Consider the following 72,089-nt stretch of genomic DNA (forward strand, 5'->3'; position numbering starts at 1 on the left):
AGTTTCCAGCAAACAAAAATCCTGTTGAGAGTAGCACCAGAGAACTAAAATACATATTTCTTTTGGAATTTTTTCATTTCTTTTCTTTTTTATTTTGGGCCACACCCAGCAGTGCTCTGAAGTTACTCCTGGTTCAGCACTCAGGGATCAAACCTGGCAGGCTCATAGACCATATGGGATATCAGGGATGGAACCTAGGTAGGCCACACGCAAGGCTATGCCCTACCCACTGTGTTATGGCTCTGGTCCCACTTGATTTTTTAAAATTTGATTTTTTTAAAAATTACGTTTTTAAAACCCCGTGGTTTACATAATACAGTTGTTTATTTTCCACAGTTGCTAAGTTGCTCTTAATTGAGGTTAAGTCGTATAATGTATATCTGCACATATAGTATAAATATGCACCAGTGCATACTTCTCCCCACCAACGTCCCCAGTTTTTTTTCCTCCCACCCTCCCCACTAATGTCACCCCTGACTGGTCCTGTGAGAACCTTTTCTTTCTCTCTTCCTTTTTATCCTTTAAAACTATGGTTTGGTGCTGGCCAGGTGGCGCTAGAGGTAAGGTGTCTGCCTTGCAAGAGCTAGCCAAGGACCACAGTTAGATCCCCCGGCATCCCATATGGTCCCCCCAAGCCAGGGGCAATTTCTGAGCGCTTAGCCGGGAGGAACCCCTGAGCATCAAATGGGCAAAAACAAAAACAAACAAACAAACAAAAAAAACCCAACTATGGTTTGTAATCTCTTACTAAAGGGCTATCATACATATTATTTTTAACATCCAGTTCTTGCCCAGGTGGTCATATCTAACTATTATTGTCATAGTTATCAATTCTCTGCTCTAACCACTCCACCACTATCTGTGGCAAGCCATCGACTTGTCTTCCTGGCCCTTGTTTTTATTTTCTTAGTAGATTAATACTCATACTATCTATTTTATATCCAAGCCGACCAGTTCACATTCATGAACAGTAAATGAGTCTACACCAGTACTAGTTGTTCTTGTTCTTTGTGATGTGGGCAAGTTTCTAAGTGTGAGATATGTCATTTTTTATGTTTTACCTTTATTATTAATGATGCAAAAGTTTTTTTTTTTTCTTTCTGCCTTTGACCATTTGTTCTCCTCCTCCTCCCCCTCCTCCTTCTTCTTCCTTTTGGTTTTTGGGTCACACCTGACAGTGCTCAGGAGTTACTCCTAGCTCTGTGCTCAGATCACCTGGCAGGCTCAGAGGATCATATGGGATGCTGGGATTCAAACCGGGGTCTGTCCTGTGTCGGCTGTTCTGTGTTGGTCGAGTGTAAGGCAAATGCCTTAGGGCTGTGCTATCACTCCACCCTACCTCTTTCCTCTTCATCCTCTTCTTCCTCCTCCACCTCTTCTCTTCCTCCTCCTCTCCTTCTCCTTTTTGGGGGGTACACCTCAACAGTACTCAGGGTTTACTCCCGACTTTGTGTTCAGAAGCCATTCCTGGCAGGCTCATGGGACCATATGGGATGCCAGAGATCAAACCATGTTGGTTGCATGCAAGAGCCCTGCCTGATGTGCTATCATTTCAGCCCCATTTGTAAGGAAATGTTTGTTCATTTATTTTCCCAAATTTTGAATGGGATTAGATTTTTTCCCCCTCTTTCTTGCTCAGCTCTACCAGTGACATATATCTTTGTAACTCCTTTTGAGTAGTTGAGTATTTTGTTCCATTCCATGGGTAGTCTGTATCTTACTAATTATTTTCTTTGTGGTGTGGAAGTTTCTTACTTTAATGTAGTTCCATATTTTTTTAATCTTTGCTTCCACAACTTGGTCAATGGTATTCATCCTTGAATTTCAATGCCATTTAGCTTCACTGTCAGGAGTTTTCTGTTTGTATTTTCCTATACATACCTTATAGTTTTGGGTCTGATATCTTTAATACATTTTTACTTTTACATTTGTGTGTAACATTAAAGAGAAGTCTGCGTTCACCATTTTTGCATGTAGTTTACCAGTTTTTTCAGCACCACTTGTTAAAGACATGTTCCTTACTCTGTTCCATATATCTTGCCCCTTTATCAAAGATTAATAGATTATACACCTGAGGGTCAGTCTCAAGAAATTCAAGTCTGTTTCATTGATAATCTGTATTTATTCAAATATCATGCTGTTTTAATTATTAAATACTAATGTTTTATTCTACAGGGTGAAGTTGGGGGAAGTGATGCCTCTCATCAATTTTACCAACTTTTTTTTTTTTTAGCTATTTGTGTAGGTTTATTGTTCTGTATAAATTTTAGGAGAGTTTGATCAACTTCTTTGAAAAATAACATGGACATCTTTATAGTGATTGCATTAAATCTGTACAGTGCTTTGAAAATTACTGTCATTTTAATGATGTTAACCCTCTCCGTCTATGAACAGGTTATGTGTTTCCATTTCCTGTGGCCTCCTTTATTCCTTGAAGTTTTGTAGTTTACTTTGTGTAAGTCTTTCAGCTCATTAGTTGATTATTCATAAAAATTTTCTTCCTGGTTCTCTGGTAACTCAAAGATTTTTATGTTCTTTCTGTTAACTTTACCCAAAGTTCTATTTTCATTTATTCATTTCTTTTAAAGATTTTTTCTATCTTCTCTTTATTTATTTTATGAGACTTTACCATCTTCTCTTTTTTAGTAGAGGTGCTATCCAACTCAGAAGATGAATATTTTTAAAAATTCTATTACTTTGGCTTTGAAATCTATTATCAAAATTAAAATTTTTATTTCTTACAGTATTTTAGAGTTTTAACATTTGGGGTTAAAATGCCTTTCATTAAGAGGTTTTAAAATGTACAATCAATTGTTAAATCAAGTATCTTTCATACATGTAATCTTAGTTGGATTCCGAGCACCATACATTTTCTGAGTATCTATAGGTATAGCACTGGAGGCCCACAAAAGCACACAGATGACCTAGAGAACCATAGGTAATAAATGACCTGAGCAACATTTCAACCTCAAGATCTTCTACTAAAATAGAAAGGCTGAGGATTGTTGGTGGGGTTGCCATAGCTTTTAAGTCTTCTCTCCCCAATTGTGCTTCACTAGGCTTTGTTTTTTAATTTGCTGCTAATTTTTCCAGTACAGTAGAAATAGCTCAAAATGTTGCTTGTTTACATTCTCACATATGAAATTTAAAATAATCATAATGCTCATTCACACAATAAGTATTTGTTTTATAAATAAGAAGTTTTTATCAAATTTTCTTACTGTTCTGGACAAACAACCAAATCTTCGCTTTAATGCCAGTTCCATAGATGGTATGGGAAGAGAATGACTTGATAAAACATGATCAAATTTATATTATTATCACAGTGTTGTATGCCAAATAAAATTTAGGTATAAGTTGATAATAGCACATATTAGTGTTCAAAGACACCTATCTCTAAATCCATAAAAATTATATTGTTCGGGGCCCGGAGAGATAGCACAGTGGTGTTTGCCTTGCAAGCAGCCGATCCAGGACCAAAGGTGGCTGGTTCGAATCCTGGTGTCCCATGTGGTCCCCTGTGCCTGCCAGGAGTTATTTCTGAGCAGACAGCCAGGAGTAACCCCTGAGCAGTGCCAGGTGTGGCCCAAAAACCAAAAAAAAATTATATTGTTCTTCTATATATATCTTTAGTATCTGAATAATTTCAGCATCAAATGATTCAACCTCTATTCAAATCTTACTAAGAGAAATAAAGATAAGCTAGCATTTTACAAAGCATAGATGATAATATTTCAATGACAAATTTTGTGATTACATAGTTATTTTTTAAAAAACTTGTAACATATCATCCTTATCCTTAAAAAATACTGCAGTGGATAATCTGACAGTGAGTTTGAGACACTATTTTTAATTTAAAGCACTATAATCAACAAAGTTACATATAGTTGAGTCTTAGACAAAAAATGTTTCATTCTCAATCTGATCCTCAGTGCTAATCTCCCTCCTCCAATTTTTCCAGAGTCCTCCCATACCACCACCCCCTGTTCAGTCTGACATAACAGGTACCATTTTAAATTTGTTTGCTAAAATCCAGGTCTCATGATTTTATTGTTGTTAACTATGAGGCTTAGATATTTAGTTGTCCTTTCTCCCCCTACCATATCACTTAAGTACACTTAGTTCTTGTCCCTTGTCTTCCTCTTTCCCCACTGTTTCTTTACTTCTCCCCACTAGACTCTAAAGCCAAAAGTGTTCTTGACAACCCCTATTTCAACCATTGCATTTCTGCATGCAATTATTCGAAATACCACATATAAATGTTATCATCCTCTATTCATCTTTCTTCTGCTTTACTTCATTTAACACAATATCTTCCAGTACCATCCATGCTGCAATGAATTGCATCATTCTCCACAATTTGTATATATTGTATATACTATATACAATATATATTGGATATATATTGTATATATACAACACATCTTCATAATACATTCATCTGTTTTGGGAAATCTATTTTTGTTTGTTTGTTTGTTTGTTTTTGCCATAACCGGTAGCACTCAGGGTTTCTCCTGGCTCTGAGCTCAGAAAACACTCCTGGCTTGGAAGACCATATGGCAAGGGTGGCAAACAAGTTCAACACAAAGAGCCAAAATTTTAAACTGTGAGAGTCAGAGAGCCACACCACGCAGTGACCTGTCAAAACAAACACTCACACAAAAGCATATAAGTTTAACAATAATATTAAACACATATTGCATTTTGCCATTTTGAGTGAGGGTAAAAGTCCTGTTCACCACCCCTGCCATATGGGATACCGAGGATCAAACACGTGTCTGTCCTTGGTCAGCTGCATGCAAGGCAAACAACCTACCACTGTGCTACCATACCACTCTGCCCACATTTTGGAAAACCTAGATAGAATCCAACTCTTAGTGACTGTACTGGGTTCTGTGATGAACAAGTGGTATGCATATGTCTTTTTGGATGATCAGCCTATTTGAGGAAATTTTAAGCTTTTCAAATTTAAATATTTTGGTCGTAGATCAGCATTGAGGTTCCAAAGTGGGCCAACAAGAGAATGTTGATACCATTCTTCTCACCACTCCAACTCACCCACCCATAGGAGGAGAGAGGTACACGGCACCAATTCTAGGCTATACCTAAGCATCAAACTTATTTAATAAATATATAATTTAAATAATCAAACCAATGAAAATTTTCTTTATAAACTATCAGGAATTATTTAATTTTCTCTGAAAATGATTGAGTGATCTTCTACATTATTAAGATAAACAGTTATAACTTTATAAAACTCAAATTTTTCATTTATCAGAGTTTTGGTTGTAGAATGTCACACAAATCAATTCCATCATAAATCAAATCATTACTATTTGAAATGTTCCAGGGAATTCACAACTATAGCCTTGATTGGTTATAGTAACCTGTCAAGTGCAAAATTACTTGCAGACTTGTCAATGTAGTTCATATGTTTAATGTTAGAAAACTCAAGTAAAATACTTAACCCAAGTAAAGTAGTTAACATCAAGAACCACTGAATAAAAGTTGTTAATATATTTCTATGCGGGCCCAGAGAGATAGCACAGCGGTGTTTGCCTTGCAAGCAGCCGATTCAGGACCAAAGGTGGTTGGTTCAAATCCCGGTGTCCCATATGGTCCCCCGTGCCTGCCAGGAGCTATTTCTGAGCAGACAGCCAGGAGTAACCCCTGAGCATCGCCGGGTGTGGCCCAAAAACCAATATATATATATATATATATTTCTATGCAAAATCTCACATGAAAAGACGCAGGAAATTCATATATATTTACAGCATCCTAAAGAGTTTAAATATGTATCAAACATAACATGTTTAAAAATATTTTACTAAAATTAGTCAGCTCTATAGAATACAATTTATTTATAATGATTATATACAACCAAAATTTGTGAAACTTACTGTGTTTTCCAGGGGAGTCATTAAGTCATTGAAGGTTTACTAAGCTAATAACTGCTAATTATCTTATTGGTTTTGTTTAGTAATCTTGGTGACTACTCTGCTATTTTGACATCTAATCTGGTGTGTTCATACTGGGGAGTCCATATTGAGAAATTTGGAGGTGTACACAGTAACAGTACTGTAATTCCAAATGTAGGTGCTGACATGGCAGCAGCTGTGGGCATGAGATCTCAGCCCAAAATTGGCAAACCTGAAATTTGGGTTGATCTGGCATCTCTGCAGAGATCAATATTAATGATATGAATCTTGGCCATTGGCATGGCGGCAATTGTGTGTTTTGGGTGCAACTACCAATACTTTAGCAGGTAAGGACCTTGGCTTGTCCCTTCTCTTGAGAGTGCCCGAGTTTTGTGCACCTATAGTTTCTTTCAACTTGTATTACATCTCTTTAAAGAATAAAATGAATGTAAGGAGATGGTCAATGAGAACAGATGGCAGTTGGCTGTGGAGCATGGATATACTATTATTGATTTTAAAGTTTGGGCTAACCCAGGTTCTATGACTGGCACCACATATGTCATATGAGCTTTTTCAGGTGTGACCCACAAGACCAGCTCCCAAAGAAAGACCTGAGCTCATCAGCGTGTCAGCACCAACTGAAAACAAAATATATCAATATGCACTCATTATTGAAAACACAAAGTATGTTCAAAGCAATTCAATTTTCTGATTACTCGTTATTACTAGTTATTATATACCTTATCTTCATCTATAAAGGCATATTGTACTGTGTGTTTACACACATATCCATGTCTCATTGATTGCCTTAATATCTAGTTGTGCTCAAATAACCTTAACTTTAAAGTCTCCACTAATTAAATTTTTAATAATAATTAAGACAATGCTATTTAATAATATTTTGAGGAAATAATTCATTCTCCAAAATAATCTAAATTAGGCTGTGTTCTATATTACTGTAACCCAAGTCAATTATATGTTTTAATTTCCTTTGAACATATTTTGGGCATACTTTAAGGAAAATGTTTAATTTTTATTTATTAGAATGTTTTTAAAAAAGCAGTGTTTTTTCTCCCCATTGTGCTAATTTTCAAAATTTTTTATTGAGACCATTTTTAATTACAAGTCTTTCACAGTTGTATTTCATGGATTTAGTGACAATGAACTAGGACCATTCCCACCACCAGTGTTGACCCCCCTCCTCCCTATTTCCCTGCAGGCATCCCATTTCTCCACCCCTAGCTCCTAAGATTATCAGTGTAACCTGCCCATTTTGCATTTAGCTTGTTGAATTTTGAGTCATGATTCTATTGTCATTGACTGTGGGATGGATATTTACATCTGACTTTTTTCCCCCCAATCAATGCTCTGAGACTGCTTGACCTCCAGGCCTAATCCACTTTTTTTTTTTTTTTACTTTTTCAATTTTTTTGGAAGACATAGAAATATGAGACATATCTAAATGACTCAAGTTCTATGGATCTATGAGAAATGTTGAAGCATCTATCTAGAATGTAAATAATATTAAAAAAAAAGAATAATGGGGGATAGGGGCAGATGTGGCTTTTTTTTTATATTTTTATTTTTTTGCATAAGCACAGCTAATGTTGGGTAAATTAGAAAGGAACTTTCATTGGTCAAAGATATACAGAATGTCTCCACCCATGAAGCAAACGGTCAAAAGACTGACTACAGGCTCCAGGCGTTTTGGTTGCCTAACCTCAATGTCTCTCTTTATGGACCCAGAGAAATTTCTGCTCAGTTGTGATTGTCAACGTCAGTCTTCTGTAGTTAGCATTCTTGGTTTTTGCACAGGTACTAGGAAGAAGCCCAAGATGAATTCTTTCTTTGTGGTTCCAGGACATATTCTGCTAAGTCACAGTTGTTGTAGTCAGTCTTTTGTACTGAGAGATCTTGGTTCTTGCACAGATCCTAAAATGGAGAGTCTTCGGATTTCATCTCACCATTGGGTGAAGAGGTAGAGCAACCTGCCATAGATCAAGTTGTTGTCTGTTTCCTTGTCATTGCCAGAGTGTCTTATTGACTTACCCTGGAGTAGTTGGTGCCAGTGTGGCCATTGTGCCATTTTATAAATACAAACTGATAGTTATTCTCTGACCATGAATAAAAAAAAGACTATTTCTGAGTACTTGCTTTGTATTTATTTTACATAAATTGAACTTTGTACACTATGTGTTTCTCTTTGCTTTATGAGGATTTTCAGAACCAAATGTCAATTTCTAGCAAATATATACTTTGTTATCTATTAATTTATTTATTCTTAACCTGATAGATTATTTGATTTTTCTCTTTCCTGATTTTCTGCTTTTGCACAAGTCTCCTTTCATTAAAGATTAGTTTCAATCTAAAAAAATTGTTTTAAAATATATAAAGATTTTTCTTTTACAAAAACCCTCTTAGGATTTTAAATATGAAATTCTAGATTTCTTTGAATTTTACAAATTTTATCCATGTTGTTGTCCCTTTTTCATGTTGAATAAAAGTATGACAATAAATATTTTTCTTTGCTTTTACCTCCCAATTTATTAAAGCTTTCCCCTCTAAATACAACCTCATTTTTTCAATGCTTAGTCAAATAAATTTCTGATCTATAGACTTAATTGGATTTTAAATTTATATATTTCAGAATGCATAATCCTTGATTACTTTCTTTCTGGCATTACTTCTTTATTTTTTACTATCTTTATTTAAACACTGTGATTCCAAACATAATTATAGTTGGGTTTCAGTATTAAAAAGAACACCCCTACTTCACCAGTGCAATGGTCTCCACTTTTTCCCTCCCTCATTCCCCTGCCTGTATTCGAGACAAGCTTTCTAAGTCTCTCACTCATTTTGTTATGATAGTTCACAGTGTAGTTATTTCTCTAACTGCACTCACCTCTCTTTGCAGTGAGTTTCATAAATTGAGCCCATCCTTCCAGCCCTCATCTCTGGGAATTTTTTCAATGTCGTTTATTTTTCTTAAAATCCATAGATGAGTGAGACTAGTCTGCATCTCTATCTCTCCCTCTGACTTATTTCACTCAGCATAATAGATTCCATGTACATCCATGTATAGGAAAATTTCATAAGTTCATCTCTCCTGATGGCTGCATAATACTCCATTGTGTATATGTATCACTGCTTCTTTAGCCATTCATCTGCTGAAAGGCATCTTGTGGTTTCCAGAGTCTGGCTACTGTAAATAGCACTGCAATTAATATAGGTGTGAGGAAGGGATTTTTTTAATCGTGTTTTTGAGTTTCTAGGGTATATCCCTAGGAGTGGTATAGCTGGATTAAATGAGAGCTCAGTTTCCAGTTTTTTGAGGAATCACCATATTGTTTTCCATAAGGGCTGGATTAGATGGCATTCCCACCAGCAGTGAATGAGAGTTCCTTTCTTCCCACATCCCCACCAGCACTGATTATTCTTGTTCTTTGTAATGTGTGCCAGACTCTGTGGTGTGAGATGGTACCTCATTGTTGTTTTGATTTGCATCTCTCTGATGATTAGTGATGTGGAGCATTTTTTATGTGCCTTTTAGCCATTTGTATTTCTTCTTTGAAAATTTGTTCATTTCTCCTTCCCAGTTTTTGATGGGGGTAGATTTTTTTCTTGCTGAGTTCTGTCAGTACCTTGTATATCTTTGATATTAGCCACTTATCTGATGGGTGTTGGGTGAATAGCCTCTCCCATTCGTAGCTGGCTTTTGTATCCTAGTCATTATATCCTTTGTGGGGCAGAATGTTCTCAGCTTAAAATAGTCCCATTTATGTATCTCTGCTTCAACTTATTTGGAGAGTGCTGTTTCTTCTTGAAGATGGCTTTCGTTTCAATATCATGCAGTGTTTTACCTATGTGTTTTTCTATATACCTTATGATTTCAGGTCTGATATCAAGGTCTTTAATCCATTTGCATTTGACCTTTGTGCAGGATGTTAGATGGAGATCTGAGTTCATTTTTTTGTAAATGACCAGTTGTCCCAACACCACTCTTTGAACAGACTTTCCTTGCTCCAGTTTGCATTTATAATCCCCTTATCAAAGATTAATTGATTTTATATGTGGGGAGCATTCTGTAAATACTCTATTCTATTCCACTGGCATTATTTATTTTCCTTATTAGGTCTTTTAAATTACATTTGTCTTAAAATTTTTTTTCAACTCTCTGTACATACTCCTTTTATTTTTTGGTTTTGGGGTCACAGCTGGCATGCATGGCAAATGCCCTACCTCCAGGCTATCTCTCGGGTCCCTAAACTCCTTCTATTAACACATGATATGTAGTCCCATAAATTCCCTAAGTAATGTTACTGTTCTCATAAAATTCTTGATTTTAATTGTGGGCATATAGATAACTTGATATAGATAACGAGGGCATATAGATAACTTGTAAGCATTTGGTTTTATTAATTTTTATCTTCTCACTTCTTCCTAAAATATTACTTCTTTATTTTGTCTTAAATTTCAGAAAGGAACATATATGTCTTTAGGAAGACACATTTTGGGGGGAGGCATCCCTGGTGATGCTCAGGGGTTACTCCTGGCTATGCACTCAGAAATCACTCCTGGCTTGGGGGACCATATGGAACACTGGGGGATCAAATTGTAGTCCGTCCTAGGTTAGCTCATTCAAGGCAAATGCCCTACTGCTTTTGCCACTCTTCCAGCCCTAGAAGACACTTTTCTTCTCTCTCATTATCTGTCCCATATTTTCCCCTTATACACAATGTGGTTAGCACTATTGTTAATGAAGGGTATTGTGCATATCACTTCTCCTTTCAGCAATTATTTCTTGTTCAAGGGTTATTAGTTCCAACTATCAATGATATAGTGGATCCTTCTCTTCCCTAAATGCATTGCTTAACTCTTTGTTGCAATCTTCCTACCATGGTCTGGTCCTCCTGACCCTCAGTTCTAGTGACTACCATACTATCTTTTATTTTTCTTTTATCCCACAAATGAGTAAGATTATTCTAGGTCTATCTTGTCTTATGACACATTTCACTCACTAATACTCTCCATATTCATGCTTCTAAAAGCAAATTTCATTACTTCATTTTTTCCTAACAGCTGCATAGTATTCCATTGTGTAAATGTACTAGTTTGTTTTTCAAATGGCAACAGTTAGTAAAATTCAGACAATTACTGAGTTACCCAATTGAGATATTACAATTTTCACATCTTTCTTCCTAAATATATTACTTCTTTTATTTTTCTCAAATTTCAGAATGGAGCACATCAATGCTTTTATGGATGACACTTTTCTTCTTTCCTTTTACTGAAGTTTATTTTGTTAATTCCATTACCATGGATGTTTATTGATACAAATGAATTTCTAGAATGTTTGGTTTACTTATTTGAAAAATGTCTTATAGCAATTAAATTAAATTTGTACAATGCTTTGGAAATATTACCAGTTTAAAAATTTTAATCCTCCCAATCCATGAGCAGGGTATATGTTTCCATTTCCCTTGCATTATTCTTTTATTTATGGAAGGAGTGTTTTGTAGTTTTTTTGTATACATCTTTCACTTCTTTATTTAATTTGTTTCTGAGGTACTTGATTTCTTTGAGGCACAGTTGTGAATGGTATTGTTTTCTTTTTTGTTTGTTTGTTTTTTGGTCACACCTGGCAGCACTCGAGTGACTCCTGGCTCTGTGCGCAGAAATCGCTTCTGGCAAGCTTGGGGGACCCTATGGGATGCTGAGATTCGAATCACCATCCATCCTGGTTCGGCTGTGTGCAAGGCAAACACCCTACCGCTGTGCTCTCTCTCCAGCCTGGTATTGTTTTCTTGATGTCTTTCTTCTTTCCTTTATTTGAATATTTGAATGTATTTATTATGTATTAATTTTGTAATCTGACCCTATATTATATAAATCTGTTTCTATAAACTTTTTGGTAGAGTTTTTAGAATTTTCTAAATATAGTACTAATGCCCTTGAGATATCTATATATATATAATATACACATATACATATATATATTTTTTACCAAATTCCTATGGCAAGTATATTAGTATTATATTGAATATAAGTGGCAAAAGATAGCAACATAAATTTGTGGCAGATCTTAGAGAAAAGGATTTCAATTTTTCCTCATTGAGTATGTTTGTCATGGATTTATTGTAAATGGGTTTGATTGTATTGAGGGAAATTTCTTCAATTCTTATTTTGTTGAAAATTCTTATCATTAATGGATGATAGACCATTTCATATGCATTTGCTGCATCTATTGATTTGATATGATATTTATAGATATGTTGTATTATATTGATTGACTTGCATATGCTACACCATCCATGCTATGTCCAATGAATCCTACTTGGTCATGATGTATAACTTTCTTGGTGAGCTGTTGTATTCCATTTTCTAGTATTTTGTTGAGGATCTTTGCATCATCTGTGTTCATCAAAAATACTTCACCATAGTTCTTTTTGTGTGTGTGTGTGTGTGTGTGTGTGTGCTGTGTCTGTCTTATATATTATAGCTTTATAGAAGCCATTTGGGAGTGTTTCTGTTTCTTCTGAAAAAGCCTGAATAGTATCATCATTTCTTCTTTAAAGATTCGAAAGAATTCAGTAGAAATCCATATGGGACTGAGGATTTGGCAGTGGGGTGGGGGGTTTGTGCCACACCAGTGATGCTTGGGGGTTACTCCTGGCTATATGTTCAGAAATCGCCCCTGGCTTGGGGGATCATATGGGACACTGGTGAATCAAACCACAGACCATCCTAGGCAGACCATCCTAGCCTAGCTCATGCAAGGCAGATGCCTTACACCTTGAGCCACCACTCCGGCCATGAGATTTTGTTTTGATGAAGTCTTTTGATTTCTACTTCAATTTCCTCAATAATGATACAACTGTTCAGGCATTCCAGATTATCTTGTTCAACCTTGGGAGTTTATAGAAATCCATGAATTTATCAATTTCTTCTAGGTTTTTTATTTTTTGTCAGACACAAAATAATCTGATTACTCTTATAATTTTGTAACATCCATTGTACCCTCTCCTTTTCTTAACTGATTTGGTTTAAGTTTGTCTCTTTCTCATTTTTTTAGTCTTACTTATTTTTTCAAAGAACCAACTCTTGCTTTTGGATTGTGTTTTGGGTTTCCAATTCATTAATTTCTGCTCTAAATTTTATTATTTCCTTCTGCTTGCCAACTTTTGGCTTATTCTTTCATGGTATTTATTTCTTAAGATGTATTGTTATTTACATGGGCCTTTTCTTCCTTCGTGCTGAATGCTTGCAATTCTAAAATTCCTGTTAGTGTTGTTTTTGCTATGTCCCATAAATGCTCATAATCCATGGTCTAATTCTTATTTTTTCCAGGAATCTTTTGAATTCTCTTTGAATTTGTCTCTGACCCACTTGTTGTCCAGTAGTGAGCTACTAACTCTCCAGGTGTTAGTTATTTCTCTCTGTGTGTTTCTAAAACAGTTCTATTTTCAGTGCATCATGATCTGAGAAGATATTTGATACAATTCCTGTTCTCTTGATTTTATGAAAGCATGTTTTGTGGCTCAGCATGTGTTCTATCTTTGAAAATGTCCCATGTGCATTAGAGATGAATGTGTATTTAGTTTTGTGGAGATGAAAATCTCTATATATGTCCACTAAGCCCATGTCTTCCTTCAATGCCAGTATACTCTTGTTAAGTTTTGGTCAGTATGTTCTGTCAAGATGACAGGACTGTTTAAAACTATTTTGTTGCTATTGCTGTCTTTCTTCAAGTCTTTTGGCAGTTATTTTAAGCATTTTGTTATTACCTCATTGGGTGCATACCTTTTATGTATTATTTCTTGAAGTATACATTCCTTATTAAGAAATTTTCTTTTATGTACCTTATTACCTTTTAAATCTGAATTATTTGTCATCTGATATTAGTATGATCACCCAGCTTTTAATGTGAGTTGTTTGAAAGGATTGTCTTATAACCATTTTTTATAATAACTTTGAGCCTGTGTTTCTTTCAAGCAGAAAAATGTTGTATTCAGTATTCCAATCCATTTGGTCACTCCATGTCTCCTATTAGTGCATTATGTCCATTGATATTGAGAGAGATTATAGTCATGGGAAGTTTCTGTAGAAGTTTGGTTTGTTTGTTGGGTCTACCTTGCCTTAGATTCTTTTAATTTTCTTTTAAAGTTGATTTTGAGTTCGCAAATTTTCTGATCTGTTGCTTATCCATGAAGTTGTGTAGCTTTTTTACAAACTTGAATGAAAGTCTGGCTGGGTGAAGTATTCTTGGTGAGGTGTCCGTTTTGTTGATTTTTGCATTATATCTCACCACTGCCTTCTTGCCTGAAGTGCTGAAGTAAGATCTTTTTTAAAATGCAACTTGCTTAGAAAACAGTGAGGTTGAGAAAAGGGAATACGTGTTCAAGAGAGAACTTGGGCTTCTTTAGAATGGAAAAAGAAAAAAAAAAAAGATGCACACCATAAAGCAAGACACAAATGTAAGAGAGAATACAAAGTTAAAGGTCAAGTCCATTTTTCACTGTTTAGTAACGAAGAAATCTGAGTTGAGCGTTGTTTCTCCTTCAAGTTACCATCCCCAGGGATAGGTCAAATTAACAATGTCTTTGTTCCTAAAGGAAAACGCCTCTAAGGATAAACAAGTAGAAATATTCCACCTGAAAATTTCTTTCTCTTTCCTTTCCCTTCTACAAGAGTTAGGGGCAAAAATTATTCGGAAAACTTAAAAATGTTGTTATTCTATCCTTAGCAACAGATGTTGTTAAAAGCTTTGGGCCTGCCACAAAACTGTGTATTAAAGCAGTGATTTTCTCTTGAAAGTGTCCTTCACTTTTATAAGGTAGACAAAAGGCTATCTATTGCATAGTAGGTCTAAAACTACCATCTATTCTAGAGGTCCTATTGAGCTCCTTTGTATAGTTTCTCGGTGGATAACGAGAATCATGCAGCCTATACTTAAAAGTTTGAACATACTCTCTATTCTTGGGAGCTAAATAAAAATCAATTTTATTTGGAATTTGAAGATAGCTTATATATCCATACTTAAAGACATGATCCAAGGCAAACCTTAACCAAATTAATTATAGCTACAAATATATTATCTATTCTTGGGAGCAAAATAAAAATCAATTTTAATTAGAACTTGAAGATGGCTTATACATCCATACTTAAATATATGATCTAAAGCAAGCCTCAACCAAAATAGTTATAGCTACAAAAATAGTAACCTACTCAGAAAATAATACAAAAAATGGATTTTTCTTAAAATTAATTTAGGCATCATATTTTACAAAAATGATAATGAAAGGCTTCATTCATTGAACATTTTATCACCACACCCTCTACTAGATAGGTCAGCTTCCTCCCACTATTGTCTCTGCATCTACCCCAATCCTATAACTTCCAGCTATCCATCCCTTCTAGAGTGACATGGTTCCTACAAAAAAAATTCTGTTTCTGTTGCCTTTGAGTATTTATTGTTTACTTATTGTTTCTTTACATCCCATATATCAGGTAGATCATTTGGCATTTCCTGCTCCTTCTGACTAAATCACTGAATAAAATACTATCTAGGTCCATCAGTGTAGCAGACAATTTCATGATTATATCTTTTCTCTTAGCTAAATAATAGATTGTGTATTCCACAGTTTATTTATCTAGTCATCTGTTGTTGGACATTGAGATTATTTCCAGATGTGCAGTATCGTGAATGGTGCTGAAAATATCTTTTCTGAGTTTTCAGACCCTTGGAGTAGATGAGAACTTTTTCTCAAGGTTACTCTGATTTTATTAATAGGATGCACAGCAGATTTCTTAAATTACTCAAGATGGACAAAAGCTTCAGGTGAATGATTGCTTTACTACTTTGCATTCTTTTGATGGGAAGAAACTGTCAGAAAAGATACTGCATTTCCCCCCATGGGTTGATTTAAAAGAACATTCTATCCCAGATAATGTTGCATAATGCTGTCCCTGTGAATCCCCCAAATGACTGATCTTAGGAAAAGCCACATTAGATATGATGAAGTACATGCAAAAGATAATACAGGATGTGGCAGTCACAGTCCAGAAATGTGGTCTAAGCTATTAAAACCCTGAAGGGAGAGTATGCTGCTCAGGCAATTAAGGTGCGCAAGTAGGATCAAGCAAGAATCTTATTTAGAATCAAAATTGACCATGTTAACTTGGAACAGTATTTTCTGCAACAAGACCTGATAAAAGAAAAAAAAAGGGCTCAAGTGCTCATGTATTTTTCTCCATGGTGACAGAAATTCCCAGGATAGAAAGTAAAACTTGGAAGTATTTAAGAAAGATGTGAGAATCTTGATGTGTACAAATGTAGCTGCCAGAGGAATTGATATTCATGGTATTCCTTATGGTATAAATGTCACCTTGCCTGATGAAAAGCAAAACTATGTACATAGAATGGCAGAATAGGAAGAGCTGCAAGGATGGCTTTGGCCATTTCTCTGGTGACAACAGAAAAAGAGAAGGTGTGGTACCATGTTTGTAGTAACAAAAAAAGGGTGTTATAGCACAAGTTTCAAGGAAGAATGTGGTTGTACTATTTGGTACAATGAGATGCAGTTGCTGTCTAAGAATGAAGAACACCTGAACTGTACAATTTCTCAGGTAGAGCCAGATATAAAGATTCTAGTCAATGAATTAGATGAGAAAGTTACCTATGACCAGAAAAGAGCTGCTGGTGATAGAAACTCTGAAGGCCATGTGGGTATCTTGGCACCTACTGTTTGTTCAGGAGCTGGCTGCCCTTGAAAGACTTTGTGCCTACATCTTGGCTACCTTCCTAAGCAGCTGTTCAAAACCATTTGATTTGAACTTACACTGAATAAGACTTGAAAAATAAAGGTCTGTAGTCTTAAAAAAAATCTAAAACAGTTGTACTGCTTCCAAGTAGCAGTATTTATAGTAACCAGACCACTAAAGCCAACTCTTGCATGTTAGGAAACCTTGGACTTAGGAATTCTTCATAAAATGGCAGCTTAATGAAAATAATAAATTCGATGAGTGTAAAATATTGCTAATTGTAAATTTCATAATGTGTCAATAATATTTTCACAGCAACATCTACATTGTATTTGGTCAATTTACTCATTGGGCACCAAAGCTTAAGCCAAGTTAATCATAACCCTAAAAAATACATTAGTTATTATTGTATTGAAGAGGAGCTAGTGAACTCATTCTCCCTTTGTATTTGCCTTCATTATACTAGTTGTATTTTATTTAGTGCCCTTTTACTACACGGAGATCCTTATATAGAAAAAAACTTTGAATTATTATTTTTAAATTGAGCCTGCCAGGAGTAACTGCTGAGCACAGAACTAGGAGTAACCCCTGAGCACGGCCAGGTGTGGCTAAAAACAACAAAAAAGGCTAAGCCATACCCATGTGCCCACAATTGGTGCTGAAAGGGGATAAAGTGATATGCGTGGTAAACCTCTTCATTAGCAATAATGCAAACCACAGTGCCAAAAAAAGAAAAGAGCAAAATAGATAGAGACTGAGAGAAAGACTGAAAAATTTCCCACGTTACCCTCACTCCTATCCGTGGACCACCACTCCATCCAGCCAGCACCATGGAGATTCCGAAACAAAAGGGCCATTTCCTCTGTGCCTACGCTTTTTTTATGAGGAAAAACATCACACCTGGAAGGTGGGATTATCTGGTTTCACTACCAATCAAAAGGTCTACATTCAAAGAATTCCATCCAATGAGTAACAATGTGAATTTTGATTGATGTAGAAACAAACAAATCCCATAATCTACAAATAATGGCCACGAGTATGGGTAGACATAAATACATCAGTAAAATCAGGCTAAAGTGTGCTGTTAATAATAATAATAATAATAATAATTTTTGTTTAAGTTTTAATTTCTCTGTAGTTGTAAAGATATATTCTTCATGATTTAAATTTTAAATCTCCATTTTTGGATACAGAAAATCTAGTCTGGTATTAATATCAAAAAATAACTGAAACAAGGGCCAGTGCATGGTATTAAGCTTGCCACAAAGAGTGGCAGAGTGCAGTTAGTGTAGAGAAGCAAGCACTATGACAATGATAATAGGAAATATCACACATTTAGAACTGGGTGATAAAAAGAGATAAGTTTATACGTATTATTTCCCTTCAGTCATGATATTGCAAACCACAGTGTCTAAGAGGAAAATAGAGAAAGAGAAGAAAAATGTCTGCAATAGAGGTAGGTAGGGGAGAAGGCAGAGTGGGAGAGAAACTAGTGATGGAATATGTGCACTAATGAAGGGTTTTGCACATTATATGATGAAAACTCGATCAGGAACAATTTTGTAAATCTCACTGTGATTAAAGATTTTCTCTATAAAAAATAAAATAAAATAAACTGGAGCTGGATAGCACAGTGGTAGGGCATTTGCCTTGCACACTGTTGACACAGGACAGATCCTAGTTCGATTTCCAGCATCCCATATAGTCCCCCAAACCTGCCAGGGTTGATTTCTGAGAGCAGAGGCAGGAGTAACCCCTGAGTATCACTGGGTGTGGCCCAAAAACTGAAAAAAAAAAAAATAAAGATAAAATAAAATGAAATGAAAACCACCAGAAAATAAAATGCAGTATTTCATTGATTTACTGGTACAACTTTCATTTCAAAATGATTGTTGAGGTATCAGGGAGTTAATGAACTCAGATTCAGAGTGAGAGCAAATTGTAAACTGGAGGGCTAGAGTGATAGCACAATGGGTGGGTGGGGTGTTCGCCTGTGCAAGTGGCCTACTATATACCCAGATATATAATCTCCCAAGCCTGCCAGGAGCAATTTCTGAGTGCAGAGCCAGGAATAACTCTTGAGTGCCACTGAATGAGGCCCAAAAACCCATTAATAAAAACAGGAAACAGAGAGAGAGAGAGAGAGAGAGAGAGAGAGAGAGAGACAGAGACAGAGACAGAGACAGAGACAGAGACAGAGACAGACAGAGAGACAGAGAAAGAAAGAAAGACAGAGAAAGAAAGAAAGACAGAGAAAGAAAGAAAGAAAGACAGAGAAAGAAAGAAAGAAAGAAAGGAAAGAAAGAAAAGAAAGAAAGAAAGGAAAGAAAGAAAAGAAAGAAAGGAAAGAAAGAAAGAAAGAAAGAAAGAAAGAAAAGAACAAAAGAAAGAAAGAAAAGAAAGAAAGGAAAGAAAGAAAAGAAAGAAAGAAAGAAGGAAAGAAATAAATGAAAGAAAGGAAAGAAAGAAAGAAAGAAAAGAAAAGAACGAAAGAAAGAAGAAAGAAAGAGAACGAAAGAAAGAAAGAAAGAGAAAAAGAGAGAAAGAAAAAAGAGAAAAAGAAAGAAAGAAAGAAAGAAAAAGAGAGAGAAAGAAAGAAAGAAAAAGAAAGAAAGAAAAAGAAAGGGAGGGAGGGAGAAAAGAAAGAAAAAAGAAAGAGAAAAAGAAAGAGAAAGAAAGAGACTTAAGAAAGAAAGATGAAAGAGAAAGAAAGAAAGAAAGAAGAAAGAAAGAAAGAAAGAAAGAAAGAAAGAAAGAAAGAAAGAAAGAAAGAAAGAAAGAAAGAAAGAAAGAAAGAAAGAAAGAAAAGAAAGAAAGAAAAGAAAGAAAGAAGTAGGTTTTTTTTGAAGGTGAGTAGGTGCTCTTTGAAGGTCTGAAAGAATTTACTAGTGAATCTATTTGGGCCTGGGCTTTTGTTTTTGGGAAGCCTTTTGATTACCATTTCAATTTCCTCAATAATGATAGGTCTATTCAGGTATTCCAAATCATCTGGTTCAACTATGAGAAGTTACAGAATTCCAAGAATTTATTCAGTTTTTCTAAGTTATTTAATTTTATGGCAAAAAGTTTCTCAAAGTAATTACCGGTTCCTTTTTTTTGAATTTCTGTAGTATCTGTTTTGACACCCTCCCTTTTATATCTGAATCAATTTATTAGGGTTTTCTCTCTATGACTTCTGTTAACGGTTTTATTGATCTTTATATTTTTAAAGAATCATCTTTTGCTTTCCTTGATCTTTTGGATACATTTTTGTGTTTTTAGTTCATTAATTTTTGCTTTAGCTTTACAACTTCCTTCTTCCTGCCGATTTTCGGCTTATTTTTTGGTTACTTTCCAATTTCTTAATTTATTTATACCATTATAAATATCATTAATTAATTTATATAGACATTTTTCCTTATGAATGTGTGAAAAGCTATGAAATTTCTTAATATTATTTTTACTGTTTCCCCCTATATTCTGAGAGCTCATGTCCTTGTTCTCATTTTTTCCCTAGAAATTGTTTGATTTTTCTCTTTGAATTTCTCTCTCACTTTTTCTCCATTCATGAGTTTTTAATGTAAAAGTATTCAAGTTATTGCTCAATTACTCTATGAGTTCAATATTATTTTCATTGCCTGGTGGTTTGAAAAGAAACTTGATTCAATTTCTATACTCTTGATTTTATGGATATGTGTTTTTTGGCCTAGCATGTGTTCTATGTTGTAAAATACCCATCAGCATTGGGAAGAATGTGTATTTTTCTTATGAACGATGAAAAGCCACACACACACACACACACACACACACACACACACACACACACACATAAATTTTTTTTTTTTTTGGTTTTTGGGCCACACCCGGCGGTGCTCAGGGGTTACTCCTGGCTGTCTGCTCAGAAATAGCTCCTGGCAGACACGGGGGACCATATGGGACACCGGGATTCGAACCAACCACCTTTGGTCCTGGATCGGCTGCTTGCAAGGCAAACACCGCTGTGCTATCTCTCCGGGCTACACATAAACATTTTTATACACATAGTAACCCATCTCTTCCATTTCTTTCTAAAAAAACAGTATTTATTTGTGGAGTTTTAGCCAGTTTGATCTATCAAGAGTTGTAACAGAGCATTCAACTCTTCAACTACTATTATGTTGCTATTGCTGTCTTTCAAGTACATTAGCAGTTGTTTTAAGTATCATGCTGGCTTCCTATTGAATGTTATGTTTAGAACTTTGATTTTTTCCCCTAATGTACATTTCATTGATTATTAAGAAATGAAACTTTCTGTTATTTATAATCTTTGTGAGTCTGAATTCTATGTCATCTTATATTATGTTCATCCCATTCTTTTTCATGGAGTTGCTTTTCTTTAAGGATTATATCTGAACCTTTGACTTTTTCTTTGCTCTGACTATTCAAATGTGTTTCTTGCAGACAACAGGATGTTAGATTCAATTTTATAACTCATTTGGCCACTCTGAATTTCTTAATTAATGTACTGAGTCCATTGCCAGTGAGAGAGATTGTTGTCATTGGATTTTGTGCCATTTTTCTATAGAATTTTAGTAGGTTTGTGGGATTTGTCTTGCCTTAATGTACAGCTTTCAGTTTTCCTAAAGTTTGTTTTGAGTTTATACTTTTCCTGAGCTATTGTTTTTCCATGAGGCCATGTATCATTACTTCAAATCTGAGTGAAAATCTAACATTTGTTAGATTTGTTTCATTGAATTTTTTTCTTTTACTACATCCCACCGCTGCCTTCTGGTGTTATGGTTTATCTATGGAAAATCCACTATGTTTTAAGTATGCTCCTTTCTATGTAATTTTCTTCTTTGTTCTTATTCTTTTCAGTATTCCATATCTAGTTGTACTGTTTGTAATTATGATTTGAATATGACTTGGAGTATTTTTTCAGATCTCTTTAGCTGATACCTTTCTGTCTTATAGGTTATGGGTATGCATTCGTTTTAGTTCTGGGAAATTCTCAATAATATTTTTAACTATTACTTCTTCCTATGAATGTCCTCTTGGAAGAAAATGTTGTGTTTTTTTTTCACTTAAATTCATCACAAATTCTTCCTATCAAGTATTCATTTATTTTGACTCTTTTTCATCTTCTGATATTTTATGAGGAAATAAGCAGCTCATTTTAAAGCTCACTGATTCTGTCCTCAGCAGCTGTTACTCTGTTGGTGAGTCCTTCCATTAATTATTTCATTTCATATATCATGTCTTTCACTCTTTTATTTAAGTTTGAAGTTTTTTTATTTCTTCTCACATATACAATTGAGTTTTATTCATGCCCTTTCCATGATTTCTTTGAGTTCCTTGACTATCTTCAATGTTTCCTCTCTATAATCTTTTTATGAGATTATATATATATATATATATATATATATATATATATATATATATATATATATATATATGGTATATAATGGTAGCTATGAAGACCCAGACAGTAGTAGCTATATATGTCCATATATTTGTACATATATGTACAAATATATGGACATATATATGTATATATACATATACCATATATACCATATATATTGCTACTACTGTCTGAGTCTTCAGAGCTACCATCATTTCTCAATAAGTGTGTTGAAGTTCTGAGTTGCTTTCCCATGGTGACCTTTGCAGTTTGGTGGGTTTTATTATGTACTGTATTGTGATTCATTGACTGGAAGAAATGTCCAGCCATGCAACAGCCAGGTTCTTATTGTGGCACTCTGAACTGGGTGCAAAAAGTATTCTTTTGAGTGGCAAAGAGGCCCTTATTGCTGCTGTCTCTGCCTCAGTTTCTTGAGAGTGTGGTTAGGCAAAGCCTAGTCTAGTTGGATGGAACCCTCCTTTTGTGTTGATGCTTTCTTCCTTATAGAGCTCTGACTTGGGTGTAAAATGGTGCTTCTGAGTCAAAAGAGGACTCTGCAGCCACAGTTTCTTTCTGTTTCTTGGGAAACAGAAACATCTATAAATTTATCTTATTTTTCCATTTACAAGTAATTCACTTATCCTAATCAATCTCAATATAGGAATATGACTGTTTCCAAATTGTGATTTGTTTTGTTATTATTTTCAATATTAAACTCAATATATTCATTTTAACCTTTATTTTCAATTTTATTATTTTTATCATTTCTTTATTTAAGTAACATGGATACAAAATTCCATGATTTAGTTTGTTACAGAATGTACACTAACCTTCACAAGTGCACTTTTCCTGCCTCTAATGTCCACAGTTTCCTTTCCATACCCTCTCCCCCCACTGTCTCTGGGGCAGGCATTTTGCTTCTCTCTCTCTCTCTCTCTCTCTCTCTCTCTCTCTCTCTCTCTCTCTCTCTGTCTCTCTCTCTCTCTTTCTCTCTCTCTCTGTCTTTCTCTTTTCCTTTTTGACACTGTGGTTTGCACCATTGTTAATGAAAGGGTACTATGCACATCACTTTATTCCCTTTCAGTACAGAGTTCTTGTCTAGAGAGATTAATTCTATCATTGTCATAGTGGACCTTACTCTACCCTAACTGCATTCATCACTCTTTGTGGCAAGCTTCCTACCATGGACTGGTTCTCCTAGCCCAAATCTCTATTATCTCTAGAAATTATTACAATATTGTCTTTTGTATATATTCCACAAATGAGTGAGATTATTTTGTGTCTATCCCCCTCTCTCTGACTCATTTCTCTGAGCATAATAATCTTTATATAATTTATATAATATTACATTTGATAATATATTGTAATATATACATTTCAATATATGAACTCACTCAATAATGTGGACAAATATACTGCTCAGTTTTGAGATACATTTAATATTTTATTTATTTTAAAAGCCTGCAGCCTATCCACTTGTATTCTTATATTATCAGCCCATAGATCTGAAATAAGGGGAAATGCTGATGCTGAGAGAAAAGGACCATTTAAGAAGGACCCACATGACTTGAGTTGATTTTATTATGCTGCAGACCTGAACTTGGTGTTCATTCAAAATTCAGGACTCATGGTCTGTTAGTATTTTTAAATATTCATTGTAATCATTTCCTATCACTAAAAATATCATTAAATATTGACTTATTCTTCTGCTAACAGCAAACATCTTCATCAATATCATGTAACCATGGTTAGAGAAATGCAGGCTGATAAATCCATTAGGGGTTTTAAAATGACCAGCAAATATCTAGAAACAAAAGTTGGAAATATACTTGTAATTTCTTTGTTTTACTGTTTCCAGTTACGAACTGAAAATAATAGTAGTAATTTTAAAAATATATTATGTTTAAAAACAGCATCCTATAATTATACATATATATGTCTTGACTTTTGATATACACCAAAGCTTTTCAAAATAAATTCTTGAAAAAACCCTTGATGGCCAAAATAGGGACAACAAATTTCCTTCCTTTTGCCTACATTACTTAAGAAGAAAGCATAATGCAGCATTTGTAAATACCAGAACATAAACTTGCATTTTCTTTTTTTTTTTTTTTTTTTTGGTTTTTGGGCCACACCCATTTGACGCTCAGGGGTTACTCCTGGCTATGCGCTCAGAAGTCGCTCCTGGCTTGGGGGACCATATGGGACACCGGGGGATCGAACCGCGGTCCGTCCTAGGCTAGTGCTGGCAAGGCAGACACCTTACCTTTAGCGCCACCGCCCGGCCCGCATTTTCATTTTTATTAATCATATTTAATAATAAACATAGCTAAAATTCTTTTAGTAATTTATACTTTATATTGTTAACTTTCTTATTCTGAGGGTAATGTTAACATCAAAAGGCTTTTAACTAGGCTACTTCTGATTAAAAATTCACTATATACTAGACTTCAAAATTCATGCTTCATTTTTTTTTCCCTTCTCTCTACACCACTGTAAGGTCAGTTTTCACTAAGAAAGTGAAATGTGAATAGCAAAGAAGTCAAAGAAAAGTGAGAGGAACGCAGATTGAAAATATTATAGTGGTAATTCAGCTGTAAGCATGTTATTTCAATTTAGAAGGTTTAGTTTTCATTGTGTTTTTGGATAGATATTAAAATTATTTTAAGGTGTTTTTCTTTTTTCTTTTTTTTTTTTTTTTTGATTTTTGGGCCACACCCGGTGACATTCAGGGGTTACTCCTGGCTATGTGCTCAGATATCGCTCCTGGCCTGAGGGACCATGTGGGATGCTGGGGAATTGAACTGTAGTCTGTCCTGGGTAAGCTGCGTGCAAAGCAAATGCCCTACCACCGCGCCATCACTCTGGCCCTAAATTATTTTAAGTTTTGACCATAAAATATTAAAAGACACAAATTCCTTACCTCCATGTGAATATATTTCCACAGAGCAATCCTACTAGAACTGCCCTACTAAGTAGTGTTTGTGATAAAACTCAAATTGATTATTTTGTTGGTAAACTGAAGAGAAAAATTAAATAATTTATTTTTCTTAGTTAATACAAATTTTACCAGTCGAAAAGAAACCCAATATTGTCTGCAGTCAATGTATGAAACAAAAAATAAATCTATGTTCGAAGACCCAATCCAAGAGGATGCAATGTACAAACTTACTTGTCAACTACCTTTGCAAAGAATCATATCAAAGAGTTTTATCATGCCTCACCATTTCTCTCTTACATCATAAGAGACAGAAAGACATGGTCTGGCAATCTAAGCTTTACTGTACTTGTTTTGCGTACAACAAACCCCAGTTCAGTTACAAGCACTATATATAGTTAACTAAAGACTGCCAGAAAGGGTCCATGAGTACAGTGCCAAGTGTTGCCCAACCCTATGTCTCAAAAAAATTACCAAATATGGGCAAAGTAAAATGCCCAGTTCAAAAAGCCAATTGCTTCTGATGAGAAGTGACCATAAATGAGTGTTAAAGTGATAGAATGATGCTATCCTTTTATTTATATACATAACAATGAAAATTTACTGGAAGGTGCTGGAGAGATAGCACAAGGGGTTAGGCATTTACCTTGCATGCAGCCGACTGGGGTTGTATCCCCAGAATCTTAAATGGTCCTCAAGCCTGCCAGGGGTAATTTCTGAGCACAGAGCTAGGAGTAACCCCTGAGCACTACTGGCTGTGGTCCCAAAACAAACAAACAAAAAGAAAATTGGACTTTGGGATGAAATTTTGATTCTTAAAGTACATAATGCTTGATTTACCTCATGAAGTGAAACAAGTCAATAGCATATATCTAGTATACAATGTTTCTGGGCAAGTTGCTTTTGTTTAGAAACAGCAAATTAATAGACATATATTCTGAATTTACATACTGATAATTCTCTTGTGTTTTTGAGACAGCTATTAAAGAATGGTGGCTAATTAGATTTAAGCTAAGAAACAATATTATACCTTGCTATCAAAACCTATTATTTAAATTATTGGGAATTTCTGAAACATTAAAGTAAAAAATAGTTAAGTCTTAGAAAGGATGATTATTTAAAAGAAAGTAGAGTGGTGAGTGCAGTTAGAGAAATAACTACATTGAGAAATATCATAACCAGGTGAAAGAATGAGGAAAATAGAAAGCCTGTCTAGAGCACTGGTGGGATTGGGGTGGGGAGGAGTGAGATTTGAAACATTGGTGATGGGAATGTTGCACTGGTGACAGGGGCTGTTCTTGACATGACCGAAACCCAACCACAATTATGTTTATAATCAAGATGTTTAAATAAAGTTATTTTAAAAATTAAAAAAAAAATAAAAGGAAAAACTAAAAATAAGATTTAAAACATATGGCCAGAGTGATGCACAGTGAACAGGGCCCAAGCTTTGCACACTGCCGACCTGGGTTCCATCCGCAATAACTCACATGGTCTCTAAGCCTCACTAGAAGTGATCCATGAGTACAGATCCAGGAGAAAGAACTGAATACTACTGAATGTGACCCTAAAATCAACTAAACTAAACAAGAAAGAAAGAAACAAAAAGAAAGAAGAAATACAATAAATAAGACTACTAGTTAAGAATTGCTTAGTATAATGTTGTGTTTTTTCTCTATAATTTATAAAATAATCTCTCTTGTGTTTTGGGCCATATCTGTCTATGCTGATAAATTACTCCTGACTCTGTACTCAGGGACCTGACATGATGGGGGAAATAGGTGGAATAGTACGGATTGACACTTGGTTGACAGTGATGGCTGGGATTGATGCTGGAACAGTGTAGGTGTAATGAAACTATACTAATAATATTCAGAGACAATAGCAATGATGGCCAGGAGGTCCAGTCTATAGTAGGAAGCATGCCACAAAAATTGGTGAATGCAGTTAGAGTAAAGATGGTCTACCGTGACAATAATAGTTGGAACTGATCACTCTGGACAAGCACTTGGTCCTGAAAGTGATATGCATGGTACCTCTTGATAAACAATATGGTGTCAAAAAGGAGAGAAAGAGAAGGAGAGAGGGCGGGGAGCAAAATGCCTGACCCAGAGAGTGGTGGAAATGGGTGAGTGGGTGGGGAGGGAAATGAAAACACTGGTGGCAGGAAAAGTGCACTGGTGAAGGATGTATAGTCTATGACTGAAAATTATTAACAATTTTGTAACCATGGCGCCAAAATAAAATAATTACTTAAAGAAAAGAGAAAGAAAAGTAAAATGCAATTATGAATACCTTTGAAAATTAAGGTGCGGGGCCAAGAGATAGCATGGAGGTAGGGCATTTGCCTTTCATGCAGAAGGACGGTGGTTTGAATCCCAGCATCCATATGGCCCCCTGTGCCTGCGAGGGGCGATTTCTGAGCATAGAGCCAGGAGTAACCCCTGAGTGCTGCTGGGTGTGATCCAAAAACCAAAAAAAAAAAAAAAAAAAGAAAAAGAAAATCAAGGTGCTTTACTAAAATAATAAAAAAAAATAAATCTTCAAAGTAAATTATCTGACTGTGGAGGAATCAGTAAACTTTCAGACTGCAAAATCAATTAAAAATTAAAGGCACTTTCGAGGACAGATTGATAGCACAGCGGTAGGAAGTTTGTCTTACATGTAGCCGATCTGGATGGACCTTCGTTCGATCTCTGGCATTTCATATGGTCCCCCAAGCCAGGAGCAATTTCTGAGTGTATAGCCCCTGAACGTCACAGAGTGTGGCCCAAAAAGCAAAAAAAAAAAAAAAAAAAAAAAAGGAAGGTACTTTAATTTGGGTAAAACAGAAGGTGCTTTGTATCCTTGGTTAAAGAATGAAATCAGACTCATCTTACACTATACATACAATTAAATTAAAAGTAAATAACAAACTGGGTGTGAAAGATTATATAACTGAAATTCAATCATGAATAAATTTTGACTATAATTTACATTGATTCAGTAAATTAAAAAATTATAAATTAATTAAAATGAATGAAATTATGAAAATGAAAAAGACCTAAAACATACAAAAGAACTCAGAGAAGACTATTTTTGAATTTACTTTTAAATTATTATACCAAAATCACAAGCAAGGAATAAGTAAGCTACATATTTTATCATTTCCATAAAACCAGTAAAGTATTTAACAAAATTAATATACAACTAAAGAGTAAAGAAAATATTTACACACTATATATCTCATAGACTTATCTATAACATAATATGTATTCCTTTATTTTGCATATTTATCTGGTAAGAAATTCAATAACAAACAAATACAAATAAACCAATTAAAGTGGGTAAATTTCCTGAATAGATATTTTCCAAAAAGACAAAGGCCAATGAGGCATGAAAGATGTTGAAGATCACTAATCAGACAAATCAAAAGCATAATGAGATTTTTCCCTCATGTTCATAACTATCAAAATAGAAAATAAGAAAAGTAATTTCTGTGCCCTTTTGTGGGAAATATAATTGGTTTATGTAGTAGAAGCCCATAGGCTTTGGTTAACCATTGGGAGGTTAACCAAAAGTAAAACTATTTGACTTAGCAGTATAATTTATGGAAATATATTCAAGAGAAACTAAATCAGTTCTCAAAGATAACTTTACATTTGCTGATGAATTATCAAAATAACTAATTTATAAAATTTATCAGGGAAATTTAATAGGTTATTTCCCTAAATAACCTAAATGGCTACTGTAGGTGAATGAAGAAAATGTGCTATGAATAATACAAATTTAGTATCACAAAGTATTATTTAGCCATCAAAAGAAAGATAATTCTGCCCTCTGATAATCTTGGATTTCATTTCTACCTTCAATTAAGATAAAATAAAACTAAAATAAAAGGAAGACAATCCTGGCCTTCATAGCTATCAGAGCATTAAGTTAAATAAAATAAAAACAGAAAAATTATATCATCTTATTTATGAAATCTTAAAATATGAACACTTGGAACAAGAAAGTCAAATGGTATTTGCCAGAAATTGAGGCTAAGATATTTTAAATTTTTTAGCACTAGCATATAACATGGTGATTATAATTAATAATGCAAAATTATATACTTAAAATAAACTCTTGCAATATATACATAAAATAATTATGTGAAGTTATGTGTGTGCTAATTTACTTTGTTGTGGTAATAACTTTATAGCACTATTTTTTAATTTATATAGACCAAACTTATTGTATCTACTTTGTCAGTTATATTTTAGTAAATTTGGTGGACAAAAGCAATGGGGAAAATTATGTGTATTTTGAGAAGTGGAAGAAAAAAGATTATTCAGACTTAATGATTCAATGTTATTATGTGCCTTAAATATTACTGTGAAAGATTCATAATTTATGTTTAGCATAATAAAATATATTTTTAAAAATGATGTTTAGGAACAAAAAGGAACAATTATTTAACCTATTTGGGTAAAATGGATAATGAATGAATTGCTGGTAATCTCATTCAAGGAAAAGGATATGCTTATGTTTCTATAGATGGCAACACTGCCAAGAAACTCTGGGTCTCACTACACCTTGTCAGGAGCAAATGTAGGATTTTTGAAAAGAATGAGAATAGGAATCAAACTGAGACATCAACAGGTAACTGGGACAATAAGCTGGCACCCTATAATGAGGCAGAGACTACGAAGAGTGGAACTAATTAGTTCTAGAATCTCGGTCCTGTAGATGAGGGAATTGGTCCCGCTCTCACCAGACTTCATAATTTTGGAAACACTTATTCCATGAACTCAGTACTATAATGTATATATAATATTCCAAGTTTGACTGATAATTTTTTTTTACCAGAACCATTATAAGAAGGACATTAATAGGTGTAATCTATTGGGACAAAAAGGCAAGGTGGCAGAGGAGTTTGGTAAGATTATAAAAAAAACCTGTGGACAGAAAACACAAGTATAACAAACCAAAAGATGTTAAAATTACCACTGGAGATTTAAATGCTCAATTTGTAGGAGACAATCAACAAGATCCACATAAACTATTTTCTTCTTAATGGAGGGTCTATATCAGGGTTTGGACAAAGCTGATAGAATAGACATATAGAGAAAACTAGTGTTCTTACTGTGGACTCAAAAACTGTAAAACAAGCTTGGCAGAGATGCAAGCAGTCTAATGAATCTATTATTACTACACTCTTCCAAGTCCAGCTTAAATCCACAATTCAATGCTTCATCTGCCATCAAGAATCTTAGATCTCAGAGATCTTTACTCATTTGCCCTTGCCTTTGACATCCACAGATAAATGCATGTTGCAAAGTTGCCTAAAAGTGATTTTCAGAGAAGAACTGAAAGACAATAATAAGGTTTATTGAAGCCATTGCACCAGCAGGATTCCTTAAAAATGACAGAAATTTGAAAATGACCTCCTGTGATCTTTGTCCATTTCAAACATTTTTTTCTATGAAGGCAAGAAGATGAAAACAAAACAATACTACAAAACTATAGGTACTTTTCTTTAGAAAACCTTGACTTATCACAGTATCACATGCATTTTATGAACATTCTAGAATACAATTTATTTTCTGTTTTGAATCATTATTGTGAATCGAAAAGGGTCATTGAGCAGCACCTTGCAAAAATCAACAAGACAATGTTGGTTTAAATTTGATAAATCAAGAAGTTTCAGAAATCTCTAACTCATCTGTAATGTCTTCAGCAGGTTACATAATATATATATATATATATATATATATATATATATATACTCTGTATATAATATAACATAACATTCTTTTTTATACTTCAAAGAGATCGGTTGCAATAAATTCAGCTTTTAAAATTATCATATGCTTAGTCAAATGCTCTTTAGAGTTGTCTACAATAATGTTCTCATGTTTTATCAACAGGAAAACAAATGCAGGATCTTTAGGATGACATAGACTCATACTACAGTGCTCATTATTAGAATGCCTTCATATCTTAATTTCTATTCTATTATGTTTATAACCTTTTAATGTTTTTGTTCACAGTGATCTATAGAGAGGTAATTTGGAAGCCCTAGTTTTCTGATACAAGTGATATGTTAGATTCTTGCGCAGGGGCCATGCTAATTTCTCTGTCATTCCAATTTTAGTCTATGTGCTGCCAAAGCGAGCACTATTATGTTGGATTCTTAATAGAGTGCTCATTATGATAATGTCTTAACAAATACTTAAAAGTATTATTTTTCATTTGATTTTCTCTGCTTGTATTATGTTATGTCTTTATCCACAGTGATCCTTGGATAAGACATCTGAATGCCATGAATTCTTGCTACAATACTCAGTCATTGAATATTTTATTTGCAACTTGCAATTTAATTCTTGCTATTTTTTTATTATATTATATGTCTTTGCTCTCCATTTGCTTTCAGGAAAGTTTTCTGGATGTTCCAAACATGATACTATTCTCCAAGATGCAGACTCGTTTTACTGTGCTTATTACCATATTAGTTTCTAGACTTGAAAATTATGATTGTTTTAGGAATGTACTGTGCTCATTTTAAACCTTGAAGTTTTTTTTTTTTTTTGTTTGTTTGTTTGCTTGTTTTTGGACCACTCCCGGCCACTCTCAGGGATTACTTCAGGCTCTGCACTCAGCAATTGCTCCTGGCAGGCACAGGAGACCATATTGGATGCTGGTGATCATACCTGGGTCCATCCACGTTAGCCCCGTGCAAGGCGTTTTAAACGCCTTCCCACAGTGCAATCGCTCCAGCCCTGTCATTTAAGCTTTTGTTTTTCAATGAAGTTCCCCTCCATCAACATTGATTACTCCAAGAAACTAGAAAACTTTGACACCTCACATTATACTTAGAATTGCGTTGAATCTACCTGGGTCAAATTTTCAGTTGCAATGTATGGATCAATCTTTTTATACGTTTATCTATTGTATGAGTGTTCGTGATGGCAACCTCTATGTCTGCTTAATGTCCATTTTGTATGTGAAATCTGTTTATGTTGTATTTTAGTCCTTCCCTCTGTTGTTCTTACCCTTCTCTTCTTTCCACAGAGTAGAATTATGATACTAAGAAGAAAGTTTCTTACCATCAAGGCAGGCATTGACATAGAGCCTATCCTTCTGGAACTAATGATCATAAAGCAATTATTGTTTTTTTTCCTTTCAGACCCCCCTTTACTTAGTGGAAGATTTTAAATTATTCTTCTTTAACTCTGCACATTATCTATCTAATAAGAGTTAGGGAAAGAAGAGGTAACTTATCTTCAAAAGTTTTGTTGAAAATTAAGACATATTTAAACTGTTGTGTAAGTCTATGCTAATTAGTGATCCTGAAACTTTAACTAAATTAAGGGATCATATTAAACAGTATTTGGCTACAGTCATGCATTTGGTAACTATGGTAGCTTTGGCTTTCCATCAAAAATTCATGTTCAACTACCATGAAGAAAGAACCCCCAAAAAGAACCAAGAGGATATATATATATATATAATATGATAAATTACTTTACATGATATCAGAAATTGTCAAGATCAAATCAGCAGCATAGACTAGAAGAGGCAAATTCAAATTATAGTTAGAATCCTCAGTCTTTTTCTCTCAATTTTTTAAATTTTTGGTTCTATACAATGATAGTCATTCACTTGATACCTATTAAATAGGTTTAAAATGCTACATTCTTTATTAGAAGAGTTGAAGAGAGTTGGAAGATTTTATTTTTCATGTATAATTTAGCTTCAGATTGAATTCATTAAAATTAAAAAAACATATAACTTGACAAGCTTAATAAAATTAAGGAAAGCACTAGATCTGCTTCCAAGATACTGACATAGAATACTTAAATTGAATCACTGACTAAAACCTCTTAAATTTTATCATGTTATAAGTACATTGTTAAAATTGATTTACATTTCCAAGGATCAAAACAACCCATTTTGTGCAAAGATTTTGATGTCATTTGCTCCCATAAAGGCCAGATGGGTTATCTAAAATAGCATATATTGTCTATTATGTTAATTGCTGTTGCTATTTATGGCATATTTTAGGTTCTATAGTTATTTTTAGGGCAACCATTCACATGAGAATCATTTTAAACTTTTGTACATTTTGTTATCAAAGTTACAGTTTCAGTCTTCTTGAGAACATGACTTAAAATAAGATTTTAGTTATAAATTGACTTCCTTTTAAATGCTTTAGATAATTTTAACACTTGGGAGTAAATCCATAATTAGAAGAATGAAATCCTGTTAAGTCTTAAGGATCTGTGAAAGTAGAGCAAAGCAAGTTTCCTAGTACTTTCACCCTCTAATAGGCACCATCTTGGAAGGACACTGGTAAGAGAATACATTAATAGGAAATCACTAATTTTCCTCTTGCAATTCTTTCCTGACACCATAATATAGAGATGTATATAGTTTAAATAAACTCTCACATGAATAATTAAGGAAAGTAGAAAATCATCAATGATTTTGACAACATTTTAGGATTAGAGAGAGTTTTAGGAGACATTCATTCTATGGCCATTGTAAATGAAATAAATAACTCATTTAAAATAATATATCTCATTGAAACAGACTGCCATTTTGTTTGTTTTCACAAGTATACCTTTAGACCTCGTGCACAGATTACTCCTTTTCTCCCCTTTGTTACTTTGTAAGTAGATACACTTTGATTTCTCCAGTTCATGCTTCTATGATCACGATATACATTTATATGTATGCTTTTTCAAACATTACTTTTATTTCTTATACTAGTCATGTAAATTAGGTGATATTATTAGATTAAATTATTAGATTAATTTATTGTGAATTATTACATTAAAATCTAAAAAAAAATATAAAGCTCACCAGACAGAAATTACTTGAAACTATTAAATTGTGGTCATTTGTTCTAAGCCTCATTTTTATATTTAAACTCTGTGATAAAAAACATGTTTGTAGTTGGGTTTCAGTCATATAAAGAACACCTTCCTTCACCAGTGCAACATTCCCACCACCAATGCCCCCCATTTTCTTCCTCTCCCAAACCCTGTCTGTATTCGACACAGGCAGAAATAGACTTCTCTCACTCCTTAACATTGTCTAAGCCTCATTCTTAATTCATGTTTCCTATGCTAAAAGTCTCTTTATTAGGTGCCAGACAGATAGCATAGTGTTAGGGCATTTGCCTTGCATGCAGACAACTGATGACGGTTCCAGGCTCAATCCCTGGCATACCATATGGACCTTGAGTCTGCCAGGAGCTATGCCTGAGTGCAGAACCAGGAGTAACCCCTAAGATGGTGTGGCCCAAAAAACAAAAAAAAAGTTTCTTTGAGATCTAGTTCTTTCCATCTTAATTTTTATTTACTATATTATTTTTATTCTACATTCTATGCTTCAGTCATGAAAAATAACTTTAAATACTTCTTTTAACCTCTTATTTCTTTTAGTCATTTTTCTTTGTTGTCTTTAACATTGTTTGCTGGTTTTTTTTTTATTCTCAATCAGCTTTCATATTTCATCATGTATGTTGTCACTTTTAAGGAAACATTACTGACTTTTTTCTCTAGCAGCTCCCATGGGTCTGGATTTGTTCTTTATATTTATATTTGTAAAAATGAATATTATAATTGTATCACTATGTGAGAACAGTAGGCTACATCTCTTTTGTTCAGAATTGGTATCTTTGGAAATGTCAGTAGTTACATATTGGCTAACTGAACAAAATGATTAAATAATGATTGAATGGGAGAAAAGTCTTTATTCAAATGAACATTTTTCAACCATTTTCCGTCATTTCGCAAATGTTTTTAGCCATCTAAATTAACAGTTTAAGTTTGGAAAGTAAGAAATCTTAAAACTTTAATATATCAGGGAATATATTTACATAAAAATAGAAATTCTTGGGAATCACAGACTATTATGGCCCCTGGTCAGCCATATTAGAGTCCGTCTCTTTAAGGTTTAAGAAAATCCGTTAGGAAGGACCTCTTGTAAAGACTGGGGCCATTTAGCTGAGGAATATATAACCCCCAAGCCCCTGCAACTAGAGTGTGAGGAGTTGCTGCCAGACTGCTCTGCTCTATGATTGGTCCCCATCTTAGTACTCTCTCACTCCCTCTTCCGGCTTAGGGGGTTGACTGTAAGGCTTCCCTGCTTTGCCTATCCCCCTATTAAACCCAGTTTCTAAAACCTTTCTTTTGGGGGCTTGATTGGCCTTGACAGAAATTATGACTTTGGTCTATGACCAAAACAGTTCTTCCATAGTGTGTTATCACCAGGGTCAGATCAAAGAAGTTCTTCAAATAATCAGGCAGATAGTCTGAAGTTGGTGATTGCAAGTTGAAATTATTTCATCTCAATATAATAAATAGAAAAAACATAGAATCACTTTGACCCAAAACATGTTTCAAAGGTGTTTTCCACATTTGTAAGTAAAAGGCTCATTTAGTTACTGTTTACTAAAACTAATGGGAAGCCCAAATTTCCCTTTGAAGAAAAAAACAATCAAAAGTCCGAGTTTATTTCTGAGTACACTTTTACCCATCACCCACTTTTAATTCTTGTTGCTATTTTATTTTTAGTCCGTTTATCAAAATCAGTGATATTTTCTGTAAACCTATATACTTGTTACCTATACAAACCTAAATTATGAATTAAAATGACAATAAATGCTCTTTTTTAAGTTTTCTCTGATGCAAAGAAGTTATATTGGAATTCTTGGTCTAAACATACTATAATTTTTGACCTTGCTAGAACCAATTCCTCTGAGATGTTAACCCATACTGTACTAACATCTTCTAATTATTTGTTGTGTCTCTACAGCCTGACATACAACTTTAAGAGCTTGGATAAATTTTGCGAGAATGTTTTCAATGCAAAAGAATAATAGATAATCAGAGTTATCTATCAATATTCAGTTTTTTTCTATGAACAAGCTTTATGAAGTCTTTATGCACTTCTCCCCCTATTATTTTTAACAAACTACTGGCTGTTCTGAGGCTCTTTTTCAATAATAAAACTGTTACCATATTTGTCCTAAAAGTGGTCTACTGATATTTTTTGACTTAGCTAATTACATTAAAAAGGTAATTTAAATCTCGCCTTTTTATATAGACAAGGTCAGGAGTAAGAGCGGAGGAATTTAGTAATAACTATTATATATAAATTTGATTTAACTAAAATATGTTTTAATGAATTTATGAAGAAACCATACTCATTCATCAAATGAATTTATCCTGAGCTCTTGCCATTATTTTGCTTTATGATTTTTGTCAGTCTTTTTATTTAATCTTACTCTCACCATTGATTCTAAAGAATTCTAAGGATTTTCTCTAGTAGCTTATTTTAGTTATAGTACAAATGACACTTTAGAAATAATATTGAGCTAAATGCATCTAATATGCTAAAAGATTACTGAGCATATATTTAATATTTTATTACAAAATGTTTTTTTGCATCAGCGGCTAGATAATGATTTACTGCTGCTTTTTATTTTGTGTTATTTTTAGGTATGTGAGAAAATTATTTTATTTTCTTTACCATCATGATTTTGGAAAGATTTAAAATTAACATTCCAATAGGAAAACAGAAAAGTAACAAGACTATCAATGATAACAATAATAATAGGCAAGATGAAAAAGTTAACTAAAAGTAATACTTCCTTGTTGCTTATTTTATGCTAATTTTTAGATCCTGGGATGACTAAAAAAGGTACAGCTATATTAGTAAATTAGATGTTAGCACAAAATAGGTTGTTTAACTTTTGGAATTATATTTAGTTTTTTTTGTCACAATAAGGTAAATATATTTCTATTTGCTGATAATACATGGAATTAAAGATATATATATATATATGTTTTGGAAAAGGAGTGGATACATTTCACTGAGAAATAATATTTATTGCAATATATAGAGTTTTCTAAACTAAAATTTGGATGTAAAAATCATGTGTGATATTTGCTATGTAATAAATTTTAAAATATTTAACTAATATATATATGTGATAGAAAAAAGAAAATATAGAATTGTCTAGAGCCTCCTAAAAATGCGAACCTCTAATAGAAGAAAAAACATTTCTTTTTTTTTGAAAAAACATTTCTAACAACTTTATATGCATTATACTATGAGTGTGTTGTTCCAAAGATGTTAATAATGTAATATAATTTCTCACAAGACCTAGAAATTAGATTAAAATAATTTTACATTTAGTGAGTGTTCTGGCTTCCATTTCTAGTCACTCCCAACCTCTTGTCCCAAGATCATCATCCACTTCATCTTCGCTATTATCTCTACTAATGTTGCATTCCTCAAATTAAGTCATACTTAATTGTTTATGTGGCTGTCTCATCCAGATTGTGAGATCTTCAAGAATTGAGCCATACTTTAATTCTCAAAGTAGACGCACACCAGACAGCATCTTTCACACAAGGTACTTGTGAAATGCTGAGAGAGAAAAATTGAAGGGATGGGGCCGGGCGGTGGCGCTAAAGGTAAGGTGCCTGCTTTGCCTGCGCTAGCGTTGGATGGACCACGGTTCGATCCCCCGGTGTCCCATATGGTCCCCCAAGCCAGGAGCAACTTCTGAGCGCATAGCCAGGAGTAACCCCTAAGCATTACCGGGTGTGGCCCAAAAACCAAAAAAAAAAAAAAAAAGAAAAATTGAAGGGACAAAGATTAATGAGTGAATATTAATTATTGATGTTCTATTTATTTATTTAATTTCATCATAGCCTACACGGATCTTATTACTACTTCAGTGTTATGTAGTTTTTTATAGAAAACTTCAGACTGCTAACCATTTTAACTCATTGCATGATTCTGCAAAAGTGATGAGGAATCTATAATTAAAAGAAGAGACAACCAAATTAGTGAAACATATCAAATTCCAATTATTAGAATGTATAGAGACAGTGTGCTTTTCTCAAATGTGATTCACTTTTCTGTCAGCCAGTTTTTATTTATATTAAATATTCTTAAAAGGCAACTGTCCATATTTTTTCAAAATAGCAGACTTTGCAAACAATCTTTCTCTCTTTGTCCTACAGAATCTGGAGTATATTCTGGGGATGCCTGATAATTTTGGTTCTGTAACTGCCAGTTTTAGAAACCTTGACTATTGAAAAATATCACCGCTGCAGTTTTTCTGAAAACTTGGCAGGCACAAAGTATCCAAGCTCAAGATCTTGAGGCTTCTTAGCAATCTTTAATAATTGGTTCTGTAATTTCAAAAGGCAGTTCTCTGCCACCTTTGGCATGCCCTGGTTTTGCTTACCCATTGAAGCAGAGCAGCTTGACACCTAAGGTCACGCTGAAATTTTAATTAGACTAGGTTTTAAAATAAGTGTTAAAAGATTGACTAAAAGTCTTTCTCAATGGTCCTTTAAGGGACCTTGGGTTTCTTAAGTTCTGATTATTTTTTTCCACTTAAAAAAATCTTTATTCAAGTGTCATAGTTTATAACATTTTAGACATTCCAGCACCAATGCCACTACCAATGTTAGGTTACTTCCACCAGTGTTCCCCGGCTCCTTCCCATAAACACCCCCTACACACACACATACACACACACACACACACACACACACACACACACACACACACACACACACACACACACAGCCTGCCATCTAAACTGACACCTGGGTGTCATGGGTCTCATGATTTCATTGCTATTAAGCATGTTCAATATGGTTTATATATATAGTACTAAAAATCCTCAGTTGCACCAATGAACCTCAATTCCTTGACCCATATTCCCCATTTCTGTAATATGATGTCTCCAGATTTTGGCTGTGTTTCTTAAGTTCTGATTATTTTTTTCCACTTAAAAAAATCTTTATTCAAGTGTCATAGTTTATAACATTTTAGACATTCCAGCACCAATGCCACTACCAATGTTAGGTTACTTCCACCAGTGTTCCCCGGCTCCTTCCCATAAACACCCCCTACACACACACATACACACACACACACACACACACACACACACACACACACACACACACACACAGCCTGCCATCTAAACTGACACCTGGGTGTCATGGGTCTCATGATTTCATTGCTATTAAGCATGTTCAATATGGTTTATATATATAGTACTAAAAATCCTCAGTTGCACCAATGAACCTCAATTCCTTGACCCATATTCCCCATTTCTGTAATATGATGTCTCCAGATTTTGGCTGTGTGAATAATGTTTCATTGAAACTAGGAGTTCATATGACTAATTATTACATAAATTTGGTGGTTAGTGAATATTAATTGATAAATGCATCAATAAATGATATAAGCTAACATGTTTGGGGTATGACTAAAACATCAAATGAGAATGCAGAGATAATATTTTGTATATGGGGAGTGTCAGTTATTGTCAAAAGACTCAAAGAGAAGGGTGGTTTTAAACAAATAATTAATTTAGATGACTGAATTGTTGGTTAATCAATTCAAGGACTGGAAGAGAAATATTTTAATTTCCCTATTTTAATATATAGTATATTTTTGAATTGATCAGCACAATTATATTCACCATGCAAGATGAAAATATCAGTTTACCTAAATTACCTGAATCAACATAACCCACAACACAACTTCTCTCTGGATGAGAATTAAGCCCTAGAACTTTTGTTTGGTAGGAGAGGCAAATATATTAGAATTTTTATTCTCTCACTAGATTCTTAGTGTCCACAAATTTGTATACTTTTATCAGGTGAGATATAGGGGGAAACCTGTAACATAAGTTAATAAAAACAGTGGAAACTAAACCATTCCAAAGATAAGAAGCAAAGACTTATAGGAGGAGGAATCGGTAGAAAGGGGTGCAATAGGTTGCAGGACCATTGAGATGTAGAAAAACAGGGCCAGACAATGATTACTCTGCTGGGGAGAAAAAAATACAAGACCATGATAAAATAATAAAAAGGACTATCTTTATCAAAAAAATACATTTCCTTTTTACAATCAACCTAACATCAGAATTTGAGGGGCAGATTTTATATCACCTTTGCAGAGGACAAGACTCATTTATTCATATCTCTGTCTCAGATTTGTACTTGCTTTAGGTAGAAATTTCTTATTTGGGGGAAGTGGCTCACATCTCCACCTCTGATGTATACTCTAGTGTACTTTCATCTTTTAAACATTTAAATTAAAAATTCCTTGCACAAGTTTTCTTTGTTTTTATATATATATATATATATATATATATATATATATCTTAATCACAGTGATATCTCCATTTGGTTGTTGATAGACAATATGTTTGCTGCATACAAAATAATATTAGTATCCTCTCTATATCAATAACAAAATACCTTAAAATATTCAGAAATTATAGATATATAGAGATGAGGAGCAGAGGCTGAAAGGCATACACTTACTTGAACCTATCCTTTCAATATATGGCTATCCTTCATATAAGCATTACTAAATGAACTTAGTAATTTATTATCAATAATATTAAACTAATTTTCAAAATAGCTAAATGGAATTGAAAATACTTTCAAAATTAATATTTTTTTTGGTTTTTGGGTCACACCCAGAAGCACTCAGGGGTTACTCCTGGCTCTACACTCAGAAATCGCTCCTGGCAGGCTCAGGGACCATATGGGATTTGAACCACAATCCTTCTATCAAGGCAAATGCCCTACCTCTATGCTATCTCTCCTGCCCTCAAAATTAGTTTAAATAAAAGAAATTTTAATAAGGCAAAATTTACTTGGACATTATCAGTAAATTGTTGACCTAATATTTTTTCTACAAATGTGGATAAAAAAATCACTTGTTAATGTGGAAGAAGTTAGATCTTAAATATGGAATCGAATGTACAGATATAAATCACCAGGCATACATGTAACTAAACTTTTACAAAGTATCTTGCTATGAAATATAGCAAGAAAAACCTCTTCGGCAAATGGTTCGGGACAAATGGCCGATCACCTCTGAAAAAACACCCAGATTTCTATTTTCTTTATGCAGAAACTTATTTGATTTAAAACTGATTAAAGGGGGCTGGAGAGAGCATGGAGTTACGGCGTTTGCCTTTCATGCAGAAGGTCATTGGTTCGAACTCTGGCATCCCATATGGTCCCCTGTGCCTGCCATGAGTGATTTCTGAGCGTGGAGCTAGGAGTAACCCCTGAGTGCTGCTGGGTGTGACCCCCCAAAACAAACAAACAAACAAACAAGCAAACACAAAAAATTAAAGAACACAATATTATATCTAAATATATAAGTTATATTGAATACAGAGGCAGAACTATTTAGGACATTTACTCTAGAGTCATCACCAATAATTCAGCTATATTAGAGAAACACAAAAAATAATGAAACTACATGCAATTATGAAGCTTCTATACTGCAAAATAAATAAAAGAATATAAGTATAAAGTTCTTGCAAAAATGAAGAGAAAAAAATCAACACCTTCAAAAATGGGGTAGATAAAAATGGAATCTTTCTCAAGGAAGACATACAAATGGCCAATTGTATTAAAAAATTGTTCCATGAATTATCACCAGGGAAACAAAACAAAACAGCAGTGAGATATCACTGCACACCAGTATGTTTAGCATATATAAAAACAAAACAAAACAAATAAAACTCAGAAACATCCAGTGTTGCAGAGATATGGGGGAAAACAATTCTCTATAGAACTTATCATTGCTAATATGAATGTTGACTGCTCAAAAATTTTTTTTGAGAATGTGGTTACTTCTGAAATGCCCAGCTATTGAATTTTCACATAACTTAGCAATTCTACTTCCATACTTACTCCATGAACCTATATACTCTATTTAGAAAATACATTTGTGTTTCTATATTCATTACATATTATTAACAATAGACAAAATATAGAAGCAATCTGGGTGTCAAGAACAGATGACTGGTTAAGCTTTATCTACACAATGAAATAATACTTAGTTAAAAGAAAAAGATAAAATGCAATTTGCCTCAAAAAAAAAAAAGAATCGAACTAGAAGTTATCATGCTGAGTTATACCAACCAGAAGAAGAGGACAAATACAAAATTATCTTTTTATTATTCAGGATACAATGAAGCATATTAAAGTAATAACAAATGACCAACTTGTGAACTGAACTATTGAACTAAGGTTTCTGGATAGTGGGAGGTGGGACTAACATGCCATAGTGGAGTCAAATAATACTTTGGGGAGGAAGTGGGATGCAGTATGCATGAAAACCTAGCATTAATAATGTTGGAAATCTTGGGCCCGGAGAGATAGCACAGTGGCTTTTGCCTTGCAAGCAGCTGATCCAGAACCAAAGGTGATTGGTTCGAATCCCAGTGTCCCATATGGTCCCCCGTGCCTGGCAGGAGCGATTTCTGAGCAGATGGCCAGGAATAACCCCTGAGCAACGCCGGGTGTGGCCCAAAAACCAAAAAAAAAAAAAATGTTGGAAATCTTGATGCATCAAAGTAAAAATGCTGTTGAATATTTGTAGTTAAGGTTGAATTCTGACAATATAATATTTCTAGACAGAGTAGTAGGTAAATCTGTCTCTGGAATGTGAATTCCAAACCAGATTTTGTATGCTTGAGGATACTTAACTATGTCTTAACTATATGTATAATCAACAAGTTGAGGCTACTGCTATGGAATGACAGGTGAAACATATTGATGAAAAGCTATGAAAAGCTAGCATCTCTAAATGTACCTAACTTCAGTTTGACCTTAAATAGTTAAATAAATATTTTAATACTTTCATCATAAGTACAAGACCTATATAACACTACCTCTTAACCTGTTTTTTCCCAAATGTAAGGTAATCTTCTGCATCACTTTGCTCCTTTAATTACTTTTTTATTTAATTTTTAAAAAAACTTTTTTCTTTATATAAAAACATTTTTAATATGAAAATATAAATGTATATATTAAGATGAATAATGCAGGTAAAGTTAATGGTTATATTCTTTATGATATAGATGTTATATTAGTGAAACTAAATGGAACATTTTATTTGTTGGTGCTCTATTTTTCATTTCTGTATTTCTTATTTATATTACTTTACATTTTGAGGGTCTCCCATACAGTGATCAGAAGGCACCAGGAGCTTCTTCTATCAATACTCTCCTAGCCTGGCCCTGCAGTGTTGAAACTTATGGACGACAACTGAAAATGTTTGAGAGTCCATGTTGTTCTGGGGATTAAACCTGAATTTGTTGCATGGCCCTTTAATCTTTGCTCCATTTTTAATTTAATTAATTAAATTAGCTTTAAAAAATCACCCAAGATTTTCTGCATGATGTTGGCAGACCTGAGAGAAGCTTCCTGGGTAGAAAAGTCTTTAGACTCTCTAAAAAAGGTGCTTTCAGATAATTGTAACTAAGTATTGGGCAGTGGGTACTATACATATTTTGCACCCAGTTGACCTTGGTTCAATCCATTACTTCATCATGTTCCCCAGGCAGTCTAAGTCATAATTTCTATGCAATACTTGGTACAAAGATTAAAAAAATATTGCAATTGTTAGATGAGTGTACCCCAAGAGGAATTTTTTCTGGTTTAAGTTCATGTAATTTGCTTTGAATAATATTCCCTCCCTAAATCTTTTCTGAAAACATTTCAGAAAAAGCCATGGAAATAAATGTGATGCATTATTTTAGGAACATATTCTCTCTAGCCAAGAAGCTTTGCAAAGTTCTGTAGCTATAGACGATCTATCTGGCACATCTGTGTTTGCATGTGGGAGGCACACTATATTTATCATCTGAGATGAGTCACCTCATAAGGGAGCATAATCTACTTGAGCTTTTGTGATTAAACTGCTCTCTAGCAGAAAGATATGTAGTATTTAAGTTTAAGTGTTACATATCTAGGCCTGCTGGTAGCACCCTGCCACAAGCAACAATAGCTGCAGAGGAGGAACTTCGGTTCCTTCCATTTCCTCTCAGACAATGGTAATATCAGTGTTGAGGCACAGGTGGTAGGATTTTCAGAGTATGATTCTGTGAATACCATACCCTTCTATACCTGCAATTTAATGAGAACATAGGAATTTGGCAACAACAACATAAAAGATGAGTAAAAGATTTTGGGAAAAAATTACAAAATTCCAGTTAAATTGAACAAATCATGATACACTTAAAATAGTTGATTGTAAGATGATATGTCATCTCAAATGATGTATTCAGTATATAATCCTGGATTTAGTTCATTAATTTATTTAAAGAATTTTTATAACGTCTAAGCAAAAACAGCAATTTTAAGCTGTGTGGAATTTTGGGGGACTTTAAAATATTTGATTCATTTTAGATAGTTTGTATACATAAAGCAAAATGTTTTCTTCTATAATTTTATTGGAAGTATTTAGATATATTTCTATTATGTCCATTTGGAAAGTAAATAATTCAAGAAAAATGTACAACTTAATAACTTTTAAAGTTTAATTGAATATCCCTTGGTTTCACTTCTGTAGAGGGTGCATGTTTTGGGTTTTATAGCTCTTCTTCATTAAGAATATTTGCTAAAACAATATATGGCTACATGATAAGTCATGAATAAATTATTACTGAGTCCATAAGTGAAAGAGGCACTATAATATTTTATATATTTTGGGGCACCTCACCCAGTGACACTCAGGGGTTACTCCTGGCTATGCGCTTAGAAATTGATCCTGGCTTGGGGGAACAGACTGGGGATCGAACCCAGGTTCATCCTGGATCAGCTGTGTGCAAGATAAAAGCCCTACCACTATGATATCGCTCTAGCCCCAATATTATATAATATTTTAACTATTTTTTGAAACTTTTATCTTCATATCTTTTGTTTGTTTGAGGGCCACCTCCACTATTTCTTAGGGATCACTTCAACTTTTGTGCTAAACGATCTCTCTTGGTAGGCTCAGAGCACCATATGATATGGACTGGAGTTGATCACATGTTAGGAAAATGCCCTATCTGCTATAATATCACACCGGCCTCTGCATAGCCTTTATTTTAAAAGGAAGAGATGAATTCAAATTAATAAATATGCCTGCTTCTCTTTAGAAGATAGTTATAAAAACAGAATTTAGCTGATAACTTGTTACAGTTTTTGTTTGTCATTAAAAGTCTTCTAAAAGTGTGCCAGGTCATATCTTCAGACTGCACTGAATTACAATTATTTTTAACTATTTTTAGATAGAGTATTCTATGGCTTAACTGAATTTATATAATTAGGTGATTGACTATAATACTAGTTGATATAGGAACATAGAATGACCAAGTATAAACTCCAGGCATACTTATTGTTCAACCAAAAGGCCTTTTGTTATGATCCCAGGAAATATTCTACCTAGTTGCAGTTTTCACCATCAGGCTTCTGTAATTAGAGATCTTGGTTTTTACACAGTCCTATATCAAAACCAGGGAGTAACAGAGTGTCTTCTAAAATCATCTCAAAATTATGTGATGAGGCAAGGAAGCCTGCCCTTAGAGCAAGTTGTTGCTATTTCCCCATCATCAGGGAATGATGAACCTACTCTGGACAAGTTGGTGCCAGGGTGGCATTAGGGCCTTTCCAAGAGGGAGTTTGAATCCTAGTGCTGGTGCAGACAACCGTGCTGATTCCAAAAATGGGATCTGACGTTTGGAGTTGGATAGTTGATGTCTGATCAATTGAGAAAATAGTCAAGTTCCCATGATACATATTTGTGGTGAAAGGCATCCCTGAACCATAAAATTAGGGTCCTTATTTCTATTAGATAAGAATTTCTTTTTATATGTAGTATGTCCCCATGCAAAAAGGAACAATGTTGGTTTGTATGTGAAGAAAATGGCACTCTTATCTATAATCTTGCTTATATATAAGTAATATATAAGCTTTCTTATATGTCAAATATTTGAACTTACTTAGAAAATACTATGATATTACTCTGCTACTGAGGCTATCCAGTGGCAGAATACAAAAATGATTCTCAGTAATTTTTACCTTTTTAAAAAAAATAATAAAGAAGAAAGAGACATTTAAAGCATCCTATACCCAATCATGCCTCAGAAGACCAAGTACCTTTGACTCAATTTAACTAAAGAGATAAAAGACCTATACAAAGAATACTACATAACACTTTTTCAAAAATAAAAGCAGACATAACATTGGCGCTATATATCTGCTAATGTTTTGGAAGGCTTCAAATCATACTTTCAAAACAGTTTTACAGATTTCATAAATCCCTATATGAGCACCCATGACATTTTTTCAAAGAAGTGAACAAAACATTCAAATTTATTTGGAACAATAAACTTCCATGAATAGCTAAAGAAATCTTTGGGGAATAGAAAATGGGAGACATCACTTTCTCTAAAGGTTAAATTTTACTATAACGTTGAAATAATTAATACAGCATGGTATTGGAATAAAGACTGACCCCCTGATCAGGGGAATAAATTAGAATATTCTGAGACTTATCTCAGCTGTACAATCAATTAATCATTGATAAAAGGGCAAGAAATAAAAAGTGGAGTAAGGAAAGTCTCTTCAACAAATGGTGTTGGTGAAACTGGTCAGCTACATACTAATAAAGTGAACACAGACCTCTCTTTAGTAGCATGTACGAGGGCCCAGTAAAAATAAATTATAAATTGATATTAAACCTGAAATCATAAAGTATATAAAGAAACACTCCATGACATGAAGCTAAAGGCATTTTCAAAGATGAAAATCCACTGTCCAAGCAAGTAATAGTAAAGATAAACAAATGCTACTATATTAGTATGAGAACGTTCTGTACTTCAAAGGAAAGACTAAGATATAAATTCTACCTACCCACAGAATAGGAGAAACTTTTCATCAACTAAGGAATTAAATTCTAAGATATATATGGAACTGTTAAAACGCAACAAAAAGAAAAACACATGTAACTGATCCAAAACTATGGAGAAGAAATGAACAGACATTTCCTCAGAGATGAAATACCCATGGCCAAAGGCAATGGAACAATTTTCCACATCAATAGCCATCAGGGAGATGCAAACCAAAACAACAAAAATATATTATCTCACAACACATAGACTGGCACACATCTCAAAGAACAAACAGTGCTGACCAGGATATGGGAGAAACGGATTCTCATTCACTGCTGGTAGGAATGAAAACTGGCCTAAACTTATGGAAAACAACACAAATTTTTCTCAAAAGTTAGACATTGAACTGCCATATAATCCTCAGGATATATCATAGAAACCTAAAAACACCACTCAGAAAATCCTCTGCATTTCTATGTTTGTCACAACACTATTTACATTAGCTAGAATCTGGAAATAATCCCATGGATGAGAAAAAGATGAGTTGCTAAAGAAACTGTAGTAAAACTACACAATGAAATATTGAAGAGTTGTTGGGGAAAATTAAGTAATAAAATTTTCTTATACATGGGTGGATATAGAGACTATAATGCTAAGGGAAATAAATCAGCTGGAGATATATATATATATATATATATATATATATATATATATATATATATATAAATATAATAGCACTCATTTGAGAAATATAAGAAAATAATAGATAATTCTGTAATAACAACATCCTGAGACAATAGTTATGAGGATCAGGAGGACCAGTCCATAATATCAAGCTTACCACAAATTGTGGTCAATGCAGTTAGGGTAATGCATGGTTTACTGTGACAATGATAGTTGGAACTGATCCCTCTGAACTAAACCTGGGTGGTGAAAAACGATAAAGTGATAGCCTTTTAATGGTTATTTCTAAAAGCTTGCTCCATTATGCAAACTATAGTGTCAAAAAGGAAGGAAGTAAGGCAGGGGTCTCAAACTCAATTTACCTGGGGGCCATACGAGGCAAAGTCGGGGTGAGGCAGGGCCGCATAAGGGATTTCACAAAAAAAAAGTCCTCAAACATCATTATTAACAGTTTTAATTATTTCTTCTGAATATGAATAAAACATTGAGTGAAGATCATGAACAGTTCTTATGAACATGGCATCTTTTGCCTATTCCTTGCTGCCAGAGATTTGACAGCACTTCTTCTCACAAATATGAACCACATTTGGCTTTAGAGAGGAAGCAGTTGAGACCCTCAGTATGGCTTGAAGATGATCATCATTAAGTCTAGACCTGTACTTTGACTTATTGAAGTTCAATGTGGAGAATAACTTTTCACACAAATATGTGCTCCCAAAAAGGCACATGGTGCGCTTGAACATTCGGGAAAGCTCAGAAAAGCTGGGGGGCAATTCTCTCAAAAACTGCCCATGCATGTCTGCTTTTTCACTAATCTCCCTGAATTTGGCTTTGAGATCAGAGTTGCATTGCAGGTCAGTGAGCTCCATTTGAAGCACAGGAGGGGCATCTTGCACATCAAAGGAAAAGGGGTCCACAAAAATTTGGAAAGTGGCTCTGTGCTTTTTGAAGTCTGCAAATCTGTGATCAAATTCCTTCTCTAGCTTAAAAAGAGCATCAACAGATTTCTCACCACTGATTGGTATACCTGCATCCACAAGTTCCTTGCATGCTGGGAAATGGCAAAGGTTTGTCTGAGAGAGCTGGGTTTTCCATAACACAAGTTTTGTGGAGAATGCTCTCACGTTGTCATAGGCAGCACTGATAAGCTGCCTCAGGCTGTGTAACATCTTGTTTAGTACATTCAGCTTATGTGTGATGTCAACAAGAAAAGCTAAGTCCAAGAGCCATTTGTGATCACTCAACTCAGAAACAGCATTCCCATCCTTCTCCATGAAGGCTTTTACTTCTTCTCTCAACTCAAAAAATCTTTTCAGGACATTTCCCCTGCTGAGCCAATGTACCTTGGTGAAATAGAGCCCATCTCCATATTCTGACTCCATTTCCTCTAAAAAAGCACAGAACCTTCTGTACTTTAAGCCCCTGGATCTGATTTGGCATTTACTGCAAAGAGCCTGCTGCTGGATAGTGCAGTGAAGAGCAATGGCCTTCTCTATACCCTCCTCTTCAAGTTTATTTTTGAACAAGTGCCACCAGTTCATTGTTCCTCCCAGTCATCGATGGCACTCCATCGTTTATTATTCCAACAAACCTTTTCCATGGCAAACCTGCATTCTCAATGGCATCACACAGATGCCGAAATATCTCATTAGTGGTGGTCTGGCCATGCATTGGAATTATTGTGAGCAGCTCCTCTGTCAATTCAAAATTGCAATCAACACTACGGACATAAATTGTGAGCTTTGCAGTGTCTGTTTTATCTGTGCCCTCGTCAAGAGCAACTGAGTATGCAAACATTTGGCTTTCTCACACAGTTGATGATAAATGTCACTTGACATGTCAGAAATGCGCTCTGCCACAGTGTTGGCAGAAAGGCTGATTTTGCTAAACCTTTCTTTTCCAGACAGATAATACTTGCAGCCTGTAACGTGCATTTTTTTTTAACAAACTCTCCTGTGAATGGTTTCCCTGCCTTAGCAATCATCTCACTAACTAGATAATTAGCTTCCACTGATGCAAAATTCTCTTTGGTTGCTTTCTTGAATAATCTTGTTGCCTCATTAGACATGCTTTAAGACTGGCAACCTGCTTGGCTCTCTCATTTCCTTGATATTTTGCACATTCCTCAGCATGTTTAGTTGAATAATGGCGTTTCAAGTTGTATTCCTTGTGCACTGCAACTTTCTCTGAGGAAATAAGAAATGTGGGGATGCCCCTATGCTCAACAAAGAAATATTGCGTCTCCCAATTTTCCTGAAATTGTCTGTGCTCGTCATCAATCTTTCTCTTCACTGTAGGCTTTGATGAAGTCATGATGAAGGTATGATAAAATCTAATTCTGTAATAAACCTCTTTCTCTTCTCTCCCTTAAATCTCTGATAATGCAAGGGACAGTGGGAAGGAGCAGCAGAAATGACATCTGGGATAGGCACAAAGTATTTGCAATTATTTGCTTTCTGAATATTCACAATAAAAAATCGCATTAGTAAGAAAAAAATCGCACAAAAAATATCGCATCAAACATTTGCATACCCCGAATGGAACTGCTCGGGGTATGCGAATATTTAATGTGATTTTTTTCTTACTAATGCGATTTTTATTGCGAATAATCATGAATACTGCGATATTTGAAGGCCGGCCGTGGGCCACAAAATGTTGTACAGAGGGCCACAAATGGCCCGCGGGCTGTGAGTTTGAGATCCCTGAAGGAAGGAATGAAGGAAGGAAGGAAGGAAGGAAGGAAGGAAGGAAGGAAGGAAGGAAGGAAGGAAGGAAGGAAGGAAGGAAGGAAGGAAGAAAGGAAGGAAGGAAGGTAGGAAGGAAGAAGGAAGGAAGGAAGGTCGGAAGGAAGGAAGGAAGGTAGGAAGGAAGAAGGAAGGAAGGAAGGAAGGAAGGTAGGAAGGAAGGAAGGAAGGAAGGTAGGAAGGAAGGAAGGAAGGCAGGTAGGAAAAAAGGAAGGAAGGAAGGCAGGAAAAGAAGAGAATGAAAGAAAAAGGAAGAAAGAAGGAAGGAAGAACAAAAAAAATGAAAAGGAAAGAAAAAAGAAAGAAAATAAAGAAGAAAGGAAGAAAGAAGGAAAGAGGGAAGAAAGAAAATGATGGTCCCAGAGGCAGGTGGGGAGGATGAGTTGGAGAGAAACTGGGGACACTGCTGCCAGAGAATATACACTTGTGAAGAGGAGTGTACATTCTATGACTAAACCTCAACAATGAACATCTTTATAATCATAATGCTTAAATAAACTATAAAAAAGAGGAAAGGAAGAACTTAAGAAAATCAAGAGAAGGAATGTATGAAGAACAAAGGGAAGAAAAATGATGAAAATATAAAAATGGACAGAAATAAAGAAGAAAATAAAGAAATAGGAAGAAAAAGAAATAAAGAAAAAAAATAAACAATATGATCACTTCCCAGAAAACTAAAACTTAAGCTTCCATATCATCCATCTTTTTAACATTTTCCCTAAGGACCATAACATATTTATTCCAAAGAGACATTTGCCCCCCACTGTTCATTATAGCACTATTCAAAATAACTAAACCTGGAAATAAGTGGAATGTATAAGAATATATTACTAGAGAACGAAACTGTGCTGTAAATAGACAAAGTGGAATATTACTCAGAAGTAGAAAATACAAAACTCTGTTTTTTTGCTGCTATACTTATTTGTAGTTTAATGCTGAGTGATATTATTTTAAGAAGATGGACAGATATAAAATTCTTTCTTGCTTACGATAAATAAAACACTGTAACATGATAAATAATGACCAAATGCAGTAAAACCTGAGAATTAATCTTTAGTGCTAGTTTACTTAAATATGGAGACACCTGTGGATAGGAGGGACATAGGAAAAAAGGCAGAGGGAATGGAAAGTTCTGCTGGAGGGTATGATGTTGGAGGGCTGTATGCATGAATTCTAGAACTGAATGTGTTGTATATCATGTTGCCCCCCCCCAAATAAATATATTGGTAAATGATAGATTATCTTTCCTGCTATACTTTTGATTTTTTCAGGGCTTTTTTTCCTGATCTATACAGCCCTTATTTTTTTTTAATGTTTTATTAAATCATCATGAGATACATGGGTACAAAGTTGATCATGATTGAGTTTCAACAATATTAATTCCAACATTCACCCTTCACCAGTACGCATTTCCTGCCATCAATGTCCCTTAGCCTCCCCCATCTACCTCTATCTATGGCAAATTTTTTTCTTCTATGTTTCTTCCAGTTTCTTTTAGACACTGTGGTTTTCATTATCGTTACTAAAGAGGTATCATGCATATCGCTTTATCTCCTTTCAGCACTCAGCTCCTTCCAGAGTGATCATTCCAGCTATCATTGTTCATAGTGTTCATTTTTCTATGCTAACCACACTTCCCTTCTCTTTGTGGCAAGCCTACTACTCTGGATCAGTCTTCTTGGCCCGCATCTCTATTGCTGGGTATAATTTTCATAATATCATTTTTATATATACTCCACAAATGAGTGTGATTATTTTATGTGTCTCTCCCTCTGACTATTTTCACTCAACATAATACATAGCCATCTGTGTATAAGCCAATTTCAGGATTTCATTTTTATTACCAGCTCTATAGTATCCCATTTATGACCCAGCAATTTCAGTTCTGGGAACATAGCTTAGGGTGCCAAAAACACAATGCAGAAAATGCTCCTTTCTGGAAAATTGTTTCTACAAAAGCATTCTTTACTTCTCTTTTTCCTCATATCGGTTAAATAAATAGAGTTACATACTCAAATATTAAATTGGAGCCTTATGCAAGACTACATGCTTTTGTAATTCATTCTTCAAGAAAGGCCCCTCTAGGCATAAACCTTACTGTAATATAAACTGTTAATGAGATTAAATGGGAAAAACAGGAGATAGCGAGGAGACATGTTTGGAAACTAAAAGTTGTTTAAAGAAGCTCTCTGTTTCACAGACAGATTAAGTAACTGATAAAAGTTTTTAGCTATAATATTGAAAATGGAGATCTCTATTTGTTTCATTGAAAGAGCTATCTTCTCCAGTTTCTTCGTGGGGCGGTGGGGATCATAATTTTCATCACACCATTTATTAGATATTTAGTAAAGAACTATAGTTCACTTTTTACAATTCATAACTACAATTTTCACTCTTCTGACATCGCATATAGAATCAACATGTAATCCAAAACCAGTAAAAATTAACCTTGCAGTAATCTTTAAGTTGTATTTTCACCAAATACACTGTGTCTATAAGTTATATTGTCTTTAAAGTTGGCAAGATGATGATGGGAGAAAAAAAAGGCATCTGTTTCTAAAGAAAATAATCATATGTGAAAATAATCAATGTGAATTTGTTTGGAATATCAGTTACCACTTTGAACAAACAATTTCTTGTGTATTGAAAACAGTTTGATTATTTTTTTCCACTGGAGAAAATAATTGAAGACAATATTGTCTAAAGAGAAAATAGCAGCAAACTCCACATTATATCACTTATTAAATTTTTTTCAGGAGACCAAATGACAGGCCTATAACATTTTGATTCAATTATCTACTTGCAGCATTTTTACTATGCATCAATTTAGGCAGACTAGACAGTGCTGCAGGTGATCATTTTTCCTGTTAAGTAACTTATTTTGATCATTGAGATATTATTCTCAGTAGATTTCCTCACACACTAATTTTGTCAATATATTTTAATATATTTGACTCCATAAATAATCACATCTCTACTATATATCTACAACATTAGTGCAATGCAACAGCAATATGATGCAATAAAAAAATTGCTAAACCTTTAAGACTTTTATAAGCCTCTGCTGGATGATAAACACAAATACCAATTCCTGATCACAGATCTGAGAAAAGACAAAATACTGCCTTTGAGTTATATAAAATCTATATTTATCAATATCAATATCCACAGACAATAAAAACACTCAGAGTAGTTAGTCATGAATTCTTGAATTATTTTTAACATAGGCACACTCAATTTTTAAAATAATTTTTATTTTGGCCAAAGTGGATTACTAATGTTTCACAGTAATATTTTAGGTACATAGTGACATTGAATTAGGGGCATTTCCACTCAAATTTTTACATTTTTTTTACGTTACTCAATTTTTACATTATTGGTTTATAATTCCTTGAATACTTGATCATAAATTATAGCTTAAGTGCTAATGGTTTTGTAAGAGTTTTACAAAATTTATACTTTATGAAATATTTTTATAGATTTTATGAATTAACTTACGTGTAAGTACTTGATTCTTAAATTTAAGATATTCAAAATTATAGAAAAAACATGTATAGAGAAAATTAAGGTTTAAGAGTCAATTTTTCTGAATGGATTTTTTTCACAGATGTGTTTTTGACAGCCCCCCTTTTTTAAAACCACATTACTAAAATGTCTATTTTTTCTTTTATTGTAATTCATTGGATACAATTCATTTATTTTTAATAAAAACGAGTATTTCAAAAGAGATTTTCAGAGAAAGAAATGTCATAATTTGGAGATTTAACTAGATACATTATACTATAAGACTTTACATAGAAAATAATTTAAACATCACTACTGCATTTGAAATAAGTTTGTTCTATGTAATTAACATTAGAACTAAAACTGAAAATATAAAAAATATCCCATCAGCTGCTATCTTTTTCTATCCCTTTCATGGTCTGTCTTTGAAATAGGCTTGCATATTTGCCTCTTCATCTTTCTACAATAAATAAGCAGAGTTCCTGTGACCTTTCATTGGGAAGACAATTTCCAACCATTTAATTATTTTCATTGCTCTTCCCTGGACTAGCTCCAATATTTTTCTTTTTTTTTTTTTGGTATGTTTAACGTTCATGGTGTTGTGGTATTAAATTCCTTAAAGTGTTGTCTAAATTAGTCCCTGTTCAAAGCAAGAAATATAATTTATCCTATTTATGTAGCTAGCTCTATGTTATGAAAGCCCATATGTGAACCAGATGAACATAGATTATGAAAGAAAATTATTATAACATCTATAAAAATAAATGATTATTGATTAATTCATTTCCAAATATATACTATAACATATATGTCATATATGTATACATTTATATGTATAGATGGCACATATCTATAGTGCAGATGTAATACTAGAAACAAATATAGTATATATTGTACATTACTGAGACTTTTATGTAACTAGCACTTTTGTTTATTCTTTGACTTAATAAAGAATAACCAAACAAAATACATAAAACTCTTACAATGTCATAAGAGCTGCTATAAAATTATCAACAAAATATAAATTTAGTAGAATACATTAAAGAATTGTAGAATACTAAATGTATTTTAATGGAAAGATTGTATACAAAGAGGAATTAAGAACACAGGGCTTGTGAAAGAGGCTAGTGTGTAAAATGAAGAAATAAAGGCACCCTGTTAAAAGTTAGAAAATTTTCCTTCAAATGGAGAGACAACTAAATGTCAAGAAACATATGTTTTAGGGAGATGATATATTTTTTTCTTTATTTGGCAGTGGAGCACAACACCTGGCAGTACTTCAAACGTGCTCCTAGCTCTGCACTCAGGATTGCTCCTGGGGAGCTCAAAGGAACATAGAGCATACTGAGGATTGAACCTTGTTCAGCCACACTATGTTTCTGCACCTGGAAAATTTTGAAAAGAAAAAAAAAAAGATATTATTGACAATAGTGTCAAGGATAAAATCAAGGAAACAAAAGTACTAGCAGCAACAAACTGGTACTTAAACTCATAGTGGAGCCACTGGAGAGGCTCAAATAAAGGGACATGCAACCTGCACAGATAAGCAGTGAGTGATTATGAGAGTATAAATGATAAAAATACAAACAGGAATTTTATAACTGAAAAACCAGGTAAGGGAAATGAAAAAAAATTAACAGATGATGAGGACTATATCAGTGGATTTAAATAAAAAGTGCAGACAATCTCCAAACAACAAAAGAAAATGAAAAAATCATCAAAATAAATTGACGAAAGACATAAAATATCCTAAAAAACAAACAAACCCTGTAACATTGGGGGTAAAATCAATATAAACAACATATGAGTCATCAGAATCCCACAGAGTCATCAAAAACGCTCTATGAAGAAGCAACAGTAAGAGGCATTGTTTCTGAGATGTTCCCAGAGCTGAATAGTGCATGCACCCACCTCCTGGATGCCAGATGAGAACCAGCTAAAAGAGACCCTAATAAAAAGGCACCATCTAGTCAAAATGGTGGAAACCATGGACAAAGTATACTGAATATAGCAATATTTTAAAATAAAATCATACATAGAATAATCCTTTAGAATTACAGCAGACGTACCCCCCCAAAAAAAAAACCCTGCAAACCTAAATACATCAGTGAGATACAATGAAAACTAAATGAAATGAATGTCTCACCATGAGTAATTTACCCAGCTAGACTCACATTAATATTTGAAGAAATGATAGAAAACAGCAAAACAAAATCTTAGAAAATTCATAGGAAGAAACAACCCTAAAGAGAAGAATGAAAGGAACTACATTAAGACAAAGCAAATGCCAGAAACACACCAAATTTCTACAAATAATGGCACAAATCTCTATGGTCATAATCTCTCTGTTGCTAGACCAAAAATACTAATTGAGAGATAGAGATTGGAAGGATGAATTGGAAAATTGAACCCAACATTCTACTGCCTCCAGAAGCACATATGAACATTCAGAAAAAATAAAGACTCAGAATCAAAGAGTGAAAGACAAATTTTCAGGAAATTAAGCTCTTCATAAGAACACTTCACCTAGCTGTACTATGATTCAAGATGATGGTAGAATAAACATCTTCACAATTAAACAATAGCTTAGGAATTTTATAGACTCGAACCAACTTTAGAAGAAGTGAAGAGGTACATTAAGACAAAATGTATCCCACAAATACACCACATTATACAAAAAAAGATGGCACAAAATTCCATGACAATGGCAATGGATTAAATGCACCATTTAAGAGTGATACCAATCAAGTGACAACATCAAATAAAAAATAGGACCCAACATTCATATTTGAATATTCAGAGCAAACACAGACTGAAAGTAAGAGGATGGAAGACAAACCTTCAAGGAAACAACTCTCTTAAAAAGACTGACCATACTAATATGAAGTCACATAGACTTCAGGCTCAAAATGGTTATAAGGAACAGAGAAAGTCATTTCTTGATTATCAGGAGATATGTACATCAGGAAGAAATTACACTCCTAAACATAGATGAGGGGCCAACAAAATAACAGCTAATAGACTTGAAGAATGAAACCAATAATAATACAACAGTAGTTTTAGTCCACTCTGCAACCTCTTGATAGTTCAACCATGCTAAAAACTCAACAATGATATACTGGCTTTGAAATAAGCAATAGATATGAGTGGTATAACATAACGTAACATAACGTAATGTAATGTACCATAGTGTGACATGACATGACATGACATGATATGATATGACATATTTATATTATATAAAAAAATATTTGGGGTTTTTCTCTTCCCAAAAGCCAAAAACATATACTGTTCCAATGCACATGAGACATTCTCAAAGATAGACCACATTCTGGGTCACAAAATATACCTTCATAAAATCAAGTGGATAGAAATTGAATAAACTATCTCTTCATTCCATCATTCAGTAAACATAGAAGTAAATTAGAAACATAAACAAATATAGAATTTAACACCTGGAAATCAAACAACTCACTATTAAACAAAAAGAGGGTCAGAGTAAATAAATGTGGTAACCAAAATATTTTTGGAAATAAATGAGAATGAGGACAAAAATTATCAGAATTTGTGAGATACAACAACAAAAGCTGTATTAACTGGAAAATATATAGCTTTTCAACTTTTCATCAGGAATGAAGAAAGGGCACACATATATAACATTTGTCTAGCTTAAGATATTTAGACCGAGAAAACGAGCCAAAAGATGGCAGAAGGATAAACTCATATATATTAAAGCAGAAATTAGTGAAATAGATACCCCTGAAAACAATCCAATCCAAATATCCATGAAAACATAGTCAGTTATTTGAAAACATAAAAAGGTAGACAAAAGGGCCGGAGAGACAGCATGGAGGTAAGGCGTTTACCTTTCATGCAGAAGGCCATCGGTTCAAATCCCGGCATCCCATATGATCCCCTGTGCATGCCAGGAGCAATTTCTGAGCACGGAGCCAGGAAAAACCCCTGAGCACTGCTGAGTGTGACCCAAAAACCACACACACACACAAAAGGTAGATAAAGTATTAGCAAGGCTTACAGCAAGAACTATATTAAACCAAATTAGAAATGAAAAGGATGTCACAACAGACACTTCAGAATTTAAAGTATAATAAAATTTACTTTGAGAATCTTTATGCCAGAAAACAAGAGAGTTAAAGAAAATGTTTACATACTTGAACTCCTAAAATGTCCCAAGGCTGATCCAAGCTGATGTAGCATCCCTAAACAGACCTATAACTATCAAGGAGACTGAAACAGTACTCAAAAGACTTCACAAAAACAAAAGCATAGGTCCATATGGATTCACTAGTGAATTCTTTCAGACATTTAAAGAGGACCCTGATTGAATGCCAAGGGGTGTGACCCAAAAACCAAAATAAATAAAAAGAGGATATACTGCCAGTCCTTTTCAGGTCATTGAGAAAATTGATATATAAAAAACCCACTCTCAAATAGTTTCTATGAAGTTAAGAACACTATGATATCAAAGGCAGACAGAGACACCACAAAAAAAAAAAAAGAATTACAGAAACGTTTCATTAAAGAACATAGATACAAAGATACTTACCAACATACTAGCAAATAAATACAATTTATACAAAAGATCAATACCATGATGAAATAGGTCTTACTACAGCAAGGTATTAATAATTTAACATAAGCAGATCAAACAATATAATAACGCATATAAATAAAAGAAAAATATTACATAATTTTACCTATCGATGCAGATAAGTTATTTGATAGATTCAGCATTCATTCATGATCAAAACTCAACAAAATGAGAATTTGAAGGAATTTTTTTCAATATAGTCAAATCCATTTACCACAAGCCTACAGCAAACACTATACTTAATGGAAGAAAAATAAATGACTTCCATGTAACATAAGACAAAACACAAGATTGTCCAATATCATCATTTTTATTCAACATAATACTGGATGTATATGCCATAGCAATTAAGCAAGAAAATGATATTAAGAGCTTTCAGATATAAGTGAAGAAGTCAAGCTCTATTTCTGATATGATACTATACTTAGAAAATCCTAAATACTGGACAAAAATATTATATAAACAATACATATGTGTTCATATATATAGTAAAGTGGCAGGCTAAAATATTTTATGTGAAGTTTTTTGAATTTTCTATATACAAATAATGAAAGAGTAAAATGAGATATTAAATAACTATCCCATTACAATTGTGTGTCAGAATATCAAGTACCTTGAAATCAACTTAATCAAAAGGTGAAATACCTGTACCAAAATTTAAAACAACAACAACAACAACAACAACAACTAAAAACAGTGCCTCAAGAAATAAAAGAGTACACAAAGAAAAGGTAACACATACCCTACTTATGGATTGGGAAGTTTTGCCTCATTACAGATATAATGTAATTCTAATAAATATACCCATGCTATTTTTAAATAGATTAAATACTCCTAATATTAACATGGAACAGTAAAGTTCCATGAATAGATAAAACAATCCTTGTAAAAAACAGATGGGGTGTATCACTCTTCCTGTAAAAATGCAGTCATAATTAAAATAGCTAGGTATTTGAATAAAAGAAGGCCCTCCAATCAACATAATAAAATTGAATATCCTGACACAGAAACTCGAGTATTTGACCAATTAATATTTGAGTAAAGCACAAGAAATATAAAATAAAGAAAGCTCTTTAAATAGTGGTGCTGGGAAAATCATTGTCACATTCAAAAACATGACATCAAACTTCTATTTTGTAAATTTAATTTACTTTTAATGAAACCATTGTCATTTACAAAGTTCTTCATAGTTGAGTTTTGAGCAGGACCAATATCATCATCAGTGTTGACTTCCCTCCATCATGTTCCCAGAATGCATTTCAGCCACCACACTTTGCCCACCATCAATATAACATGCCTACTTAAAGTTTAGATTGTTAGCATTTGGGACTCTTGGTTTCATTGTTGTTGAATTTGGCTTGGATATTTAGTGCTACTCTCTTTATTTTATCTTCACCAATGCATCTGAGACATCGGGCCCCTGGGACCCACACTCTTGTTGTATTTCTCCTCCTTCACTCCTTCTCCTTGATATACTCTGGGGCTAATGATGTATAGGTTTTTATTGAGCAAGTTCATGGTATCTTGTAAGACAAAGGAAATAATATTTTATAGTCAAATACATATTATTAAATGAATAATTTTAAAAATTTCTTGTTTGACAATTTATATTACAAACTTAGTTTTAAAAAAGTATTTATTTCCCCATGTTAGCATTCTGCTCTTTTTCTTATGTGCTTCATATTTCTCCTTTCAGAGAAAATTAAGAAAATTTTTCATGTGAAAGAATTAATATAAATAACAGCACCAACATACTTTTATCTGTGGTAATGGAAAGATAATTCACTTGTTAAAGCTCTTGATATTTCAGCTTATTCTCATTGACAGAAGCATGATAGGGTCTTCTAAACATTAGCATTCTACACTAACATAGTATTGCGATCTTTTGTCTAATTCTAGCTTATAAAAAGCTCTCTTGGTATCTCAGATTACTAATGAAATAATTAGAATACACCTGAAAGATTTTTTGAGGAAATGGATTTGATATAATTCTAAATCTTTAAAAAAAAACTCTTTATGATATATAAGACCTTGATATATGTTTTAAGGGTTGTTTGTAGACAAAATAATAATAAATAGTCTAGATATTACAAGTAATATTAATGCCTAAATTTTCGCTATTTTGCTTCTCACTGAATTAACCATTTTTCTTTTTTTCCCATTAAGTATTTCTTTTTCATAATGTTATGTTGGGTTGCTTATAGAAAGCTAAAAGCGGGCTGGTGAGGTGGCGCTAGAGGTAAGGTGTCTGTCTGCCTTGCAAGCGCTAGCCAAGGAAGGACCGCGGTTTGATCCCCCGGTATCCCATACGGTCCCCCCAAGCCAGGGGCAATTTCTGAGCGCTTAGGCAGGAGTAACCCCTGAGCATCAAATGGGTGTGGCCCCAAAAAACAAAAAACAAAAACAAAAACAAAAAAACGAAAAACAAAAGAAAGCTAAAAGCAAACTTCTAGATTTATTTGAATTCAATATTATAAATGGTTTTCTCCTAAATTTTAATTAAAACAAAAAAATTATATTGTTACATTAGGTATATTTTGATAACTTTTGTAATATTGACACATTTTAGTCATTTCATCACACATTCCTTTCAATGTCCATGTTTTAGGAGCCAACATTATTTTATTGCTCATTACCTGTCCAGAATTCTTATGATAGACAGTGTATCTGTATCTATATTTCCAGGCAATACCCTTGCCTATGGAGATATAATTTGGGGTGAATGATGCACTGAAAAACATTTAGCAGTGTTCAGGAGCTACACATTGGGGGTCACTCCTGGCAGTACTCAAAAGTCATGTGGTACCAAGTTTCAAACTGGGATTTGTAGCATGAAAGGAAAGTGCTTTAACTCCTATACTATCTCTTTAGTCATAATCTATTTTTTGTACCCATCAAAACTTATCCATATTTGTTTTTATTCTATTATACCTTTACATTCAATTAGTGCTCATAGAGAAACATGATAAGGATGATAAAAGCACTGGGCTGTAATCTTGAGTCAAAGTTCTAGTTTTGAGCAGGACATGTGGTCCTGTGGCAGTTACAAAGGGTGGGCTTCTGGTAACTGACATCTCCACCCTTAATGTAACAGAAGCTGCTTATGCCTAACCAGGGGCCATAAGAGTCTCTGTTTTCTTATAGTTGCCAATTACTATGATTGGCTTTTGCAGACCACATTGTTAATGAGTTTGCCCTGTTCCAGGGCTAATGCAAGATGTTTTTAGATTTGTAATGGTTCATGACAATCTTAGTATTTTGCAAATGCAATGATACTTGCCTGTTTATATCCAAAGCAAATTGTTTATCTCTAGAACTGATTTAAAGTCTTTATTCAAGAAGAATAAAATTTTGTCATCTTTCATGGATCAAGGCCCTAGTCCCATGGTGTATTAAATTTATGCTGGTCTCTTTGATATTTAATGATAGTATCTTACTAAGTTCTATTTCTTTCAAAGATTGACTGCTATTCATGTTATTAGGGGTGAGTATATGCTGAATTATATATCTCAAAATAATTAATTAAAAACAATACTGTACTCAACAAATTAATTTAAAATATTACCTCCTCAGTCTCTTATGTCTTCCCACCAGTAGGGGATACCAAACCGAATTTAACTTGCCAATGTTACACTCTCAGCTCCTTCTGTGCCCATACCTTGAAAAAACGTTCCTCCTGCAGGGTCTAAAAATACTCTCCTACTACATAGAATAAGGTCAAAACTTAGATAATCTAGGCCTCATAAGCATCTAATATACCAAGGTCTGAAAATATGTACACTTGGCCATTTATAAAAAGCTTGTACTGCTTATGAACCCACTTTTCTATAATATAAAGATTATTTAATTGGCTGGAATAAAAGTTTACATTAGACTCCCTAAAATTTTCAAACAATGGCTAGAGTATGCCTGAGCCCTTCCCAGTAAGTGCAGTGGGGAATTAGGCCAAAGCCAAATGGCACAACCTAGGTTGATCTGGCAGAAACTGTTCAGGGTTCAAATCACCTGTACCATGCTAATAGGGAGGGGTAATATGAAAAAATAAGATAAAAAAGCAATCTGTCTCGTATCATTCTAAAGCATGTGTGAGAGATAGCATTAAGCACATGCGAAAGAATTGATGTGAATGCAAAAATCAATGGCAGCTAAAAAATATTCCAGAGGATAACAGAGCCTTATGCCCAATTTATAAAAAAAAAAATGAGATGCACTACAAAGGCAAGTGAGAGGAGACCCCACAACATCTGATGCAGTTGGCTTTTGAAAAATGTCAGTGAAAACTGACAATCAATTTTGTACTCAATTAGGGAAAGAGAAGATATTATTGACTACCTGAAAGAATACTGGAATGTAGTTTCCATTTCACACCAGGCACATGTAAATGCCCTTGAAGTTGACACAGTAAAGAGGCAGGCTAGAAGACCTGGGCATCTACACAGATAATAGAGAGCCCCATCAAACTATGTATTTTTTTTGGTTATCTTTTGGGGTGGGCATGAATGGCAGTGCTCAGGGATTTGTCCTGGCTATGCACTCAGAAAGTACTATTGGCAAGCTTGAGGGTCCATATGGGATGCTGGGGATCAAACTCAGGTTGGCACGTAGAAGGCAAATGCTCTATTCACTGTGCTATCTCTCTGGCTTCAACCAATCATGTATTTTTAAAGCCACCACATGCACCTTGTCCAATATGTGGCAGGGGAAACTATAGGTCAAGAGATTGTCACTCCATTGGGATCTGGAGAAATGGGAGAAGAGAATAACCGCAGGCTTCACAAACTAGTGGTAAATGCTATGATTGTAGAAACTTTGACTACTAATGCATAGATTGCAGTATTATCTCTGGCCATGTCCTCTGGAGACCACCACTGGGAACTTGCCCACAATCAGCAAAGATCATTGATCCAGAGATTACCCTAACAACCAACAGATATTAGGAAACAGGGCAGAGGGCCAATGCCAGGCCCCAAAAAATCAGATTGCAACAACCTGCTACTGCAGGAAGTTCTGCCTTAACACTTCCCCTACTCTAAGACCATCAAGAACACCAACTTTGAAATATCAACTCCCAGCTGCAGGCTGAGAGGCAAAAGACCAGGGAAAATGTGGAAAAAGAAGACAGTGAGGTGGAGCTTCAGGGAACACCAAAAAAGAGAAGACTTCAAAGTCATAGAGGGGGGACCCACTGACATTGAGAACCCCAAATGAATGGCACAGAAGGTCTTACAGCTGTACCTAGATGGGCCCAAGGAACTTTCCAGAAGATAATAGGAGGGAATTGAGAAGAAAAGAAGAGCACTACATGTAATGTATTTATAGGAGAAAATGGAGAAAGGATAGGTCAGCCTAGCCCATATGGCTATCATCCAGAAGCAATGGAGAAGGTGGCCAGAAGAAGGAGATCAATATCATAAAAATTTATAATAGCCTACACTAGTGAAAATTTTTAATCATTTTGCAAAAAATGACAAAACAAACATATCACTGGTATTCCCTATAATCCCAAGGACAAGCCTCTGGTGACTGTGTCATAAAACTTTCAAAACTCAATTATTAAGAACAGAATGTGGGTTATGTCTCTACAATATTCCTGAAATTTATTTTATTTTAAAATTTTTAATTTGCCACAAGGAAAATCCTATACACCTGCTGAAAAGCACTATTTGTTTCGGTTGCTTTTATTAATATTAAATAGCTTTAATTTTCTACCCTTTTTAGCACATGTTGCTATTTTTACTGTTTCTAAATAAAATTTTCTTCTTTTCTGGTCCATTAGCAATGGAGAACAACCCACTCCCCATGAGGAGTAAAATAATTAGTGCTTGCAACCAGTCTACTTAAATAGCCTTCTTCAACTGGTGTCCTGGCTCAAACACCTGGCTCTTTTGACCTGCAGAGGACCATTGACTTTCTGACTGTCCTGCACTGATAGATTACATCATCAGCTGAAACCCATCTTGACCTACATGACACTTCATTGGCAGTGTAGAAAAGTACTTGGGTCCTGTTATTTATTTATACTCCCCCCAATTTTTTTTCACAGAAAAAGGGAGAAGATATAATAAAACAGAGATTCTTATGGACCCTAATTAGCACATTCCTTTAATGGTGAAGACATCAGTTACCAGGAGCTTGACATTTGTAACTGCCACAAGATGGTAGTTGACCCATTGTTGGGTATATAAAGGCCTGAGATTGAAGTGCTATTACAATCTAGGGGATTATGCTGCTGCCCCCTGCTGGATAGCTTCTGCTGGATAGTCACTGCCAAATTGCTGAAGAAACTGTTTAATGGCCTCCTGGCTCCTGCTGTCTTTTGCCTCTTTTCCTATTGTTTTGGATCTAGCTGCAGGCAGCATATTAAACCACTAGAGTTAGATAAAATTTGCTTGTTCACAATAAAATACAGAGAAAAAGAAGAGCTGTTGAGATCAATAAAGGAAGAATATGAAGTTTAGCCATCAATACAGTGACCAATGCAAATAGGATTAGAGAATAACCTAGCAAAAAATTAATAGGGAATTCCTTCCTCTTCCAGAAACTGAGGCATTAACGGATGCAGGACAAGCCTACTATTTATATGAGTGATCCAGGTTCAGGAAGATATGAGAACACCTTCTCCACTCTGCACAATATCCTGTAAGGGTTCTAGTTGACAACCAAGTCGATGCTGAGAATCAAAGACCACCTCTGATAATGCAAAATGTAAAAGGGAATTTATTCATTTAGCCTAAATACAAGTCCGTCGAACCAGCGGAGTCTTGACAATGATCCTGAGTCAAATCTTTAAGCATTGCATATAGTAATCACAAGTATTAACAGCACAATCATTTCATTGTATAGATGTATTAATTCATCACTGATTTTCCTGGCTCACTTTGGTTGGCTAGGGATACTCTGCTTCAAACCTTTGGTTGTTAAGGGATACTCTGATTCAAACTTTGGTTGCTAAGATAGCCTTTGGTTGTCAAGGGAGCCTTATGAGATAGAACATTCCATTCTGAGCTCACTCAACTACTAGTTCCTCATTCCTGGAGGACACCAACTTTGGTTTCATTTCTGAGTTAACTCTCTCTGCTTTAGCTCACAATGGATAAGTACTTTTGACTTTTAACCTGTCTCAAGAAGAACAACTTCACTGGGGTAAGTTATTATCTTAGTCTTAGACCCTAGTCATAAGCACAGGGGGCCTTGATTCTTACAATTCTTTATGTGGCTTCATGATCTGTTTAAAGAGGTAGAGGCCTTTCTGAGTCTCAGTGAATTTAAACGCCGCTGTGCTATCTCTCCGGTCAATCTCCAACTTTCTATAGTTCTTATAATGAGGTCAAACAAGAACTTTCCAACTTACTAATATTGATGACAATGTAAGACAAACTCCAAATTTGTTACCTTATATAATCAATTAACTATATGAATTTATAAATATTTCTCTCAATTTTTTGATGTTCCCTCCATTTATATCCCTAAATAACCCTCAAATTCTTGTTTTTTTCTAATATTTCTTTTTTAGTTTACTATACCAAAATCATAAACAAAAGTATTGAGAAAAAATGTATTGTTCAGAATCATTTCTCCATAATTCATGAAATTCCAGTTCATGACATTTGCAGATTGATCTTATGTGATCTTGTAGATCTTATGAAGCCAAGGATATAGCCAAGATCAGATCCTACTTCAAGGATATAGACCTTTTGGGACCAGAGTGATAGCACAGCAGTAGGGTGTTAGTCTTGTAAGTGGCTGATCCAGGACAGACCTCAGTTTGATCCCCAGCATCACATATGCCCCCCTCCCCAAGCCAGGAATGATTCAGTAGTAGCCCCTGAGTGTCATAGGGTGTGGCTCAAAAAGCACAAAAGAAAGATAATAATTTAAAAAAAGACAAAGACTTTTCACTAATTCAACATTTTAAAAGTATGAGGTATCTAGGACATAATTTGTAAGGACACTAATTTAAGTGTTTACTCTAAAAACTTAATCTCCATTAAAATATTCTACCTCTAAAGGAACTCAAATCAGCAATCAAATTTTAACAAATAAATTTTCATTGAACAACTTGTTCTAACTCAACTATCATTGTTTTCTCATAATGATTTAAGTTATTGACTTACCTATTCATTAATCATTTATAAATTTCTATTAGATGTTAATCTTTGTACTGAAAAAAAACTCATATATGGATTTGTTTCTATCTAACAAATTTATAGTTATCAATAAATGTAGAATTAAAATGATTAAAATCTAAAAAGTATTTTATATTTGTAACTAACTTATCTTAATGGGAAGCCACAGGGTTAAAGAGAAAGGTAACAGATGATGAATTAGGGAGATGATGATGCTTTGAATAGATCTTTAATAAAAATATGGTATAAGGGCCGGAGAGGTGGCACAAGCAGTAAGGCATCTTCCTTGCCTGCACTAGCCTAGGACTGACTGCAGTTCAATCCCCCTGCATCCCATATGGTCCTCCAAGCCAGGAGTGATTTCTGAGCACATAGCCATGAGTAACCCCTGAGTGTCACTGAGTGTGGCCTCAAAACAGACATAAAATATATCATATAAATCATATAAATCAAATAAATCATATAATTTTAATTAAAAATTCATAAAAATATAATCTTAATCTAGATGGTAAGATCTTATTGAACTGCAGTTAGGATAAAACAAGAGCAGTGAGGGATTGATGAATGAAAAAAAGATATAGGGCCTGTTATTGAAGGAGAATAGATTCAGTGAAGTCTCATAAAAACTTTAATGAACTAAACAAAAACACACACTACTAAGTGTAAAAAAATATTTGCACATAGTACATGAAATAATAGTTAATAACAAATATCTATAAATCACTCATACATTTTAATTACAAAAAATATCCAAAAACTCCATATAAAAATTGGGAGAGAAAATGAATATGCCCTTGTTCAAAGACATAGTAATTGGGCAAAAGGAAAAGACCTTATCATCACTTACAATTAAGTAAATACAAGTAAAATCAACCATGATGTCACACCAGTGATGATGGCATATACAAAGAAAATCTGGAATTGTCAGTATTTCCAGAGATGGGGTAAGAACAAACTCTCACTGTTGGTGGGAATATCATCTGGTTCATTGTCTATGGGGAGTTATAATAATACTTCTCAAAAAAAAATGGAGGAGCCTGAGCAATAACACAGTGGTAGGATGATTGCCTTGCATGTGGCTGATATAGGATGGTCCTGGGTTTGATCTCTGATGTCCCATATGGTCCCCAGAGCCAAAAGTGATTTCTGAGTGCATAGCTAGGAGTAACCCCTGAGCATCACAGAGTATTCCCCCCCTCACAGAAAAGCAAAAAAAAAAAAAAAAATTAAGAAAAAAAGGAACTCCTTGTTGCTCAGTAATAGCTCTTCTTGACATTTACACCAAAGCACAAATAAATTCAATTGTATATTTGTACTCCCATGTTCATTTCAGTGTTTAGTAAAATAATCAAGCCATAGAAATAACTTAAATGCAAAATACATATTAATAGACCAAAATTTATTGCATATATATAAAAAGAATGCAATGCAGCTATAAGAAAAGACAAAATTATTTTGATACTTCAAGGATGGAACTTGACGGTGTCATGCTGAATAAAGTTATTGAGAAGAAAAACAATGGATAAGTATGTGGAATTTGGGCCCGGAGATATAGCACAGTGGCATTTGCCTTGCAAGCAGCCAATCCAGGATCAAAGGTGGTTGGTTCAAATCCCGGTGTCCCATATGGTCCCCTGCGCCTGCCAGGAGCTATTTCTGAGCAGACAGCCATGAGTAACCCCTGAGCAATGCCGGGTGTGGCCCAAAAAAAAAAAAAAAGTATGTGGAATTTAATGATTCACAGTAAGGGAGTACCTAAGTAATGGCCAAAGGTATTGGCAACTAAAGAGTTGGTTCATGAAACTAATCTTGGGAGGTTAGGGGACGCTTTTAGGAATTTACTGTGAGGAATTGTATCCTTGTGGCAAACACGATGTTGAGATATGTTTGAAACCATCATTAGCAGTATTATATACCACGTATCCCAGTAAGGATTTTTAAAAAAAGCTGTAATTTATATCTATTATCAAAATGTAGATTTGAACCACTTGTTAATAGTCTTTCTAGAACTCTGGGCCGGAGTGGTGGCTCAGTGGTAGGGCATTTGCCTTGCTGACCTAGGACGGATCTCAGTTCAATCCCAGGCTTCCCATATGGTCCCCCAAGCAAGGAGCGATTTCTGAGCACATAGCCATGAGTAACCCCTGAGCATTATCGGTGTGGCCCCAAAACAAACAAGCAAACAACAACAACATCATCAACAACAAAACGTCTTTCTAGGACTCGAGCACAGCACAGATGAATTAGTAAATTGGCAAGAGCTAGCTAGCATGAGTCTTTACTACAGCTTTTTGTAGTTTTTTTTTTTTTTAAATAGGCTTTGGTACAGAGTGCATATTTCAACTTGTAGAGCAGGTTTCTCACATGTGAAAGTCATGGAGCTGAATTAGTATGACATACCATCTCCCTCCACTCTCCTCTGTGTGTAACTTTGTACCCAGTGTTGATTGGAAATCTCCTAAAGCACCATAACATCAGGGCATACTGCCAATACCAGGATTGAAGTGATGGCCCCTATAAAACTAAACTAAAAAAATTCAGCAGTGACATTTTGGTTGTTTGATGACATAACAAATTTTAATTTTAATTATTTTTGCGTGTTATTTTGGGGGGCTCATACCCTTTGATGCTCAGGGTTATTCTTGTCTCTGCACTCAGGGATTACTCCTAAAGGTGCTTAAGGCACCATATGGGATGCCAAAGACTGAGTTCAGGTTGACCACACTCAACAGAAGTGTCCTAGCTTTATTACTACCATTCTGACCTTGACATCACATTTTCATTTTAATTATGCAAAATGGACAAAATATGTTGTGGATAGAAAATATCTAACAATTTCACCCATCACTGCATGCCTTTTGGCATTAAAATTATTTAAAAATTTAATTTAAATAACAAAGAACAAGCTGTCATGAATGAAGGGTTTCTAGGCACTACAATTTGGCATTTGTATTATTGGATTCACACAAAAACTTCATCATGTAAGACCTGTGAATTAATTTTCCTGTGTTGAATTCATATGTTCAGAAGCAGGGTCTTAACTTCAATCTGCTGACTTAAAATGCCCTAACTATACAGAACATCTGATGTTAGCTACATAAACATGAAGGAATCTCTATTGAGATTAAAGTAAACATTTATTTCCCCAGAAGGTAGATTTTTTTTCTTCATTTGGTGATATTTGACTTTTGATATTAGGCGGTTTCAACTGTTTCATATTGCTTTCATAGAGCAGGACCATTTGATATGGGTTTAATTAGGGAACATTTTTAATAAATCACTGCAAAATCTTTTGAAAATACCTTTGACTAAGCTGCTTTAAATAAACTTAAGAGAAGAAGCCTTGTATTTCCTCCTGTAGTTCTTGGAAGATCTCTGCTTGCTTTGTGGTTAGATGTGCCGCTGGCATTTTTTTTTTATCCTTCCAGGAATACTGAATAGCAGCATTCAGTTTTCTAAAAAACTTCCTCCCTGCATAAGACTATAAAATGAGGGTTTATAATGTACAGTTTGCTATTAGGCTTAAATAATTAAAGCAACACACCAAGTACCTACTCTAAACAGAAATGAATATGAGTAAGAATGCAATATTACCATCAAGACAGGGAAGTAATGATAGCCAGATGAGCTATTTATAGAAAAAACATATATAAGGAAATTGTACTCACCGTTGTTTTTACTTTAAAAAAGGCTGTATTTTCTTTTCCTGTAAAAGATAACAAAAACAAGCTCAATATATTTTCCTAGGTTTCATATATTTACAGTTTGAGCAAGTCTTTCACTAAAATGTACAAAAAAATGTTGCAAATCAATGAAGAATGTAATTTTTATATAATTGTATTTAATAATCTATTTAATGACAATTAACTTTTTCTCTTCATTGAGTCTTAAAGTATTATTGATAATTTCTTGCCTTCCCCTATATTTTTCCTTATTTTCAAAAGTCACTGTTTTATCTTTGACTATTTTTCCACTGAGATATGCTCAATATTCCTCTGCTAAGAAATAAAGATCCAAGTTACAGAGCCTCAATAGAAGGTGTACACCCCAAAAGATATAAAACAATGAAGGAAGTGATGTTTAATTTTTTTCTTTGGTTTCAATTTAGCTAATATATTCAGATTATTTTTTTAAATATGTAGTGTAGTAGAAAATCTCGACATGTAAGCATTCATGTTACATGTTATTTTAGGGTATATCTTGGAAGTAATTATAGAAAAAATTGACATTGAATTGTGACTAAGTAAAGAAAATCACTCTTGTGGAATGGGTAGTCAATATCTAATTCATCAAGCACTTTAAATAGAGTAATATGGTTGAAGAAATATAATGTAACTTATTTTCTACTTGATATTAATTGAAGTACAATAGTTTATATTTAAAATGTGGCTTGTAATTGATATTTCTTTTTTTTATTTAAACAACTTTATTACATACATGATTGTGTTTGGGTTTCAGTCATGTAAAGAACACCACCCATCACCAGTGCAACATTCCCATCACCAATGTCCCAAATCTCCCTCCTCCCCATCCGATTCCTGCCTGTACTCTAGACAGGCTTTCTATTTCCCTTGTACATTCTCATTATTAGAATAGTTCAAAACATAGTTATTTTGCTAAATAAATTCATACCAGTTTGTGGTGAGCTTCAAGAGGTGAGCTGTTACTTCCAGCTCTTTTCCTTTTGTGTCTGAAAGTTATTATTGCAAGAATGTCTTTCATTTTTCTTAAAAACCATAGATGAGTGAGACCATTCTGCGTCTCTCTCTCTCTCTCTCTCTCTCTCTCTCTCTCTCTCTCTCTCTCTCTCTCTCTAACTTATTTCACTCAGCATAATAGATTCCATGTACATCCATGTATAGGAAAATTTCATGACTTCATCTCTCCTGACAGTTGCATAATATTCCATTGTATATATGTACTGCTGTTTCTTTAGCCATTCATCTATTGAAGAATATCTTGGCTGTTTCCAGAGTCTTGCTATGGTAAAAGTGCTGCAATGAATATAGGTGTAAGGAAGGGATTTTTGTATTGTATTTTTGTGTTCTTAGGGTATTTTCCTAGGAGTGGTATAGCTGGGTCGTATGGGAGCTCGATTTCCAGTTTTTGGAGGAATCTCCATATCGCTTTCCATAAAGGTTGAACTAGATGGCATTCCCACCAGCAGTGGATAAGAGTTCCTTTCTCTCCACATCCCCACCAACACTGCTTGTTCTCATTCTTTGTGATGTGTGCCAATCCCTGTGGTGTGAGGTAGTACCTCATAGTTGTTTTTATTTGCATCTCCCTGATGATTAGTGATGTGGAGCATTTTTTCAAGTATCTTTTGGCCATTTGTATTTCTTCTTTGTCAAAGTGTCTGTCCATTTCTTCTTCCCATATTTTGATGGGATTAGATGTTTTTCCTTGTAAATTTCTGTCTGTGCCTTGTATATTTTGGAGATTAGCCCGTTGTCTGATGGGCATTGGGTGAATAGTTTCTCACACTTAGTGGGGGGCTCTTGTATCCTGGGTGCTATTTCTTTTGAGGTGCAGAAGCTTCTCAGTTTAATATATTCCCATCTGTTAATCTCTGCTTTCACTTGCTTGGAGAGTGCAGTTTCCTCTTTGAAGATGCCTTTAGTCTCAGTGTCCTGGAGTGTTTTACCTACGTGTTGTTCTATGTATCTTATGGTTTTGGGTCTGATATCGAGGTCTTTCATCCATTTGGATTTAACCTTCGTACATTATGTTAGCT

The 72,089-nt window shown here is 34.3% G+C and overlaps 1 non-coding gene and 1 pseudogene across 1 annotated transcript; one reads left to right on the forward strand and one right to left on the reverse strand.

Annotated features, from left to right (window-relative positions):
- Nucleotides 1-15,667: 15,667 nt before the first annotated feature.
- LOC126021990 (ATP-dependent RNA helicase DDX1-like) lies at nt 15,668-16,745 on the forward strand (annotated as a pseudogene).
- A 14,271-nt stretch (nt 16,746-31,016) lies between these two features.
- LOC126023766 (U6 spliceosomal RNA) lies at nt 31,017-31,121 on the reverse strand. The gene has a single exon (XR_007500831.1). It is a non-coding gene; the product is annotated as a U6 spliceosomal RNA (small nuclear RNA).
- Nucleotides 31,122-72,089: the final 40,968 nt, after the last annotated feature.

The sequence above is a fragment of the Suncus etruscus genome, chromosome 11 (assembly GCF_024139225.1).
Source record: "Suncus etruscus isolate mSunEtr1 chromosome 11, mSunEtr1.pri.cur, whole genome shotgun sequence".
NCBI lineage: Eukaryota > Metazoa > Chordata > Mammalia > Eulipotyphla > Soricidae > Suncus > Suncus etruscus.